Source organism: Jaculus jaculus, chromosome 2 (genome assembly GCF_020740685.1).
Source record: "Jaculus jaculus isolate mJacJac1 chromosome 2, mJacJac1.mat.Y.cur, whole genome shotgun sequence".
NCBI classification, from domain to species: domain Eukaryota; kingdom Metazoa; phylum Chordata; class Mammalia; order Rodentia; family Dipodidae; genus Jaculus; species Jaculus jaculus.
The window spans coordinates 125384909-125456997 of record NC_059103.1 but is presented as its reverse complement, the minus strand read 5'-3'; the positions used below and the strand labels follow the sequence as shown (position 1 = coordinate 125456997).

General features: G+C 39.5%; 3 pseudogenes; 1 reads left to right on the top strand and 2 right to left on the bottom strand.

Annotated features, from left to right (window-relative positions):
• Positions 1-44131: 44131 nt before the first annotated feature.
• LOC101606063 lies at positions 44132-44878 on the bottom strand (annotated as a pseudogene).
• Positions 44879-49956: 5078 nt separating this feature from the next.
• LOC101606349 lies at positions 49957-50488 on the top strand (annotated as a pseudogene).
• A 1469-nt stretch (positions 50489-51957) lies between these two features.
• LOC101606937 lies at positions 51958-52348 on the bottom strand (annotated as a pseudogene).
• Between the last annotated feature and the right edge of the window lie 19741 nt (positions 52349-72089).

Genomic DNA, 72089 nt, shown 5'->3' with positions numbered 1-72089 from the left:
AGGAGGAAATGGTCACTGGGGGAAGATCTTGGGATCCAGTCCTAAGGTATATTTGGGGAAGGATCTGATTTTCAGCCCAAAGGTGTGGGCTGAGCCGTTTGAGCTCTGGGTGTTTGTGTTTTGTGAGGCTGCCTGTTGCTGACGTCTCTCTGCTTGGTTCTATGAAAGAAATCCAACTTCTTCTGCCATGGATGATATTCCCCTTGCCTCTCTCTGTAAGTTTGAAATAACCACCCTTTCTCCCATAAACTGCCTGACGGGTTTTTTATCTCAGCAACAAGAAGCTGACTGCAGCACATGCAAAAGCTAATTCTTCTGGAGAATATTTAGGCTTTTTGTATGACAAGATAATTTTTTTCCCTGGGGTGAGTCACTCTACATGTCCTGTTGTAGCTCTCTTAGCTTCAGAATCAGCTGCTCTCTTGCCTTTGGCCACCAGGTTATGCCCAGTTTTGTGTCTAGGGCAAGAAATGACAGCGACTGGAGTAGGCAGGAGGACTGCATCTAAGAGTTTGTGGATTGCTTGGGCATGTTTAAAAGGGGTCCCGGTCATGTTTAAGATGCCTCTCTTTCCATACTGCTGAGTGCACATGAAAGATTAGGAAAGCATACTTACAGTCAATATAAATGTTGACTCTCTTTTCTGGGTGGATAGCTCTAAGGCCTCCTGAGAGCTATTAATTTAGCCAGGTGGGCAATGGCATTTGTAGGTAGTGGTCCTAAATTGAGAGTGCCTGAATAAAAAAAAAAATAGAAACAAAAAACAAAACAAAACAAAAAAAAAACACTATGTATTTGACATGTCTGAGTCCTTTTACAAAGGGACTGCCATGAATATAGAGTATTAAGCTAGGGTTCTCTAGAGGTTGGTCTGAGAGATCAAGTGGGCTGCATAAAGTTCCATTAACACCTCTCTACAGGTGTGGAGAGGTCCTTCTTTTCCTTCTGATAAAGAAGTAGTAGGATTAAGATTTTGGTAGCACTTATGATTGGTTTTAAGTCCTTCTAGCATGGAGGCCTGATATTTGAATATTCAGTTGTCAGATAACTATAAATTTCCTATGTAATTTAGAATACTCCTATATAATATGACATGTGAACCGTAAGGCGGCACCCAAGAATGAGAGGTACCACCATGGTTATTGCCTGCAGACTACCAGGGTATCCTTTTTCTACTTGGTTTAATTTTTTTGTTTAAATATTCTACTGGCTAAGGAGAGGGACACAAAAATTGGGTAATTAATTCTAGTGTCATCCTCTTCTTTTCTGTTACATATAAGAAGAAATCAGGTGAGTGCATAAGCCCAGAGCCAGTCATAAGTCAAGGAGCCCTGTAGCTTTTGGAAGACCTGTTGAGTCTCTGGAGTCTATTCAATCTGAAATAACTCCTGGGCCTGTGTATACTTGAGTGTCTGACGGAGGGGTTTAGCTAGTCAGCATATCTCAGTACTCAGATCCTGCAACATTCAGTGACACACAGGAAGGCTTTTAACTGCTATCTCTTCATAAGACTCTAAAGCAGACTCAAGCTAAGGTTTTAGTCCCTGTAGTCCAGATCAGATATAAATAGGTAACTCTTGTCTGACATAGTCAAGCCTTTTCATGTAGTACCTTGTATCCCCCATTAGCAAAAAAGTTAAGAGATCTGGTTTCTCTAAAAATGATCTTTTCAGAGGGTGGACATAAAAAGGAGATCATCTACATATTTAAGGAGGGTGGCACCTGGATAAGCCCATTTTAATCAGTCAGAGAGAGGCGGGGGGGGCACTAGCCAAGCCAAACATATGTGGGCTATATCAAAACTCTTGTGTGAGCATGATCCGGGTGATTTGTCCTGATCATTAGGTGGGGGGTCTTCAAATGCAACCAGGGGATTGCTACTGGGATGTAATGGAGTTTAGAAGTTGAGCATCCTTGAAGTTGAGCACTGACTAATGGGTGATTGAAGGAAGGCTATGGATCATAAGATATGGTAGTTTAAATGGATGATCCCCAATATATTCAGGGATTTATTATAGTTTCTAATTTAGAACTATAGCCACCAAGCTGGTGGAGGTGACACTGGGTGGATCCTAGGGTGCAGCCCTAAGGTGTGCCAAGTTATAAAGGCTAGTGACCTATTGAAAGGTCTCCAGATAGTGCTCCAGGTTTTCTGTGGAACTGCCTAAATATTGTCTAATTTCTCTAAGCCAAGAAATACATAGAGAAAGACAGAGACAGAAAGAATGGGGTATGAACAAAGTCGAGTCTCCAGGGCCCTCCCTTGGACATCAGAAGATTTTGGAACACCCCCTGGAGTCTATCCTTCTTAGTGGATAGGGGCACCACAGGGTAGGATGAACAGGATCTCTGTGCCAGTGGAGCAAAAGGGATGCCAGGGTAGATCTTAGGAACGGTTGTAAGATCCTCAGCTGCAGGGGCTATGGGCTCCTAAATAGTCATGGAATCTGGAAGAAGGTTCCACTGATCTTTAGGTGAGGAGAAGGCTACATATCAGCAACTTTGGAGGCTGGTGGATAATTAGAGACAAAAGCAGCCAGTATCTGAAGGTCTAATCTACAGCTCCAGACCAGCTATAGTCTGGGAGCTAGAAAGAGCTGGAGCTGGGCACAGAAGACTTCAGTCTATTTCCCTTTCCTTCTAAAAAACAAGTCAAGCTGAAGGATAGAATTATAATTGAGTCCCCTTAGGGGGACAAGTATCTTTATGTCTTGGAGGTTATTCAGGCCAGGTACAAGTGGAAAAAAGTTTAATGCCTTTCTTTTGAGACTCTGGGGGTCTCTTTTGTCCCAGTTCTTTAATAGGCAGGCCAGTGGGGAACCAGAAGGAGTCTTGGAAATTGTGGTTCCTGCCTAGAAAGTGAAAACAAATGGAAGGGGCCATTGGAGGCCTGCTCTTTGCCTCCTCCTCTCAGCCCTATGTCCAGAGGATGACTTTTCTCAGGGGTTCAAAATTAGGGAAATGGCCTGAATTTGGAACTTTTGATTTATGAGTACTCACTGATCTGTACAATTTCATCAGCTGGGATGGCAAGTGGTCTGAAGTTACATATATACAAGCTTTCTTCTATTTATGCACATGACTTTCCCTCTGTCAAGATTGATCCACTAACTAAATCCTGTTATGCCCCACCCTCCTTCCTGCTATAGCTCCCTATAGGCGCTGAGGCTGGCAGATATTGAGGACCGAGGCTAAGAACTGGTACTGTGCTCAACTCTCTTTGTCCTTTTCCCTCTTGACCTCATCTTCTCTGCTGTTAAAGACTTTGATGGTAACATCTAAAAGGCCCTTTGAGAGGCCTCAAATCCCTTTTCTAGTTGACAAAGTTTGTGCCTAAAGTCTGGGGCTGACTGGCTGATGAGTTGAACATGCAGGAAAAGAGAACCAGCTGGGGAGGAAATATCTAAGTTTGTATATTTAGTAACAGCTTCAGTGAGACAAGCTAGGAAGATGGCTCTATTTTAATCGGGCCCTGGTTGATTTCTCTGACCTTATCATAATTTTAAAAAGATTTTCTGCATGCTCTCTAGGAGACAAGTCGTCATTTCTGTGTGTGTCCAATCACCTGGCTGGTAAATTCAAAGTGGCTCAGTAATAGGGAAAATCTCATCAGCTACTGGGTTGGCCCTGTCTTGTTCATGCAGAGAAACTGCATGAACTCCAGCTGAGTACCAAATGCATTCCTTTTTGTCTGGTGTTAGGGTGAAGGTGAGAACATGTGTCCCCGCATTAGATGGTAGGCCTATGTTAGACACAGAAATTCTTTGAGAAACTTCATGGGATTTTCAGAAAAAGAGCATAGTTTCTCCTCAATTTGACTAACGTTGGAGAGGAAAAAAGGGACATGAATGCAGGTAGGGTCCTCTTGCACTGCAGCCTCCCAGAATATTGGTATTGGGCTCAGGAATGAGTATGGAGGGGGGTGAAGGAAAGGAATTGGAGGTTTTTGTGATGGTGAGTAGGAGTTGGGGGATGTTGGGAGAGAAGGATAGAGAGTCAGTGTGCTGGGGAGGGTTTACTGGGGAGGGACAAAGACTGCAAAAGGTCACAACTGGCAGCTGTTTAGCCTGTATAGTAAGCCTGGAGAATGATTGAGGGAAGGTTGCCCGGAGGGAAGGGTTCTGGCTAGGGACTCCAAAACCCTCCCAGGTTTCAGCACCAGTTGTTGGATAGGGTGTTGATTGGGGTGCCATGAAAATGAAAGAAAGACCAACCTCAACAGTGATAGATTATTCTTTATTACAACAGTTAAGCGTAATAGCTTCTCTGAGCAAATGGAGATTGTGTGCCCACAGGCACAGCTGGGCTTAGGCTTTTATGGGTTCAGGGGTGGTGGGAAAATGAACAAGTGGGAACTAAGTGGGAGTGAAAATAAAAGGGAACAGGGTCATTCTTCTAGGTAAGCCTGCTTATCTTTGTGGTCAGGCCTGTTTAATTTTGGTTTCTGCATGACAGATACTCTTATCAAATAATGTATTTATAGCCTAGGGACTTTATGGGTGCCTTTTGTTCACTGTGGTCAGGTTGTGAAGTTATTTCATGACACACTAATGAAGGGACCAAAGTGATGCCATGACAGGCTTCACTAAAGTAGCACTCTAACTAGGCCAAGTTTTGGTTTTCCGGAGAGGTAGACAAGACTGGGAAAAACCATGAACAAAGGGAGGGTTGTTAATCCCCAGTAACCCTGACATGTGGCCAGGGAAGATATCCACCATTTTGTGCTCTGGAAGTTGAGTTAGTTCCTGGAGACATGTCCAAACATGCCCAAACATGTCCCTTTCATGCACTTGCCCCAACCAATTAGATACGTACAACTGTAACCGTAACCACTGCTTGTCTAGCCAATCATGTCAGAAGATTACCTAACCCCTGGAATTCCCTTCGTTGTGCTTAAAAGGAGCCTGTATGCTCTTCTCAAGGTCACCATTTTGTATGAATGGTTGACCCCTGCATGCTGGCTGATTCTGCAGAATAAATGCTCTTTGTTTTTACATACTATTTGAGTCCAGAGTCTTTCTTCAGTGATTTTCAGACCCTTAAATTTGGGGTCTCTTCCCAGGATCACTGGAGACCCCCAGACTCAATAGTGGAGTGTTTCTAGGGGAGCAATTGGTTCTCTGCCGATCAGTGAGTTGGGGTGCATCCTCTCACTCTAGGTGATGAACAATTAACCCTTCACAAAGCATGAGAACCAAAAGGCCTTTAGCATACAAGACCAGAGAGGAATAAGAAATACTGAAGAACTCAGAAATCAAAGAAAAAATCATATATGTAATAAAATGAGAAAGCACCCCAAAGCAAGACACATGTAATAAGCAACCAGGAAAATGCCTAGGGTGAAAGAAATGCTGGGAAGGGAAGAGACAGACTCACATAAGAGTGTTCAGGCAAAATTACAGAAAGAATAAGAGAAGGCTTGTCCACATGGATATCCTCTTTCATCTAAGTGAGATGAAAGAGTGAATCTTGTTATAAGTCAGGTATACAAGGAGCTACTTGACCGGCTCTGAAACTCAAGGAAGAGTCAGGATCTGACTGGTTCATAGACTCAGGGACCCAGAGAGTCTGGCAGTGTCACTGGCAGCCATCTTGGACCCTTCTGGAGCCAACTGCGTTATGTGGGGTAACAACTTTGGGCCTTTGTTCCTTAATGACTTCTATAAAAACCTATCTTTTTCCTGTTTCTTTGTTAATATTGGGACACACCAGTAAAAGAAAATAGCTATTTACCTAGAGCTCTTCTCTATGTACCTAGCAATGGAAAGTTCCAGACTCCTAATGTCTCAATTAGTCCCAGTGGTATCTCTCTAAAATAACTTCTGTCACACTTATTTTAATGCTGTGTTTATTTTATTTTGTCACTGTACTTAAATTACTGAAATCCTGCCAGCCTATATATTCATTATAAACCCATTTCATATTTATATTGTACTCGGTAGACTCAGGTTATGTTCAAATGTTCTACAAAAATAATCAGTCTACATAACAGTCACCACCCTGTGGAGAGGCAATGTGTTACACAGAGAGCTTTGTCTCCTCTTCACAACTTAACTGCAACCGTGACTCCCATTGTTTCTACTGGTTAATATACATCCTATCTCTACATAAGAGCATACTTCAGAACACTGAATGACTGATTTCTCTTTTGAAGTAGAAAGTTAATTTCTGGGACATGTCCCCAGCCTGCTCTACCTACCTCACCTGGCTTGGCAGATATTAGAAACTCCTCTTCCCTAGGCCCTGCCTGTTTCCTTGAAGCGACATTCATTGATTCATTTGTCATTGATCGCAAACCCAGTTAGGAGGCAGGCAATTTATCAGGAAATGAATTTCTAGTAGCAACTAAGACAGAGAGCATGCCTGCCCTCTGGCAGTTAATATAGATTGGGGTGTTTTAAGCAATAAAAGGCAAAAAGTTTGTATAACAATGCTATGTTTGGGACACCTTGCTGGGAAGGGACCCTTTTAGGATCTGAGTTTGCTGGTAGTCAGGGAAGTCCCCAATTAACATGAATATGATCATGGAAAAGGGTCAATATTGATGAAACCCAGGAGGGAAACATGCTGCAGGTAGATGAAACAGTACATTCATGGACCTTAATTGCACAATAATGCAACAACCCCCCCCCCCATCCTGCCACTCTCACCATTGTCCTCATGCTTTGTTTCTCACCAATTTTTACCTAATAATAATTAGGATTCCTGTGTACCATGTTACTTTGTCTTTGCCCATCCAGGGTATCTGGGAAGGTATCTGACTATAAACCTATGTCCTTATTTGCATTGCAAGCTAGTCTGTTTGGCTCATTTAACTTTCTCTAAAGCATCTGTTCAAAAGATGTTTGCTGAACATAAATAAATAAATGAATGTCGTAAGTACAGCTTTTTTCAGCTAGGGAGATAAATGTCAGTAAAATGTTGGTCTTGCAAACATGATGACTTGACTTTGATCCTCAGATACTAGGTAAAAATGGTAGTTGTGGTAGGGTATACTTGTAATCCTAGTACTGAGAAGGATGAGATGGGTGGATCCCCGGGGCTCACTAGCCAGCATTCTAGCCTGATTGGTGAGTTCCAAGCCAATGAGTAATTCTGTCTCATGAAAAGGTGAATGGCATTTCTGATACCTGAAGTTTTCCTCTGGCCTCCACAGGCATGTGCACACATATGTACCCACACCTGTGCATATACATATCTAAGAAAGCAAACGATACATCTCTACAAAGCAATATTAAAAATGTTGACTGCAAGCCTTCATTGGTAGTAGAGTACTGATAAACTATCATAACTAGAGGATGCTGGGGAAGAAGACAGAAAGAAGCCTTCCTCAGAAGAAACCTTGTTGAAATAAGGACCATCACTCATTTAGGATTGCTAATCTTCCATTTATGTAGGTATATTAATCAGGGGTCTCTAGAGGAACAGAACTGATAGAATGAATTGTATTAAAAGGGAATTTATTGGGTTAATTTATGACAGTCCAACAACAGCAGATTACAGGCCTGAGAGTCAAGGAACCCGGTAGCTGCTCAGTCCATGACACTGGATGTCTCAGCAGTCCCAATCTGGCACTGAAGGCCTGGAGGCTTCCTGGAGAGATGCTGGTCTTCAGTCATGCTTGTCTCCAGTGCACACTGGAAAACAGCAAGCAGCACCAGCAGCCAGGTGGGAGGGGAGGAGAATACTTTTTTCCCCAGGGCTTCTTTTGATAAAGCCTCCCCTCCCAGGGGCTGCCCACTCGGGGAAAGGCTCACCCTGGGGGTAGGATTCCTCCTTTAGTTAATCCTTCCTGGAACCAACCTCAGAGACCCACTTATGAGGAATGTCTGTGGATTCCTAAACAGATCAAGTTGACCAAAACTTAACCATTGCAGTAGGCAATTTATTTTTTTCTGCTTTGTGAAATAATGAGCAGAGTGTTTGAGATAGTTACATTGAACTATCTCATTTTATAAAAGGTTAGCTTGAACTTTTTCTTTGTTTGTTTTTCTATAACATTTGCCCAAAACTGTGTATCTCTGTATCTCATGTATTCTGCCTTTATCACTTTAGTAAGTGTAACATTCTGAACAAAACAGAATCTTTCTATGAAGGTCAAAAGTAATGTAATGCCTTAAGGCCATGGTAGTGTGCAGTAGACTTCTGACCTGGCCTCTGTGGAAGATACTTAGGAAGCACAGCTGAGTCTGCACTGACCGCAGGGCAGGACTAGCACAGTCATTTTTAAAATAAATCTGAAAATAATTTGGCTTCCTTATGACCCAAGCCCTTCCTACAGAAATCATAAGTTATAAAAACTTCTGATAGGTTTATTTTTCTGGTTAATCAAGAATTACTCTCTGGTTTAAACTTGATATGAAGTGACACCAATCATCATTCTTTGGCACATCACAGGCAGTGGAGCAGTTAAATTGTTCACCAGTTGACAGCTATATTCAAATTCTGGAAGAAAGCCAATTCATAATCTCATTGTTATTTATTTAATTGCCCCCACCAGGGAACCTTCCACACTATGGTCATATCTTCTCCTTTTCTACATCTGCGGTTGATATGCTTAATGGAAAGTCCCTGAAAAATGAATATGGAGAGAGAAGGGCACACAGCCTATGCTTTTCTTGAATATATGTCTTGGTGATAAGTGGACGATTGAGTGCTAATGAGAACTGACTTATTTCCTTAATCACATCTCATTCTTGGGGATGGGGTGTTTTGCAGCTGCTTCCTAGACTACACTCTATTACTAAGCCACCCGGATGATTACAAATAAAGTTAAAAAAACTCAGATGACATCAGACACATTAGTTTTACCCATATATATATATATATATATATATATATATATATATATATATACACACACACACACAATATCTTTAAAAGACACTCCTGGGACACATTTTTTCTGCAGTAATTTGTCAGAAATGATAGCCACAAGGAATTTCTGGAATTTCTCTCAAGTTCCAGATATGGACATGTTTTATGAATTCAGTTATAACAAAATAATTCTTTTGACTAGAGCACGTAGTGGAAATAGACTTCATTTGATATTCATATTTTCTATGTTTTCTCTATGAAGACAAAAGGACCTGAATCTTTACTTCCTGACTGGAGGCTTTGGTCAGATTATTAATCTTGGAAATATGCCTTAAAATATTGTTAGGAAATAAAAACTAGAATGAAAGTCAGAAGAGGAGAATTCTGATTCTGGTATATACCCATCACAGTTAGCCTCTCATTGGCTAATACTGAACAAATTACTCATTTTGTCCATTTATTAAATGTGAGCAGCATATAGTCCTTGCCGTAAAGAACTGCTGGAGATATTTCAAGGAGTTATAATATAATAGATGTCCCTTTTAAGTCATGATTGTTCACATTCTCTTCAAAGATCTGATGAACTTCTAACTCCTCATCTAAGACTCAGCTTAATGAAACAAGTAAAATTTATTGGCTTAATCAATAAATATATATTTAACATTTTATTTTATTTATTTGTGAACAGAGAGGAAGAGAGATAGAGATGATGACAGATGATAGATATATGATTGATAGAGAGAGAAAGAGAGAGAGAATGGATGGACCAGAACTTCTGCACTGTAAATGATATCCAAACACACATTCTACTTTGTGCATTTGGCTTTATATGAGTATAGGGAAATCAAACCCTGGTCTGGCAGCCTTGCAAGCAAAAACCTTTAATCACTGAGCCATCTCTCTGGCCCTAAATCAACAGATATTATGTAACAAAGTTGATGTAAATGTACTCTGTCAGTAGTAGTTATTATTAATAGCAAAATTCAGCAATCAAGGGGTTTCCCTTCTCACTGTGAACATTAACCTGGACACAAACTATGAAGTAAGTATTTTTGGTTCTGGGGAAGGGCAGTACTGCGTGGTGCCCAATATCTGAAAATTATGGTTTTACAGATTTCATGCCAGGAAGGAAGAAAAATTGTCTATGTAATGGTCTTTGAAAAATTAAAGGTAAAGCAACTAACAAGAATAATAATGAGAAATAATTAAAAAGTAATACAAACAATAAAATAGAACACAAAAGTAACCCAAGTGGAAACAGAAGAGAGCCAGGAACAAAAAATTTATGTGAAGCAAAAGAAAATATATAAAAATGATAAATTATAGCCCCCAAACTTTAATCATTATACTTCATATGAAGGGATCAATATCCCACCGGCTGTTAACTGGATAAAAGTTAAGATGGAGAGAGACATGGAGATGTTTTAGAATCTCCATTTCCAGGGCAAGCTTCTTTTTGTTCTGACTGATGTGCGCTGCCATTTGTTTGCTCTATAGAGTTGTGTCAAAGAAACTGTTCTTTGCAATGGGTCCAGATTCACTGCTATGGTAGGGGCTTAAAGACTTGGGCAGAATGTAATTGACTGATCACCTGCATTCCAAAGTTCCTGGCTGGATAGGTGGGAATTTTGCTGCATGGTTTGACTATTTTCTTTGCCCATCCTGTTTAATCCCTCTCCTTCCCACAGTTGCTGATATCAATAAATATTCTTCACAACAAATTGAGCTCAGCATCTGATTTTGATGAACTATGATAAAGATTCACGTTATAATCTGTCCACAGAAATGTACTTAAAATGTGAAGACAGAATTCTTTTTTTTTAAAAAAGGGTAACAAAAGATATCAAATACTAACAGCAAAATTAAGAGTAATGGTCCCTCTATCTCTCCTCTCTAACTGTTGTATATTAGTTACGTTTTTCCTCAATTTCTTAGTGGGAACTGACCTGTAACCCCCACTTCCAGCTTGGGGCTACCATCCACAATGAGCTTTTTTTTTTTTTTTTTTTAAATTTAATTTATTAGTTTTCTTTTCAGTAAATACAGGCAGTTTGGTACCATTATTTAGGCTCATCTGTGATCTACCCCCTCCCATTAGACCCTCCTTATTATTGAAAATGGGTCGTGCATTGTGGAGTTAGCCCCCAGTTATTAGTATGATAAATGTCTCTGAAAATCATGACCCAACATGTAACTCTGACATTCTTTCCGCCCCCTCTTCCGCAAGATTTCCCTGAGCCATGTTGGGTTCATTTTTGGTCTGCTTCAGTGCTGAGGTGTTGGGGGCCTCTGAGGCTCTGGCTCTCTGATTTGGTAGGAGTTGATTTTTCTCTGCATTGATCTCCTTCCCCTTTGTGCTGGTATCCAGTTCACAGGAAAACATCACCCTTGCTTATTTCGCCAGTTGTCCTTACTTTCAGTTGGGCCCCTTCTGAGGTATGTTGGGGCAGCTCTCTTCTTAGGATCTGCATCTATCTGGAAAAGAGAAGCAGATTCTCCAACGGAGAGTAAGTTAGCACCCAGAAAATTGAGATAACACTTACTTTTTTGATAGACAGTTTGATAGGTGTAGGCCCTCTTATACCCCGTGATTGATGGTAGCTTGATATTGTAGAGTGGGCTTGTGTTTGGGTATGGTTCTGACTTGTTTCCCAGCTCCAGCTAAGGGTCTAGTACCACTGAGTGGATCAGTTAGCCAAATCAAGAGCAATTGATTCCTCACCATGGCTGTGTACCACTATTGCACTTGTGTGGGTATCACATCCGGTTAATTGTTGCTACTTAGGTTAAACAATGTGTTGCTTGGACAGATCTTGGTCACTTCCCCCAGTCGCCTATGTAGCGCCTTCTGGCACTAGACACGCTGACTGTCTGGGGACTGACTCTCTCCTGGCTTCCAGCCATGTCATTCCATTTTACGTGTCAGCTGCGTATGGAGTCTTCAGCAATAGGGTCTTACCACTGGCCTTTGGTGGGTCATCAATTACTCTGACAGAAGTCTGTCATTGTTTTGGGAAACCTTGTAGGTTTCTTTGATCAAAAGCTCATTGTGGATTGTAGGCCCAAGCTGGAAGTGGGGGTTACAGGTCAGTGTCCACTAAGAAATTGAGGAAAAAGATAACTAATATACAAGAGTTAGAGAGGAGAGAGATAGAGGGGAGAGGGGGAGAGGGAGGGAGGGAAGATGTAGGAGATTTAGGTCAGTCTTGATCCTACCCTCTCCAGTGTCTTGTGGTTCAGGTGTTTCCTGTAAGGGACTAGTGAAGGTTCAGTCATTTGGTCTGTCTTTTAGGAAGTAGAATTTTATGGTACCATTGCCGTTTGGGTCCGGATTACTGTTTTCCACCCTTTGATTCCCTCCCCGCCCTCCCATCCATCTTATTGTCTAGTCCATGAGGTACTTGCTGGGTATGTAAGGCATCTTGGGCAAATTCAGGTTAGGTGTTGCAGATGAGTGAGACTATGTGTCGATTTTTTTTCTGTGATTGGGTAAGTTCGCTGAGAATGATCTGTTCCAGGTTCAACCATTTTTCCTCAAATTTCTTTATGTCGTTTTTTCTTACTGCTGTATAGAATTCCATTGTGTAGATATACCACATCTTTGTTATCCATTCTTCTAATGATGGACATCTGGGTTGATTCCAGCTTTTAGCTATTACGAATTGAGCTGCTACAAACATGGTTGAGCAAATCTCTCTGGCTTTTGGTTTGAAGGTTTTAGGGTACATGCCCAGTAATGGTATAACTGGGTCTGTTGGTATTTCTATAGTCAGCTTTTTCAGGAGTCTCCATATTGCTTTCCAAAGTGGTTGTACCATCCTGCATTCCCACCAACAGTGAATGAGTGTCCCTGCTTCTCCACATCCTCGCCAGCATTTATTTTCATTTGACCTTTTGATGTTGGCTATCCTTATTGGGGTAAGGTGGAATCTCATAGTTGTTTTAATTTGCATTTCTCTGATGATTAGGGATGATGAACATTTTCTTAGGTGTGTGTTTGCCATTTGTATCTCTTCCTCTGTGAATTGCCTGTTTAACTCTGTGCCCCATTTTGTGAGTGGGGTATTTGTCTTCTTATTGTTTAGACTTTTGAGTTCTTTGTAAATTCTAGAGATAAGGCCTCTATCTGTTGGATAACCTGTAAATATTTTCTCCCACTCTGTGGGTATTCTATTGGCTTTGTTTATTATATGCTTATCTGTAAAGAAACTCTTCAGCTTCATATGATCCCAATGGTTGAGTGACTGTTTAAGAACTTGAGCCACTGGGGTTTTATTCAGGAAGTCTTTTTCCATTCCTATATCATGGAAAGTACTTCCTAAATGTTCTTCCAGTAGTTTTCGAGTTTCTGGTCTTATGTTGAGGTCTTTGATCCATTTGGATTTGAGTGTTGTGCATGGTGAAATGTGTGGATCAAGTTTTAGTTTCCTGCATGTGGTTATCCAGTTTGTCCAGCACCATTTGTTGAAGATGCTATCTTTTTTCCAGTCTATATTGTTTGGGCCTTTGTCGAATATCAAGTAGCTATAGTTGCTTGGCCCAAAATCCGGGTCCTCAAGTCTATTCCATTGGTCTATACTCCTGTTTTTATGCCAGTACCATGCTGTTTTTATTACTATGGCTTTGTAGTATAACTTTATATCGGGTATGGTGATGCCACCAGAGGTATTTCTTTTGCTGAGGATATGTTTGGATATGCGAGGCCTTCTGCCTTTCCATATGAAATTTGAGATCATTTTTTCTATGTCTGTGAAGAACACTGTAGGGATTTTAATTGGAATTGCGTTAAATCTATATATTGCCTTTGGTAGGATTGTCATCTCACAATGTTAATTCTGCCTATCCAGGAGCATGGGAGGTCTTTCCATCGTTTCAAGTCCTCCTCAATTTCTTTTTTGAGAGTTTTTATATTTTCGTTGTATAGATCTTTTACTTCCTTGGTTAACGTTATTCCAAGGTATTTTATTTTATTTTTTGCTATTGAAAATGGGACTATGTCCTTTATTTCTTTTTCTGTGTCTTTGTCATTTGCATACAGAAATGCTTCCGATTTTTGTGCGTTGATTTTGTATCCTGCTACTTTGCTATAGGAGTTAATCACCTTCAGGAGTTTTGGGATGGAGTCTCTCGGGTCTCTTACATATACAATCATGTCATCAGCGAATAGAGCTAACTTAACTTCTTCCTTTCCAAATTGTATCCCTTTTATTTCCTTCTCCTGCCTTATTGCTTGGGCTAGGACTTCCAGAACTATATTGAAAAGCAGAGGTGAGAGAGGACATCCCTGTCTTGTTCCTGATCTCAATGGGAATTCCTCCAGTCTCTCTCCATTAAGAATTATTTGGGCCTTTGGAGCTTTGTATATTGCCTTTATTATATTAAGATGTGAACCGGCCATGCCGATTCTCTCCAATGTTTTGATCATGAAGTTATGTTGTATCTTGTCAAAGGCCTTCTCTGCATCTATCGAAATGATCATGTGATTTTTATGTTTAAGCTTGTTTATGTGGTGTATTACATTGACAGATTTTCGTATGTTGAACCACCCTTGTGTTCCTGGGATAAATCCCACTTGGTCAAGGTGGATAATGCTTTTGATGTGTTGTTGGATTCGGTTTGCGAGAATTTTGTTGAGGATCTTTGTCTATGTTCATTAGGGAAATAGGCCGATAGTTTTCTTTTCTTGTGGCGTCTCTGCCTGGTTTTGGGATTAGGGTGATACTAGCTTCATAGAAGGAGTTGGGTAGTTTTCCCTGTTCTTCAATTGTGTGGCACAGTTTTAGGAAGATCGGTTTGAGTTCTTCCATGAAGGTTTGATAAAATTTGGCTGGGAATCCATCTGGTCCTGGACTCTTCTTTTTTGGGAGGTTTTTTATTACTTTTTCAATCTCCATGAGCGTGATGGGTTCATTGAGGTGGTTGATCTGCTCTGAGTTTAGCTTTGGTAGATGATATGCATCCAGGAATTTATCCATCTCCTCCACATTTTCCAGTTTTGTGGAGTAGAGGTTTTTGAAATAAGTCCTGATGATTCTGCCGATTTCACTGATGTCTGTTGTAATCTCTCCTTTTTCATTTTGAATTTTGTTAATTTGGAGTCTCTCCTTTTTTTGCTTGATCAAATTGGCCAGAGGTTTGTCAATCTTGTTTATTTTTTCAAAGAACCAGCTCTTTGTTTTGTCAATTGCCTTAATTGTTTCCATGGTTTCCAATTCATTAATTTCTGCTCTGATTTTAATTATTTCCTTCCTTCTGGAGCTCTTTGGGTTGGATTTTTCTTGTTTTTCCAATGCCTTTAGGTGGATGGTTAAGCTATTGATTTGGGATTTTTCTGTCTTTTTTATGAAGGCATTGAGTGCTATGAATTTTCCCCTGAGGACTGCCTTCATTGTGTCCCACAAGTTTTGGTATGATGTGTTCTCATTGTCATTCAATTCCAGGAATTTTGCAATTTCATTTTTTATTTCATCCACTATCCATTTATTGTTTAAGAGCGTGCTATTCAGTTTCCAGTTGCCGTTGGGGCTCTTGTTGGTTTTTTTGTTGTTGATTTCTAGGAATATAGCATTATGATCTGATATCATGCAGGGAATTATGTCGATTTTCCTAAATATGTGGAGGCTATCTTTGTGACCCAGTATATGGTCTATTTTAGAGAATGTTCCATGGGCTGCTGAGAAGAATGTGTAGTCTGTGGATTTGGGGTGGAAAGTTCTATAGATGTCTGTTAGGCCTAAGTGCTCTATGGTTTTGTTGAGCTCTCTTACTTCCCTGTTGAGCTTCTGTTTGGATGATCTGTCTATTACTGATAATGGTGTGTTAAAGTCCCCAGCTATGATGGTGTTGGTGGTTATTTCTGTTTTATTGTCAAGTAGGTTTTGTTTTATGAACTGCGGTGCCCCTGTGTTTGGTGCATACAGATTTATGATTGTAATATCCTCTTGATGGATTGTTCCCTTTACAAGTAGGAAGTAGCCTTCTTTGTCTTTTTTGATTGTTTTTGGTTTGAAGTCAACTTTATCTGATATTAATATAGCTACACCTGCTTGTTTCTTATTCCCATTTGCTTGGAATATTGTTTTCCACCCTTTCACCCTGAGGAGGTTTCTGTCTTTAGTGGTAAGGTGGGTTTCTTGAAGGCAGCAGATTGAGGGGTCTAATTTTTTGATCCACCCTGTTAGCCTGTGTCTCTTGATGGGTGAATTAAGGCCATTAATGTTTAGGGTGATGACTGTGAGATTTGATTTGATCCCTGTCATTTTGTGGTGGTAGAGGTGTGTTGGCATTTCCATGGAATTTTTTTTTTTTTTTTTGTATCTACTCTGGGTTTGATTGCTGTGATCTTCTTCTTGTAGGCATTTGTGTTTGGTTATTTGTTTCCTCTCTGTGGAGAATTTCCTGGAGTACTTTCTGTAGGTTTGGTTTTGTGTTCATATAATTGTAAAGCTGAGTTTTATCATGGAAAGTTTTCCTTTCACCATCTATTATAAGGGAGACTTTTGCTGGGTAGAGTAGTTTAGGTTGAAAGCCATAGTTTCTTAGCGTTTGGAGAGTATCATTCCAGGCCCTTCTAGCTTTCAGGGTTTCCATTGAGAAGTCTGAAGTAATTCTGATGGGGTTTCCTTTGAAAGTGGTGTGCTGTTTTTCCCTAGCTGCTTTTAGGATTTTTTCCTTGGTGTCAATGTTTAGAGTCTTAATGATAATATGCCTTGGGGAGTTTCTCCTTTGGTCTAGTCGGTTAGGAGTTCTGTTTGCTTCTTGAATCTTGATGGGCCTTTCTTTTAAGAGATGGGGGAAGTTTTCTTCAATTATTGTGTTAAATAAGTTCTCCATGCCTTTGGTCTGAAATTCTTCTCCCTCTGGTATTCCAATGATTCTGATATTAGGACGTTTAAGTGTATCCCACAATTCTCTCATGTTCTGTTCACAGGAACTTTTGAACTTACTGAAATTTTTGGACTCTCGAACTGTTTCTTCCATCCTGTCTTCCAGATCAGAATTTCTATCTTCCACTTCGCTGACTCTATTCTTGAGAGCCTCTAGTGAGTTTTGGACTTGTTCAATTAAGTTTGTATTTTCTACTACTTTCCTATGTATCACTTCCATCGCTTTGTCCAGCTCCCTTTTTGTCTCATTTTCTGATTTTCTTGCTGATTCTTGGAAATCATCCTTGCATTTCTTTATGTTTTCATTTAGTGTGGCCAGCTGATTTTTAAGGTCCTCTTTTTTTTCATTCTCCCTCAACTCTCTTAGCTCTCTTTGAATTCCTTCCAGTGTCTTATCATATTGCTCTAGCTTAGTGATGGTAGCATCCATACGATTATCTATCCTTTGTAGCTTTCCTGTCAGATCTAGCAGTAGTTTGGTCAGGGTTGCATTGTTCATTGCTTCCACTTGATGTTCTGATCCTAAACACTCTTCTATGTTTTGGTTTGTTGTGATCCTTGTTGGACTGGGTGATCTGTCTGGATTTTCTTCCATTTTATTTTTCGTGTTATTTCTTTTGCGCTGTAGTCTACCCATGTCAGTGTATGGGCAGGTAGGTGGGTGGAGCAGCCTGGGATCTAGCTTAATGCAAATCCAAGGCAGCCTGGGACAGTTGTAAGCAGCCTGGGTTTTTGCTCACTCTTGCCAAAGCCGCCTACCTATAGCCTGACAGGAGCACCAAAGTTGCCTGAATTCTCACCCAGTAATGCACCTAAGCTGCCTGCCTTTGAGCTTGAAAAGGGACTGAGGTAGCAAGCCCTGAAGGTGCCTAGATTCTGACTGGGTACACTGGGGTCTGTAAACAGTCTGTGCTCTTCCGCCTCAGGGGAGTGGGGGATGGATGGCGATGTACAGGTAGGGGATGGCACCTGCGCTGGCGCTAGTGACTCAGTGTGGACTTATGTGGCTCTTGCTGTGGGACTGGGCCCAATGCACGTGCAATTGTAGTGCAGAGGCAGATGATGTGGGTACGGAATCAGGACACAGCAGAAACTGACCGGGGGCAAGTGATGTGAGAACAACAGGGCGTGAGGGGAGGGGGGGGAGCTAGGAGCGTGGGGCGCTGTGGGATACCGTGGGGTGCTCTGGACTCGCAGGGGGGGAGGGGGCGGATCGCGCGGGGGAGGGGGCTGAGGGGTTCCAGGGGGTCGCGGGTAGCGCAGGGGGCGTGGAGCACGCTGAGGTAAGATGGAGTGCTGGATGCTGTGGGACGCTGCGGGGCAGTCTGGACGCGCAGCGGGGGTGGGGTGTACGGGGGGGGGCTCGAGGAGCGCGGGGGTGGGGCGCGGGGAGTCTCGGGGCACGCAGGGGGATCGGGGCACACCTGGGCGCCCGGGCGCTGGACGCTGCGGGGCGCTTTGAGCGCCCCTGTCGCGTGTGGGTAGGGAGCGTTGGACGCGCTGGGGGGGGAGGCGGGGGCGGGGCGCGCGGGGGGGGGCTCGAGGCGCGTGGGGGTGGGGCGTGGGGGTCTCAGGGCGCGCAGGGGGCGCAGGGCGCTTGGGGCGTGCCTGCTGTGTGTGGATAGAGAGCACGGAACGCGCAGGGGGTGGGGCGCGTGGGAGGGTGGGGCGGGCGTGGGGTGGTCTCGAGGCACGCAGGGGTGGGGCGCAGGGGTCTTGGGCGCGCAGGGGCGCGGGGCAGGCCTGGGTGCCTGGGGCGCCGGAAGCCTTGGTTCGCTTGGGCCACGTCTGCTGTGTGTGGATAGGGAGCGTGGGGTGCGCTGGGGGGGAGGGGCGTGCTGGGGGGGTGCGGGGGGTGCGGCGGGTGTGGGGCACAGGGGTTGTGGGGTGCGCTGGGCCGCCGGGGTGCGTGGGGCTTGGTGTGCACGGGGCGCCGGGCCGCTGGGCGCAGGGCGCGCCCGATGCAGTTATTCGCGGCGGGCAGGGTGGAGGGGCGTGGGTCGCAGGGGTGTGTGCTTCCCTCTTTTATCCCAATCTGTGCCCTCCCTCTTCAGAAAGTTCCTAATTTCCCTTGAATACTTGCCTTTTTTTCCCTCCTTGTTTGTAGTGCAGCTAGGCGGTCGCCATCTTGACCGGACTCCACAATGAGCTTTTGATCAGAGAAACCTACAAGGTTTCCCAAAACAATGACAGCCTCTGTCAGAGTACTTGATGACCCACCAAAGGCCAGTGGTAAGACCCTATTGCTGAAGACTCCATACGCAGCTGACACGTAAAATGGAATGGCATGGCTGGAAGCCAGGAGAGAGTCAGTCCCCAGACAGTCAGCGTGTCTAGTGCCAGAAGGTGCTACATGGGCGACTGGGGGAAATGACCAAGATCTGTCCAAGCAACTCATTGTCCAACCTAATTAGCAACAAATAACCTGATGTGATGCCCACACAAGTGCAATAGTGGCACACAGCCATGGTGGGGAACCAACTGCTCTTGATTTGGCTAACTGATCCCCTCAGTGGTACGAGACCCATAGCTGGAGCTGGGAAACAAGTCAGAACCATACCCAAACACAAGCCCACTCTCCAATATCAAGCTACCATCAATCATGGGGTACAAGAGGGCCTACACCTGTCAAACTCTCTATCAAAAAAGTGTTATCTCAATTTTCCGGGTGCTAACTTACTCTCCATTGGAGAATCTGCTTCTCTTTTTCAGATAGATGCAGATCCTAAGGAGAGAGCTGCCCCAACATACCTCAAAAGGGGCCCAACTGAAACTAAGGACAATTGGCGAAACAAGCAAGGGTGATGTTTTCCTGTGAACTGGATACCAGCACAAAGGGGAAGGAGACCAACACAGAGAAAAATCAACTCCTACCAAATCAGAGAGCCAGAGCCTCAGAGGCCCCCAACACCTCAGCACTGAAGCAGACCAAAAATGAACCCAACATGGCTCAGGGAAATTTTGTGGAAGAGGGGCGGAAAGAATGTCAGAGTCACATGTTGGGTCATGATTTGCAGAGACATTTATCATACCAATAACTATGGGCTAACTCCACAATGCACGACCCATTTACATCAACAAGGAGGGTCCAATGGGAGGGGATAGATCATAGATGAGCTTAAACAATGGTACTAAACTGCCTGTATTTTCTGAAAAGAAAATTAATAAATTAAATTTTAAAAAAAAATAAGAGTAATGGGACCAAGGAGGTGGATCATTGGTTAAAGGTGCTTGCCTGCAAAGCCTGATGGCCAGGGATTGGTATCCAAGGACCCACATAAAACCAGATGCACAAAGTGGCACATGTGTCTAGAATTCATTTGTAACAGCAGGAGGCCCTGGTGTAGCCATTATTTCTTTCACTCTATGTCTGTCTTGTCTGTCTCTCAAGTAAATAAAAATGTTTCTAAAACAGAAGAGAACACTAATGATGAAATAAGGTAGAACTGAGGCCAGTGAGTGTTACCTCACTGAAAGACTTATTTAAATGCTGAAAGGGTAAATTTAATAGGTATTCACAAGTATACTTAATATGTGTGCATCTAAGCCCTCATGTGTTTTAAAACATATAAAAAATGCAAAATAAAGACATACACAATCATAATTGGTCATCTTAATACACATTTTAGAAGTAGGAAAAATCAGTAGTAATTTAAAAGATAAGGAAACAATATAAATATCCATTTTTTATTTACATAGCACCATAATTAACAACAGCAAATTGTAAGTTTTTCAAGTGGTTATGGAATGTTCAGCCTGATATATACTAGGGTATAACGTACATCTAGATTGAAATCTTACAGAGTGTGCTTTCTAACTACAACAGGACTAAATGAGAAGCCAATATCAATAAGGTATTTAAAAATACTTCAGGATTTGGAAATTTAATAGTGCATAGTACATGTCTAAATAATTTATGATTAAAGAAAAAATCACAAGAAAATTAGATAACATTATTCAATTAAGTAATAATGAAAACACACATTGTGAAATAGATATGATATAAGGAAAGCAGTCGTCAGAGGGAAATGCTATAACTTTAAAGGCTGTGTGAAGAGAAAAAGGCCTAAACCCCTTTATTAAGGTTCTAGAAAACAAAACAGAACAACAAAAACAGCAATGACAGCAAAAGAGAAAATTGACACACCTGTCATTTATTTGAAGAGCTTAATAAAACTGACAAACTCCAGCCATGATGTGTGAGGAACATGGGTGAAGTGGCACATGCCTATAATTCTCGTACTTGGGTAGGATGAGACAGGAAGATTGAAAGAGTAAGGCCAACTTGGGCTACATAGCAAGTTTGATGCCAGCCAGGCTATCTTAAAAACCCCAAAATAGGAGTTGAGGGTAAGGCAGCAGCATAGGAGCCATGCCAAACCAGCCTGGGGAGGGATTCAAGCAAATCCCCAGCCAAATACACTTTTCTTCTGAAAAGTGAAAGAGTATAGGTTATTCTTAGACACAGTGGAGACGCCAGAGAGACCAAAATCCACCAGAAAGGAAGAAAACGGCCAGAGTCCCACTGAGGCTCTCAGCCCGCAATCTGCTCTACACACCCACTTGCCCAGGCACTGCCCCACCAGGCAGCAGTGGCAGCAGAGAACAAACAACAGATTTTTCAACTTCATCAGCCTTCTTGCAAAGTTAAGAAATCTGAAGGAAAGACAGCTGAGATCAAATAAAGAGCTACTGGAAGTGCAAGCAACTCCAGAAGTCTGAATTCTCCCATCCCCCACAATCAGAACCCTGAACCTCCTGCATTCAGTCCCCAGTGGCAGAGCAGCCAGCAGAGCTGATCAGAACTCCAGCTTCACAGCACACCACCACCAAGGGATCAAAGTGGGCACTCAGCATTGGTGAGCTTGAAAGCCACCCCAAAAGGTAATGAGGCCAAACAAAACAAAACAAAACAAAACAAAACAACAAAAAAACCCACCCAAAACAAACAAACAACAACAACAACAAAAACAGGTCCATAAGCCAATGGTCTGCTCTGGAAGAGCTAATCTCTCTTCCCTTATCAAGGAAGGTTTTAGGTTATATATTCTTGGTTGCCTTTTACCATTTTCAAATAACCTGTATTTGGGGGCTGAATATTGTTGCCTTTGATGCTTTCATATTTATAGGGCCTTTGTCTTTTGCTTCTGTCCTTATTGGGGGCAGGGTTTGATCCAGATCCAGGTTGACCTGGAACCCAATTCAGAACAGAAATCTCTACTTCCCAGCTGACAAGATTAAGGGTATAGAACAACACACACCCTTAGGGAATTTGGCCTTATAAGACTATCTGTTTGTTTTAAACCCAACAATTGTATATTTTGTGCTGGTTTTGATTGATTGTGGATGTTTCTCAGTTGAAGTTTAGAATTTGCCAGTAAATTGTTCCACCCAGTCCATTAGAATACTTGCTTAGCAAGCAAACTCAACACCTAGGATTACTTCTGTGGCTAGCTTGGGGTACAAGAGCTACACCTGGCACCTTAAACTCATTTCTTGAAAAAGGTGGATAAAGGTGGATTGCCACATCTAAGAACACTTCAGATAAGTAGAAAATCCAAGTATCAAATCAATTCAGTATGCAAAAGTCACTACATTATAATACAAGAAACTCAAAGAATTAAGATAATACAGTCCGACCAAAAATTATAAATCCATCAGAAATAATTACCAAGGAGATTTTTTTTAGATGAAATGCCTAAGATTCCAAAAAAATGATGATATCTATACTGAAAGAAGAAATGAAAGGAATCAAAGAAGACATAGGAATTAAAGAAGAAAACAAACTCCTGAAAGTGAATGCAGGAAACTAGCTTAATGAAATAAGGAGGTCATTACAAGACATGAATATGGAAACAGAAATACTGAAGAGAAACTAGGTTAAAATCTTACCTTTGAAGAATATATTCAGTGAAATAAAAAAACTGTATGGAAAGTCTCACCAGTAGAATGGATAAAGGAGAGAACAGAATATTTAAACAAGAAGACCAGTTGGCAGACCTAATACAGTCCAACAAAGAGAAAGACAAGCTAATAGCAAGGTATGAATGGGCATTTCAAGATATCCAGGACACTGTGAAAAGATCAAACATAAGAATTCAGGGTATAATAGAAGGAGAAGAATTTATGTTATAATTAAACTACTAAACACACAAACCAACGAAGGAGAAGAATTTCAATCCAGAGGCTTAGTAGGTGTTTTCAACTAAATCACAGAAGAAAATTTTCTCCAAATTGGGAAATAAATGCCAATGTAGATACAAGAAGCTTTTAGAACACCAAACAGACAAAACCTAGAAAGAACCTCTCCTCACCATGTTATAATTAAACTACTAAGCATGCAAACCAAAGAAACTATATTGAAACCAGTTAGAGAGAAAAAGCAAATCACCTACAAAGGCAAACCCATTAGAATAACTGCAGATTATTCAACACAAACTTTAAAAGCCAGAAGGGCTTGGAATGATGTATTCTGAGTTCTGAAATAGAACAACTGTCAATCAAGATTACTTTATCCTGCAAAGCTATCTATCCAAGTTGATGGAGAAATAAGGACATTCCATAACAAAAACAGGCTAAAGGAATTTATGACAACTAAACTAACTCTACAGAAAATATTTGAAGGAATTCTTCATGCTGAAGAGCAAGCAAAACACACAGTAGGAAATAGGGAAAAATAAACCACATCCAAATATTAAAACTACTGAGTAATGGGAAACCAGGAAACACTACAAAACAAGAAGAACGATGAGAATAAATGCACACCTTTCAATAATAACTCAATATCAATGGCCTCAAAGCACCAACCAAAACACACAGGCTTGCAGACTAGATTAAAAGGCAGGATCCTGCCATTTGTGACCCCTGGAAACTCATTTCTCAATAAAAAATAGACACTGCTTTAGGGTGAAAGGATGGAAAATGGTATTTCAAGCAAATGGGCTAGGAAACAAGCAGGGGTTGCTATCCTAATATCTGACAGCATAGATTTCAAACCAATTTTGTGAGGAAAGATAAAGGTCATTTTATGCTGATTAAAAGAACACTATAACAGGAGGACCTTATAATCATAAACATATATGCACCTAACATGGAGGCTCCCAGCTTCATCAAAGAAACACTATTAGACTTAAGGTCACAGATAACATCAAACATAATTGTAGTGGGAGACTTAAATACCCCACTCTCATCAACTGACAGGTAATCCTGGCAAAAAATAAACAGAGATAACTGAATTAAATGATGTCATGGAACAAATGGACCTAACAGATATCTACAGTACATTTTATCCAAAGGGTGCAGAATATAAATTTTTCTCAGCAGCACATGGAACATTCTCGAAAATAGACCATATATTAGGACACAAAGCAAATTTCCACAAATATAGGAAAATTGAAATAATCCCTTGTACTCTATCTGGCCACAATGGGATTAAACTGCAAATCAGCAACAAGAAAAGCTATAGAGCATATGGAAATTTATGGAGACTAAATAGTATGCTATTGAATGATCAATGTGTCATTGAAAAAACAAAAAAGGAAATCAATAAATTCATAGAATCAACTGATGATGATAATACACCATACCAAAACCTTTGGGACACAATGAAGGTAGTCCTAAGAGGGAAATTTATAGCTGCAAGTGCCTGTATTAAGAAATTAGATAGTTTACAAATAAATAACTTAATGCTTCACCTTAAGTCTTTGGAAAAAGAACAAGGAAAAGAAAAAATCAGTAGACAAGAAGAAATAATAAAGATTAGGGCAGAAATTAATGAAATAGAAACCACAAAAACAATCCAAAGCATCAATGAAACAAAGAGTTGGTTTTTTGAAAGGATAAACAAGATTGATAAACCCTTAGCAAATTTGACCCAAAGAGAGAAGAGACAAAAATTAGTAAAATTAGAGATGAAAAAGTCACCATTACAACAGATATCAAAGAAATTCAGACAATTATAAGGTCATATTTTAAGAACATATATGCCTATAAGATTGAAAATCTGATAGAAATGGATGATTTCCTAGATCCATATGACCTACCAAAATTAAATCAAAATGAGATAAACCATTTAAATAGACCGATAAGAAGTACAGAGATCCAAGCAGTTATAAAAAAATCCCCCAACTAAAAACAATCCAGGCCCACATGGATTCAATGGTGAATTTTACCAGACATTCATGGAAGTACTAATACCACTGCTTCTCAAACTTTTCCATAAAATAGAAAAGGATAGAATTCTACCAAACTCCTTCTTTGAAGCCAGCATCATCCTCATACCAAAACCAGACAAAGGCAGAATTCAAAAGAACATTAAAGACCAATCTTCCTCATGAACATAGCTGTAAAAATGCTGAACAAAATATTGGCAAACAGAATACAAGAATATATCAAAAAGATTATTCACGCTGACCAAGTTGGCTTTATCCCAGGATGTAAGGATGGTTCAACATATGCAAATAAATAAATGTAGTACATCATATAAATGGTGTGAAGGACAAAAATCACATGATCATCTAAATAGATGCAGAAAAAGCATTCAACAAAATCCAACATCCTTTCATGGTAAAAGTGTTACAGAAACTGGGAATAGAAGGAACATGTCTCAACATAAGAGCTATTTACAACAAATCTACAGCCAACATAATACTAAATGGAGAGAAACTTGGAAGTGTTTCCACTAAATTCAGGAAGAAAACAAGGGTGTCTACTATCACCACTTTTATTTAACATAGTACTGTAAGTCTTAGCTATAGAATAATACAAGAAACACTCATAAAAGGGATACAAATTTGAAAAGAAGAGATCAAATTATCAGTATTTGCAAATGATATGGTTCTATACATAAAAGACCCTAAAAACTCTACTAGCAAACTGTTAGAGCTAATAAACACTTTGAGCAACATAGCAGGATGCAAAACAAATACACAGAAATCAGTAGCTTCCTATATACTAACAACAAACAGAAGATGAAATCAGGGAATCTCTCCCATTCACAATTGCCTCAAAAAAATAAAATAAAGGATCTTGGAATAAACTTGACCAATGAAGTAAAGATACTCTACAATGATAACTTTCAAACACTCAAGTGAGAAATTGCAGAAGACACAAGGAAATGGAAAGAAATCCTATGTTCTTGGATTGGAAGAATCAGTATTGTGAAAATGTCAATCTTTCCAAAGGCAATCTACACCTTTAATGCAATCCCCATGAAAATTCCAGTGGTATTCTTCACAGGAATAGAAAAAAAAATCCTAAAATTCATTTGGAAGCACAAAAAATCTCTAATAGCCAAAATGATTTTGAGCAACAAAAATAAGGTTGGTGTTATCACCATACCCAACTTTATGCTATATTACCAAGCCATAGTAACAAAAACTGCAAGGTATTGGCACAAAGACAAACATGAAGATCAGTGGAACAGAATAGAGGACCAAGTTGTTAATCCAGGTGGCTATAGCCATCTGATTTATGACAAAAATGCCAAAAATATTCATTAGAGAAAAGACAGCCTGTTCAACAAGTGGTGCAGGGAACACTGGATATCTATATGTAGAAAGGTGAAAATAGATCCTTGTCTTTCTCCATGCACAAGAATAAAATCGAGTGGATCAGGGACCTTAATATCAGACCTGAAATTCTGAAATTGCTACAGGAAAAGTTAGGGGAAACCCTTCAACATATTGGCATAGACAATGACTTTATGAATATAATCCCAATTGCTCAGGAAATGAAACCACTAATAAACCACTGGGATCTCATGAAATTACAAAGCTTTTGTACAGCAAAGGACACTGTGAATAGAGCAAAGAGACAATCTACAGAATGGGAGAAAATCTTTGCCATCTACACATCTGACAGAGGATTAATATCCAGAATATACAAAGAACTCAAAAAACAGAACAATAAGAAACAATCAAAAAATGGGCTATGGAAATAAATAGAGAGTTTTCATCAGAAGAAATGCAGATGGCATATAAACATCTAAAAAAGTGTTCTACATCCTTAGCCATCAGGAAAATGCAAATTGGAACGACCTTGAGATTCCATCAGAGTGGCTACCATCAAGAAAACAAATGACAATAAATGTTGGCGAGATTTGGTAAAAGGGGAACCCTTCTGCACTGTTGGAGGGAATGTAATCTGGTACAGCCATTGTGGAAATCAGTGTGGAGGTTCTAGAGACAGCTAAAAGTAGATTTGCCATATGATACAGCCATAGTATTCCTAGGCACATATCCTAATGACTCTCTCACTACCTTAGAGATACTTGTACAACCATGTTTATTGCTGTTCTATTCACAATAGCTAGGAAATGGAACCAGCCTAGATGTACATTCACAGATGAGGGGATAATAAAGATGTAGCACATCTACACAATAGAGTTCTATTCAGTGGTAAATAAAAATGAAATTGCAAAATTTGCAAGGAAAAGGATGGATCTGGAAAGGATTATACTAAGTGAGATATCCCAGGCCCAGAAAGCCAAATGTCACATGTTCTCTCTTATATGTAGATCCTAGCTACAAATATATAGACTTGTGTGTGATTTAGTACCAATAATCCATAGCAGAGGCCCATAAACTAGAAAAAGGCCATAAAGGAGGGAGGAGAGGGAAGGTCTTAAGGGCATGGTATTGTATATAAATAAGTAGAAGAACAGATTGCAGGGAAGGGAAAGGCCTAAGAGAGCTCAGGGAAAGAGATTATATACAAGAAGGGCAGAGGGGGAGGAGGGTCAAACAAATTTCAAGATATTCTCAATAAGGCACATGAAAATCTACTTTTTTGAATAATGGCACACCCAGAAGCCATAGATTGTTACTAGAAAATTTTCAGTGCCAGGGATGGTATACCTTCTTCTGAGTTGTTGGCCAGGGAGGTCTCTGTTGCCTCCAAAACATTACAGGCTATTGCCAAGGTCCTTGTTTTCCCATGAGAAAGAGATGGTAAGACCCTATTACTGAAGACTTATGAGAGACAGAAGTCATCAGAGGTGAAAACAGTGGACACTGGAAGCTTCAAATTTGGCCAGACAGGCCAAATGACTGAATGAGTTCGATGCTGGTATGTCTGCTCTGGGGGAAACCAACTGTACTCTAATTGGACTGAAGACCTGCTCTGTGGGAGGGAATATGTGCCTGGTACTGGAAATCTAATCAAAGGCCTATGGCAGGGGGGGTGGTCATGAGCCTTAGGGGTATAAAGCCTGCTCTTGTCTGGAGAAATGCATATATTACTCTCACCAAATTGCCCAGAAAGCAGTACAGTTAATGTTCATACTAATCTATTAATGCTACTCTCACTTTTGGCTAGAGAAACTTCTCTTTTCAGATGATGTTAACCACTGGGATGATGCAAAAGGTAACATAGTGCTGAGAAGAAGGGACGGAGGAGTGTCCAGCACTGAAACATTTCACACCCTCCAAGGTCAGGGTCCATTACAGAAGAGGGGGTGGAAAAATGTAAGAGCCAAAGGAAGGGTAGCACTCCTGACATACAACTGTCTGGACAGAACTTTGCCTCGATATCCAAGTCCTCACAGTACCTAGCAATACCTACACATGACACTCATAATAGGAGAAAAAGATGATGACATCAAATTTAAAGAGAGACTAATGGAGAGAGGGAGGGATATGACAGAGAGCAGAGTTATGAAGGGGAAAGTGGGGGAGGGGAGGGAAATACCATGGTTTGTTGTCTATAAATATAGAGTTGTCAAAAAAAAAAACCCCAAAATAGGTATAAAGAGGAGAAGGTGAATACAAATTAACAAGAATAAAAGAGGGGTATCACCACTGAGGCTGTAGATACTCACTGGATGCCATGGTCTGTAGGTCTGTATCCAAAATTCATGTTGAAATTTAATCCTCAATGTGACAGTCCTAAAAGGAAGGGCTTCTAGGTAACAGCCATTCCATGAGAACTTTGCTCTCATGAGTATCTTAGTGTCTTCTGTAAGGACTTCAGTGAGTAATTTTCTCTTACTGTTCCTATTCTTTAATTTTTTAAAATTTTTATTAGCATTTTCCATGATTACAAAAAATATCCCATGGTAATTCCCTCTGTACCCCCCCACTATCCTCTTTGAAATTCCATTCTCCATCATATTACCTCCCCATCACAATCATTGTACTTACATATATACAATATCAACCTATTAAGTACCCTCCTCCCTTCCTTTCTCTTCCCTTTATGTCTCCCTTTTAACTTACTGGCCTCTGCTATTAAGGATTTTCATTTTCATGCAGAAGCCCAATCATCTGTAGCTAGGATCCACATATGAGAGAGAACATGTGGCGCTTGGCTTTCTGGGCCTGGGTTACTTCACTTACTAGAATCCTTTCCTGGTCCATCCATTTCTCTGCAAATTTCATAACTTCATTTTTCTTTACTGCTGAGTAGAACTCCATTGTATAAATGTGCCACATCTTCATTATCCACTAATCAATTGAGGGACATCTAGGCTGGTTCCATTTCCCAGCTATTATGAATTGAGCAGCAATAAACATGGTTGAGCACGTACTTCTAAGGAAATGAGATGAGTCCTTTGGATATATGCCTAGGAGTGCTATAGCAGGGTCATATGGTAGATCAATTTTTAGCTGTTCTAGGAATCTCCACACTGATTTCCACAATGGCTGGACCAGATTGCATTCCCACCAGCAGTGTAGAAGGGTTCCTCTTTTTCCACATCCCCGCCAACATTTATGATCATTTGTTTTCATGATGGTGGCCAATCTCACGGGAGTGAGATGGAATCTCAATGTAGTTTTAATCTGTTTTTCCCCGATGGCTAGTGACGTAGAAAATTTTTTTAGATGCTTATATGCTATTCGTATTTCTTCCTTTGAGAATGCTCTATTTATCTCCATAGCCCATTTTTTGATTGGCTTGTTTGATTCCTTATTACTTAACTTTTTGAGTTCTTTGTATATCCTAGATATTAATCCTCTATCGGATATATAGCTGGCGAAGATTTTTTCCCATTCTGTAGGTTGCCTCTTTGCTTTTTTCACTGTGTCCTTTGCAGTGCAAAATCTTTGTAATTTTGTGAGGTCCCAGTGATTAATCTGTGGTTTTATTGCCTGAGCAATTGGGGTTGTATTCAGAAAGTCTTTGCCAAGACCAATATGTTGAAGGGTTTCTCCTAATTTTTCCTCTAGCAGTTTCAGAGTTCCAGGTCTGATGTTAAGGTCTTTAATCCATTTGATCTTAATTCTTATGCATGGCGAGAGAGAAGAATCTATTTTCATCCTTCTGCAGATATATATCCAGTTTTCCCAACACCATTTTCGGAAGAGGCTGTCTTTTCTCCTAGAGTATTTTTGGCATTTTTATTGAATATCAGGTGGCTATAGCTACTAGCGCTTACATCTGGGTCCTCTATTCTGTTCCACTGATCTACATGTCTGTTTTTGTGCCAGTACCATGCTGTTTTTGTTACTATGGCTCTGTAGTATAGGTTAAAATCAGGTATGGTGATACCACCAGCCTTATTTTTGTTGCTCAGTATTATTTTAGATATTCGAGGTTTTTTTGTGATTCCAAATGAATTTTTGGATTGTTTTTTCCATTTCCATGAAGAATGCTTTTGGAATTTTGATAGGGATTGCATTAAATGTGTAGATTGTTTTTGGTAAGATTGCCATTTTCACAATATTGATTCTTCCAATCCAGGAACAAGGGATGTTTCTCCACTTTCTAGTGTCTTCTGCAATTTCTTGCTTGAGTGTTTTAAAGTTCTCATTGTAGAAATTCTTTACTTCCTTCATTAGGCTTATTCCAAGGTACTTTATTATTTTTTTTGGATGCAATTGTGAATAGGAGTGATTCTCTGATTTCATCCTCTGTGTGTTTGTTGTTAGCATATATGAAGGCTATTTATTTCTGTGTATTTATTTTGTATCCTGCCAAATGGCTGTAGGTTTTTATCAGCTCTAACAGTTTGCTAGTAGAGTCTTTAGGGTTCTTTATGTATAGAATCATGTCATCTGCAAATAATGATAACTTGATCTCTTCCTTTCCAATTTGTATCCCTTTTATGTGTGTCTCTTGCCTTATTGCTATGGCTAAGACTTCCAGAACTATATTAAATAAAAGTGGGGACAGTGGACACCCTTGTCTTGTTCCTGATTTTAGTGGGAAAGCTTCCAGTTTTTCCCCATTTAGTAATATGTTGGCTGTAGGCTTGTCATAAATAGCCTTTATTATATTGAGATATGTTCCTTCTATTCCCAGCCTCTGTAGGCCTTTTATCATGAAGGGATGTTGGATTTTGTCAAATGCTTTCTCTGCGTCTAATGAAATGATCATGTGATTTTTGTCCTTCAACCCGTTTATGTAATGTATTACATTTATAGATTTGCGTATGTTGAACCATCCCTGCATCTCTGGGATAAAGCCTACTTGGTCAGGGTGAATGATCTTTTTGATATACTCTTGTATTCTATTTGCCAATATTTTGTTGAGAATTTTTGCATCTATGTTTATGAGGGAGATTGGTCTGTAATTTTATTTTTTTGTTCTATCTTTGCCTGGTTTTGGTATGAGGGTGATGCTGGCCTCATAGAAGGAGTTTGGTAGAATTCCTTCTTTTTCTATTTCCTTGAAAAGCTTAAGAAGCAATGGTATTACCTCTTCCTTAAAGGTCTGGTAAAATTCAGCAGTGAATCCATCTGGGCCTGGGATTTTTTTAGTTGGGAGATTATTGATAACTGTTTGGATCTCCATGCTTGTTACAGGTGTATTTAAGTGATTGATCTCATTTTGAATTAATTTAGGTAGGTCATATATCAAGGAAATCATCCATTTCTTTCAGATTTTCATGCTTTGTGGAGTATATGCATTTATAGTATGTCCCTATAATTTTTTGAATTTCTCTGGAATCTGTTGTGATGTTATCTTTTTCATCTCCGATTTTATTAATTTGTGTCTCTTCTCTCTTTCTTTTGGTCAAATTTGCTAAGGGTTTATTAATCTTGTTTATTCTTTCAAAGAACCAACTCTTTGTTCCATTAATTCTTTGGATTTTTTTTTTTGTTTCTATTTCATTAATTTCTGCCCTAATCTTTATTATTTCTTCCTGCCTACTGATTTTTGGATTGCCTTGTTCTTCTTATTCCAAGGCTTTAAGGTGAAGCATTAGGTCGTTTACTTTTGACCTTTCTAATTTCTTTTTTTTCTTTTTTTTTTTTTAATTTTTATTAACATTTTTCATGATTATAAAATATATCCTATGGTAATTCCCTCCCTCCCCACCCCCACACTTTCCCGTTTGAAATTCCATTCTCCATCATATTACCTCCCCATTACAATCATTGTAATTACATATATACAATATCAACCTATTAAGTATCCTCCTCCCTTCCTTTCTCCACCCTTTATGTCTCCTTTTTAACTTACTGGCCTCTGCTACTAAGTATTTTCATTCTCATGCAGAAGCCCAGTCATCTGTAGCTAGGATCCACATATGAGAGAGAACATGTGGCGCTTGGCTTTCTGGGCCTGGGTTACCTGACTTAGTATAATACTTTCCAGGTCCATCCATTTTTCTGCAAATTTCATAACTTCATTTTTCTTTACGGCTGAGTAGAACCCCATTGTATAAATGTACCACATCTTCATTATCTACTCATCTGTTGAGGGACAACTAAGCTGGTTCCATTTCCCAGCTATTATAAGTTGAGCAGCAATAAACATGTTTGACCATGTACTTCTAAGGAAATGAGATGAGTCCTTTGGATATATGCCTAGGAGCGCTATAGCTGGGTCATATGGTAAATCAATCTCTAGCTGTTTTAGGAACCTCCACACTGTTTTCCACAATGGCTGGACCAGATTGCATTCCCACCAGCAGTGAAGAAGGGTTCCTTTTTTTCCACATCCCCGCCAACATTTATGATCATTTGTTTTCATGATGGTGGACAATCTGACAGGAGTGAGATGGAATCTCAATGTAGTTTTAATCTGCATTTCCCTGATGACTAGTGACGTAGAACCTTTTTTTAGATGCTTATATGCCATTCGTAGTTCTTCCTTTGAGAACTCTCTATTTAGCTCCATAGCCCATTTTTTGATTGGCTTGTTTGATTCCTTATTATTTAACTTTTTGAGTTCTTTGTATATCCTAGATATTAATCCTCTATCAGATATATAGCTGGCGAAGATTTTTTCCCATTCTGTAGGTTGCCTCTTTGCTTTTTTCACTGTGTCCTTTGCGGTGCAAAATCTTTGTAATTTCATTAGGTCCCAGTGGTTAATCTGTGGTTTTATTGCCTGAGCAATTGGGGTTGTATTCAGAAAGTCTTTGCCAAGACCAATATGTTGAAGGGTTTCCCCTACTTTTTCCTCTAGCAGTTTCAAAGTTTCCGGTCTGATGTTAAGGTCTTTAATCCATTTGGACTTAATTCTTGTGCATGGCGAGAGAGAAGAATCTATTTTCATCCTTCTGCAGATATTTATCCAGTTTTCAAAACACCATTTGCTGAAGAGGCTGTCTCTTCTCCAATGAGTATTTTTGGCATTTTTATCGAATATCAGGTGGCTATAGCTACTTGGGCTTACATCTGGGTCCTCTATTCTGTTCCACTGATCTACATGTCTGTTTTTGTGCCAGTACCATGCTGTTTTTGTTACTATGGCTCTGTAGTATAGGTTAAAATCAGGTATGGTGATACCACCAGCCTCTTTTTTGTTGCTCAGTATTATTTTAGATATTCGAGGTTTTTTGTGATTCCAATTGAATTTTTGGATTGTTTTTTCTATATCCATGAAGAAAGCCTTTGGAATTTTGATAGGGATTGCATTAAATGTGTAGATTGCTTTAGGTAAGATTGCCATTTTCACGATATTGATTCTTCCAATCCAGGAACAAGGGATGTTTCTCCACTTTCTAGTGTCTTCTGTAATTTCTCGCTTGAGTGTTTTAAAATTCTCATTGTATAGATTCTTTACTTCCTTGGTTAGGTTTATTCCAAGGTATTTTATTTTTTTTTGATGCAATTGTGAATGGGAGTGATTCTCTGATTTCATCCTCTGTGTGTTTGTTGTTAGCATATATGAAGGCTACTGATTTCTGTGTATTTATTTTGTATCCTGCTACATTGCTGTAGGTTTTGATCACCTCTAACAGCTTGCTAGTAGAGTCTCTAGGGTCCTTTATGTATAGAATCATGTCATCTGCAAATAATGATAACTTGATTTCTTCCTTTCCAATTTGTATCCCTTTTATGTGTGTCTCTTGCCTTATTGCTATGGCTAAGACTTCCAAAACTATATTAAATAAAAGTGGGGACAGTGGACACCCTTGTCTTGTTCCTGATTTTTGTGGAAAAGCTTCCAGTTTTTCCCCATTTAGTAATATGTTGGCTGTAGGCTTGTCATAAATAGCCTTTATTATATTGAGATATGTTCCTTCTATTCCCAGTCTCTGTAGGACTTTTATCATGAAGGGATGTTGGATTTTGTCAAATGCTTTCTCTGCGTCTAATGAAATGATCATGTGATTTTTGTCCTTCAACCCGTTTATGTAATGTATTACATTTATAGATTTGCGTATGTTGAACCATCCCTGCATCTCTGGGATAAAGCCTACTTGGTCAGGGTGAATGATCTTTTTGATATACTCTTGTATTCTGTTTGCCAATATTTTGTTGAGAATATTTGCATCTATGTTCATGAGGGAGATTGGTCTGTAATTTTATTTTTTTGTTCTATCTTTGCCTGGTTTTGGTATCAGGGTGATTCTGGCCTCATAGAAGGAGTTTGGTAGAATTCCTTCTTTTTCTATTTCCTTGAAAAGCTTAAGAAGCAATGGTGTTAGCTCTTCCTTAAAAGTCTGGTAAAATTCAGCAGTGAATCCATCCGGGCCTGGGCTTTTTTTAGTTGGGAGATTATTGATAACTGTTCAGATCTCCATGTTTGTTATAGGTCTATTTAAGTGATTAATCTCATTTTGATTTAATTTAGGTAGGTCATATAGATCAAGGAAATCATCCATTTCTTTCATACTTTTCATACTTTGTGGATTATGCTTTTGTAGTATGTCCCTATGATTTTTTGAATTTCTCTGGAATCTGTTGTGATGTTGCCTTGTTCATCTCTGATTTTATTAATTTGGGTCTCTTCTCTCTTTCTTTTGGTCAGTTTTGCTAAGGGTTTATTAATCTTGTTTATCCTTTCAAAGAACCAACTCTTTGTTCCATTAATTCTTGGATTTTTTTTTTTTTGTTTCTATTTCATTAATTTCTGCCCTAATCTTTATTATTTCTTCCCATCTACTAATTTTTGGTTTGCCTTGTTCTTCTTTTTCCAAGGCTTTAAGGCGAAGCATTAGGTCGTTTACTTGCGACCTTTCTAATTTCTTAATATAGGCACTTAAGGCTATAAATTTACCTCTTAGAACTGCCTTCATTGTGTCCCAGAGATTTTGGTATGTTGTGTTCTCATTATCATTTGACTCTATAAATTTTTTGATTTCCTTTTTGATTGCTTCATTGACCCACTCATCATTTAGTAGTGTATTGTTTAGTTTCCATGATTTTGTGTATGCTCTATAGCCTTTCTTGCTACTGATTTGTAGTTTAATTCCATTGTGGTCAGATAGAATGCAAGGAATTATTTCAATTTTCCTGAATTTGTTAAGATTTGCTTTATGTCCTTATATATGGTCTATTTTAGAGAATGTTCCATGTGCTGCTGAAAAGAATGTATATTCTGCAGCCTTTGGATGAAATGTCCTGTATATATCTGTTAGGTCCATTCCTTCTATGACCTCATTTAGTCCAGATGCCTCTCTGTTTATTCTTTCCCTGGATGACCTGTCAATTGATGAGAGTGGGGTGTTAAAGTCACCCACCACCACTGTGTTTGGTGTTATCTGTGACCTTAGTTCTAATAGTGTTTGTTTGACGAATTTGGGAGCCCCCATGTTAGGTGCATATATGTTTAGGATTGTAATGTCCTCCTGTTGGAGTGTGCCCTTAATCAACATAAAGTGACCTTCCTTATCTAACGTCTGACTAAAGTCTACCCTGTCTGATATTAGGATAGCAACCCCTGCTTGTTTTCTAGGCCCATTTGCTTGAAACACCGTCTTCCAACCTTTCACCCTAAGATAATGTCTATCCTTTGTAGAAAGGTGAGTTTCTTGGAGACAACAAATTGTAGGATCCTGCTTTTTAACCCAGTCTGCAAATCTATGTCTTTTCGTTGGGGCATTGAGACCGTTGATATTAAGAGATATTATTGAAAGGTGTGTATTTATGTTTGCCATTTTTGTGTGTTTGTGTGTGTTACTGGTTCTATCTGTGCTCTCTTCTGTTAACTGGTATTTGAGCATAGCTTGTTTTTTATAGGTTCCTTATATGTGTGCTTTTCCTTTTGTTCAGCATGGAGGATTCTATCAAGTATTTTCTGTAGAGCTGGTTTTGTCTTCAGATACTCCTTTAACCTGCTTTTGTCATGGAATGTCTTTATTTCTCCATCTATTTGAATGGATAACTTTGCAGGATAAAGTAACCTTGGTTGACAGTTGTTATCTTTCAGAACTTGGAATATATCACTCCAAGCCCTTCTGGCTTTAAAAGTTTGTGTTGAATAATCTGCTGTAATCCTGATGGGCTTGCTTTTGTAGGTAACTTGATTTTTCTCTCTAACTGCTTTCAATAATTTTTCTTTGGTTTGTGTGTTTGGAAGTTTGATTATAATATGGCGAGGGGAGGTTCTTTCTGGGTTTTGTCTGGCTGGGGTTCTAAAGGCTTCCTGTATCTGTATTGGCACCTCTTTCCCAATTTGGGGGAAATTTTCCTCTATGATTTTGTTGAAGATGCCTACTATGCCTCTGGAGTGGAGTTCTTCTCCTTCTACTATGCCCTGAATTCTTATATTGGATCTTTTCATAGTGTCCCGAATATCTTGAAATTCCCACTCATACTTTTCTATAAGTTTGTCTTTCTCTTTGTTGGACTGCATTAGGTCTGCCACCTGGTCTTCTAGCTTAGATATTCTGTCCTCTCCTCATCCATCCTACTGGTGAGATATTCTACAGAGTTTTTTATTTCATTAACTGTGTTCTTCATTGCTAGTAATTCTGACTGGTTTTTCTTTATTATTTCTATTTCCCTATTTATGTCTTGTATTGCCTTCTTTATTTCATTAAATTGGTGTCCTGCCTCTTCTTTGATTCCTTTGATTTCCTCTTTGATTTCCTCTTTGATTTCTTCCTTGATTGTTTTCATGTGTTCTTTGACCTCTTTGAACATATTTATAATTATTCTTTTGAACTCTTTCTCAGGCATTTCCTCTAACTCTTTCTCTCTGGAGGACATTTCTGATGCATTAATACTTTTAGGTGGATTTATATCATCTTGATTTTTAGTGTTTCTTGTGTTATAATGTATATATTTTTGCATCTTGGATTAAGTTAATGCTTGGATTTTCTAGCTAGCTGTGTATTCTTAGCTGTATCAATTGATTTGATGTAATATATTTTCAGGGTAGGACCTTAAGGTATTAGGTGTGGCTCTTAAGACTCTCAGAGTATCTACAAAGATGTTCTTAGGGGTTGAGATTCCCTGCTATAGGAGTATTCAAGCAGGCTGAGTGGAATAAAATACAGGTAGATTCTAAAATTTAACTAAACACTGTACACATTCAATGAAAAACAGCCCCGAGTATGTATGCAAGAGTAGTTATTATAATGACCAGATCTTCTATCAACAAAGAGGTTTAGATTTCTGGTCTGTTGAGGGATCCAAGTCAGCTTGTGACCAAGTGAGACCCTTCCCTGGTGTAATCCCAGTTACCTTGGGTGATTTTGGTCTCAGTCAAGTTGCTGCCTGGGTCATCGGGTGCTGTTCTGATTTCTGGAGCTGGGCACTTGCTTTTCCTACGGGGCAAACTGAGCCGCTGCTGCTGCCTCTGCTGCTCCCATAGCTGCCACCACCGGAGCCACCACCGCTGCTGAAGCTGCCGCTGCCGTGACTACCGCCGCTGCTCCCCCCGAAGCCGCTGCTGCGGGATCTGCCGCAGCTGCCACTCCTGGGTCTGCTGCTGCTGGGGCCGCTGGTACCGGTGCTGGAGCCGCTGAAGTTGCTGCCAAACTCTGCTCCTGCTTGGGTCCCGCTGTCAGCCCAAGTTGGCACGGCCCGGTCCCGGGCCGCTGCTGTGTTCGCTGGAGCTGGGCTCAGGCGGTGGGGGAGGGGAGGGAGCCGCGGCTGCTCTGGTTGTCTCGCTGCTCCACGTGTTCTACCTCGCGGTCTTCTTCTCCGCTGCTCGCTGCCGCTCTCCCCTCACGTTTCCCGAGTTGCGGAGAGCGCAGTGTGAGGGGAAAATTCCGCCCCTGGCTTTTCCTGTGGCTCGAGCTGGTCTGGCGGTTTTCTGCTGCGCCGCGGCTGCGGCGTTTGGCCAAGCTGCCTGAGCCGCTGGAGCCGCTTTTCCCGCCTGTGCGGGCTCTGGATGCTCTATAACTCTTCTACTTCTCCGCTGCCGCCTCAATATCCTATACACCTCACTTTTTAGTAAAAGCATGTATTTTGCTGAGTTTTTTTGGTCTTTTTCCCCCCTAGGCTGCTTTGGCGTGGTACCTACGCCGCCATCTTAACCGGAAGTCTATCCCTCTAATTTCTTAATATAGGCACTTAAGGCTATAAATTTACCTCTTAGAACTGCCTTCATTGTGTTGCTGCCTGGGTCGTCAGGTTGCTGTTCTGATTTCTGGAGCTGGACACTGGCTTTTCATGCAGGGCAAACCGAGCCTGGCAACTGTGGCCCTGCAGATCAGCACCTCTGCTGCTGGAACTGCTGCAGCTAAAGCTGCCTCTGCTGGGTCTGTTGCCGCTGCTGCTGAAGCTGCTGCTGCTGGGTCCACCAGTGCTGCTGCCTCTGCTGCTGCTGCTGTAGCTGCCACTGCTGGAGCCACTGCTGCTCCTGAAGTTGCTGCTTCTGGGTCCACTGCCACTGCTCCCACTGAGGCTGCTGCTGCTGGATCTGCTGCTGCTGCCTCTGAAGGTGCTGCTGCTGGGTCTGCCACTGCTGCCGCTACTGGATCTGCTGCCTCTGGAACCGCTGTTACTGGTGCCGCTGATGTTGCTTCTGGACTCTGCTTCTGCTTGGGTCCTGCTGTCGGCTCAATTTGGTGTGGCCAGGTCCTGGGACCGCTGCTCTGTTCATGGAGCAGTGCTCAGGTGGTGGGGGAGGGGAGGGAGCCGCAGCTGCTCTGGTTCTCTTGCTGTTCCACGTGTCCTTCTACCTCATGATCTGCTCCTCTGTTGTTCACTGCTGCTCTCCCTTCACATTTCTTGAGTTGCGGAGAGCGCTGGTGTAAGTGGAAGCTCCCTGCACCTGGATTTTCCTGCAGCTCGAGCTGAGCCTGGCAGCTTTCTGGTGCGCTGCTGCCACCACCACCGTTGGCGGAGCTGCCGGGGCCGCTTGCTGGCCTGTGCGTCCTCTGGATGCTCTGGATCTCTTCTACTTCTCCGCTGCTGCTTCAATTTCCTATAGACCTTACTTTTTAGTAAAGGTGTGTATTTTGCTGAGGTTTTTGGTCTTTTTTCCCCCCTAGGCTGCTTTGGCGTGGTACCTGCGCCGCCATATTAACCGGGAGTCTGTTCCTATTCTATTTGAGGCCACTGACAACTAAAGCTGTATGTGCCTTGACTTTAAATTTTCAGACTCAATAACAATAAGAAACTAATATCTATCATTTATAAATGATCTAATATCTGAATTTTGTCATAGAAAAATAGATGAAGACATTGGATAGTGAGAAAATATTAAATAAAAATTTTAAAAAATGAACTGAAATGTACAAAGTCATTGAAAGATTCAGCAGCCAAAATTCACCAAGAAGAAATTACAAACTTAATAGCTTAATAGTAATTATATAAGGAGAAGTAATTATGTTAGTGTAATTATATGCCACAAATCTCACAGAGAAAATTCAGGCCTAAGGCTTGTCAATAGTGCATAATCTGTTTCAAAAAATTAAAGTTAAGCTGGGAGTGGTAGTGCATGTCTTTATTCCCAGCAGTTGGGAGGCAGATGTAGGAGGACTGCCATGTGTTTGAGGCCATTCTGAGATTACATAGTGAATTCCAGGCCAGCCTGGGCTACAGCAAGACCCTACCTTGAAAAAATCCCCCAATAGTTAAAGTTATAACATATCTTAACTCATTCTCCAGGGTAGCATAAACTTGGTACTAAAGCTTGACACCTTACAGCAAAGCAAGTAACACACTGATATACTCCATGAAGTTAAAAAAAAAATCTTGAAAAACTTAAACCAGCTGATAATATATAAAAATGATAACATAGAGTATAAGGGAATACTAATGGGGAAGTAAATAAAGGTGTGTTGTATACGTATATGAAAGTATCATAATTATTTCCCTTAAATTTTTTATAGCTAACATAAGATAAATATGATATATCAGGAAAGAATTTGTCAATTCAAAATTTAAAATATAAACAACTTATATTAATAGATAGAAAAAATAAACACCATATGGACATACCAATATTTCTACACATGTAGAAAAAGTAAGTGGCAAGATCCAGCATGTACACATGATAAAACTCTGCAAAAATATGATTCTCAATTTTATATGTCTAGCATCGTAATGGTGACATAAGACTTCTCTTAAAGAAAGGGAATAAGGTAAAAATGTCCATTGCATCATGTCTATTCTATAAGATAATATAAAATATTGGTTTGAAAGTAGAAAGTAATATTATATATAAATAATACAATTATATACTGTGTATACATTTTTTGGTGGGGGGAAGGACTTAGAAAATGCTAATATAAAAGACAAATGGAAAACATACTTTTATAATTAATGAGTGAATTTAATAAGTTCACAGGATACAAATAAATTAAAAAAATCATTTTTATTACCATATGCTGTCACTAAGTAATTAGAAAATAAAGTAACAAAATACATTCATAATGGTACTATGGAAATATCATATTTAGGAATTTGACAAATGTAAAAGCTGGACTGTTATTTGGGAAAATATCTTTACTCTGTCCCATATGTCATGGAACAAAACAGCTCATAAGTCAAATTCAGACATTAAGTTAAAACTCAAATCACATGATTTATTTAATCAATAGTACAAAACATCAGTAAAATGAATAGATGTTACCAATCGTTGCTGAGTTAAGACTTCTTGAGTAATAATTATAGAATACTGAATACACACTAAATATATAACTATTTAATGGGTCCCAAACATCTTTTTTCAACTTGTATCTTAAGAATAGCATAGTCTCATGCATGTTTAATGTGTCCTGAATATTAAACATCTCCAATATATTTAGTGTATCATGAATATTTATTCTTCTTGCTTTTGCTCCATCTTTTCCTATCTACATTTAATGCATACTCTACTTTATGACTATCTTTGCCTAACACATCTTATAAATTGCTTGTGCTAATGATTATTAAACTAGATAACTAACCCAAATGTTTTAAAATAACTTTAAACACTTCAGAAGTTTTGTTAATAGTCTACAAGCCACAGACATATTCATCTTTTGTAATTAACTGAATATTTTCAAAAGTCAGTGTGCATTACATGTTCAAGCCTTTATGCTGAAAATTACATTACATTGCTGGGAGAAATGTCTACAGACTGATGTATGTGCATGTTCATGTTCTGGAAACAATAATGATAAAAATGTAAAGTTTATACACAAGAACTAGAAATTAATGGACTGAACATTGATTGAATTGATATACAGATTCAGTATAGTTTTTAACTTTTAAAAATCCAAGCAAACTTTCTTTGGAGGAGGATGCAAGAAAAAAAAAATCACAGTCTAAATCTATATGGACATGTAAAATAATTTTGAAAAAGTAGAAGTAAATTGAAGGGCTCAAACTATTGCACTTAAGACTTATTATTGGAATATATACATACATACATACATATATATATATATATATATATATATATATGTGTGTGTGTGTGTGTGTGTGTGTGTGTGTGTGTGTGTATTTTTGGTGCAAATATATATAAAATACAGAAGTGGATTCACACATACATAGTCAATTGATTTTCAGTAATGGAACCACAATAATTAATTGTAGAAAAGATAAGCTTTTCAGCAATTATAGATATTCTAATTGAATTTTTAAAATGTGCTATAGCACATTACTCACACTGTGTATAAAAATTAACCTGACATGTATCACTGTGCTAATTTTAGTCATTAAAATAAAGAAAACATAAAAAGAAAAATCTTTATGGACTTCTGGTGGATGAATGATTTTTAGAGACAAAACACTCTAACAATAAAAGAAATAAAATTACAAATTGGATCTTATCAATATTAAAATTGATTGCTCTTCAAATGTACAATTAAGCCTATGAAAGATAAACTATTGCCTAGGAGAAAACATACAAAATGCAGGTATATACAAAGTTATTTCATCACAAAGCAATAATGAGACAAAGTATTGTTTATAAGAAGGGTGTAAAACTTGAAGAGCTGCATAAGAAATGAAGACCATGAATTTCAAATAAGCACACAGAAAGGTAATCAAGAACATGGGTTATTAAGGAAGTGCAAATTATAACCACAACAGGTCACCTCACACAAACTTTAAAAACTTGACAAAACCAAGTGCCGCCCAAGATGCGGAACAACTAGAACTCTTATGTGCTAAAGAGGGAGGATAGCATCATGCAACTACCTTGGCATGCCATATGCTAAATTACTAAATCAGAGATATTAGTATGACTGAATGATTTTACTTTTTTAAGTTGAAAGAAATAACTTTATTTATTATATTTCAGATTTTATATAGGCCAACTAAAGAGTAACTGAAGTCCCACTAAGTCTTGCTGAAGCACAATAAATAGTGTCAGTGAAGTTTTTTTTTTTTTCCACCCAAAGAGAATTTAATAAATAAGCTTCCTTCACTGATTCTTTAAGGTTCACAGTGGGAAAATTTAGTTTTCTTTGAAGGGCATCCTCAGTCAACAAACTGATAATCAACCCATATTTAGAAAAATATATCAAATGCCTTTTGTACCCAGAATGACAAACCTCTCAGTCTCTGTCCCAGACCGGATGCTAGTCTCTCTGTAAGGCAATATCAAGTCTGCCTGAACAACATGTCGCATTGAGGAACCAATCACTAATACCCTTTTATTCTCCTGGCACCACCACAGTTCATTCCAGTGGGGAAGAGCAGCCTTTCCTCTTGGTGAGAAGCACAGATGTTGGAAATCTTTAAAATGTCTGGTAGTTCCACAAGTAAGTTATCAATTTACAGAAACCAAGAAATTGTTAAACTGGAAACAAATTTTGGTGGGTAGTTGACAGTTCTGTCACTCTCCTGGTACAGAGAGACACAGAATTGGCCACAAGACTTTCAAAATTGAAACAGTTGTCTAGAGGTCTGGAAAAGCTTGACCAATCTGTAATGAATAGACTTTTACAGAAAACACAGAATTCCTGGAACATCAGGCAACAGTTCTAAAACTTGCTCCTAAGTTGCAGAACACTTAACAAAATGGAATTTTCTGGAGAGTGACCCCTTAAAGTCTTTTCACATGTGGTTTGTTGAACAGCTCTGACTGAAAATCTTGCCATCCCCTCCCCTCAGCTTCCTGGGTTAATCCTGGCCTGAGGAGGAACATTTGGGGGCATTGACAAACGGTGGCTGTTAGTTTCTTTTGCCATAAAGGAACTAAAATTTCATTATATTGTAGTAGCAAATTTAATTCAATGGAAGAAATTAAACAGCAACAAAAAACCAACATAATGACTGGCTTCTTGATAAAAGGACAAGTCATTTTTGACACTTTTCTAGCAATAGTCAACCCCATTGTACCTACAATTTCTTTAAAAAAAAAGACAGCCCCCCTTTTGCACAGTGTTCTCCAGTTCAAACATGATGAAGTTGGCCTATTAGTATCTCAAAGGAACAGTGAAAAAATTTTCTTCACTGCCAAGAGAGTTGGGACACGAGTAGAAATCTACAGCACAGATCACCATGAAAGGACTTGTGATTTCTCATCACAAGTGTTAAATAAAAGGGCAAGAATTATTTTTATTCACAACCCAATCTGGTGGCTGACAGGAAATCAGTCTTTGGATGTGCCAGAAACTGGTTTCATGAGGAGTCCAGCTTTGAGTCCTGCACAGGTATGTTGCTTTTGATTGGTTTACCTGGCTTCCAGGGAGACAAAAGCAACTGAACACCTTTGTTGCTGTGTTGCTTTTAAAATTACAGCAGAAAGACCATGGCTTTGGCTCAACCTGCCAATGTTAGAGCCCACTGCTCAAAACTTCCAGTTCATCTGGCTGGTCAGACTCAAGATTGGGATGGACAACTGGCTTCTCCTTCCTACTTTCCTTATTCCAGATCAGGGCTTGAAGGTGGTGGATGCCAAGTTCCAGAGGTGTGCCATCAGTGGCAAACATACAACAGCAATAGGATGGTGGAGATCCCAATGACCCCACCCAGAATGAGTGAGTCTCAATGCTTCCTGAGGTTGATCCTCTGGATTAGGCTGTTCACAGCAGGAAAATGATTGTCCAAAGTGTTCATTTTGCTGTGAATTGACTTTAGCATTCCTATCTGCGAAGTCATATTTTCTTTTTTTGTCATAGCAATGCTTATTGTTTCTTTTATCAGGTGATCTGAGTTTTGAAGGTGGTCATGTTCTTTCAAAAATAGTTCATTTCTCCTGTTGTTCACTCCAGACCCATTTTTAATGACTCAGTATCTTTTTATACTAATCCCATATGATTCTCCCTTTCCCATGTTGCCATAAAATTTGCTTTGGTTTTATGTAATTCATGTGTATAGTCCTGCAGTATATCTCTATGTTGCTGTGATGCATGCATTAGTGCTGTTTTCAAGGAGGGGACATCTGCACTATTGGTATATTCTGCCATTTTTTTCATTTACTCCTGTAAGCCTGGCCAAAAGCTGCTCAATCTCAATTGCCATTGTCTTGAACATTCTGTCCTGGCTTGGTCCATTTACAAGGGGTGTTGTGTCAGAACTATACCTTTTGCGTCTTCCAGCTCGGGTGCTGCTATAACTTGTTTGTAGTTTACTGAAGGCAACGAGTTTCAGGTCAAGTTCATTTTCCAGCTGTCAAGCCTGTTTCCTGAGATCTTCCCAGCAATTGCTCCTTCCTGCCGCCATCTTCGTTGCCCAACCATAATCCTACTTTTAGGTATTTATTTAAAGGAAATGAAATTATGACTATGAGAAGGCTTTATTCTGAATTTTCATAGCAATTCACAATAACCTCAGGAAGACAACCTAAAAATGTCTTAATTGGCAAATATTGAAACGATATATAAAATACATTCAGTACAAAGGTACATGGTATGTATGTCCCAGAATGTCTCTGAATCACTGTGTGACCTTCTGTCTTTACTATTTCTTTGATGTGATTGCTGGTAAATGTGGCTTCCATCTATACTCAGGCAGTAGACAGCTGAGATTCTTACAAGGGGATAAAATAGAATCCAGGGAAGAGATAGAAACTTCCTTATTTCTTTTTTTTTTTCTACACTCAGGAGGATTTTCATGTCTTTTGGAGAGTAAGGGGACAAAAATACTGAGAAAAGTCAAGTGATGGCATATATTACTAAAAGAAATGTATAGCTATAAATGACGATGGATCCTGATATAAAGTGTGGATGGATCCTGGAAATATGCCAAGTAAATGAAGCCAAACACAAAAGGTCACTTATTTATGATCGCATTTATATGAAATACTCAGGTAATTCCATAGAAGCAGAAAGTAATTTAGTAGTTGCCAGGAGCTGAAGGGTGAGTGGAGAGTGGCAAGAGACCCCAAGTTTTCCACTGTTGAAATGCTCTGGAATTAGATTGTGATGCTAGTTACATAATCTTGTGACTATAATAAAAATAAACTTTTAAAAGGTGAATTTTATGTTGTATGAATTTTTTGTTGTGGTAGTTTGAGTTTATGTCCCCCAGTAGACTCAGTTTTATTAAAGTTTGTAAACTTGATTTCCAGCTGCCTGGCTGGAAGAGGTGTCCCTGGGAGAGGGGGCGGGGGAGATTCTGTGGTCCAGCCCGAAGATATGTCTGGGGGCACATCTGATTCCCAGCCTGGAGGTATGTAGAATCCTTGAGCTCTGCCTGGGTTCCCTGCTGTTTCCCTGTGGCATTTGCGTTTGCTCGTGGTGTTAGTGGTGTTGTGTCTCTCTTCTTGATCTGCGGAAGGAGGCCAGCTTCTTCCACAATCAAGGACCTAAAAAAATCAAGGACCTGGATCTGTAAGCTTCAAATAAGTGCCCTCCTTCCATAAACTGCCTGGTTTGGAAGTTCATCCTTTCAGTGTGGACATGACTACAACACATCTCAATAAAAATCCCTCTGCTTATTTTCATTTCTTATTTTGTTGTACCTCCATGTGTAGTGTTTTTCATTCTTAGTCATGCCACCAGGATTCAGTTCTCTTTTTGTGATCCCATTCACATTCTGCTGGTTTCCCCTAGTTTTCAGATTGTTCCCTCTTGCCATCCACTGGGTGTTTTCATTCTCTTATTCATTATATAAAGTAATATTGAAGTTCCTCAGTGTGTTTAGTGGTCTTTTCCCTCCAAGCACCTCTCCTCCTGGCATTTCAACTGTCCTTTATATGATTATTGATTGGTAAGTCTCTGTGTTTCATCCACTTTTTTTATATGTGTGGGTGGGAGGATAATTAACTTTAGAATGCGCAATTTACTAGTGGCCATTCCACTGAAGAACATGACTCACCCTCTCCCAGCCACTGTTAGCTGCCAGCTTGGATGTGTGAGGTCCTAAGAATCTTTTCCCCATTCATGATGAAATACTGACTGACAGAATTAATCTTGTGCAGGAAACTACAGCTGTTGTGAGGCCATGAGTATAATGGCCATGTCATATGTGGAAGGTAGTATCCTCCTCCCCTTCTCATGTATTTACTTTTTTTTTAATTAAATTTTTCTTTAAATATTTTATTTTATTTTATTCTTTAGAGAGAGGTAGAGATAGAGAGAGAATTGGCATGCCAGGGCCTCAACCACTGGAATTAAACTCCAGATGCTTATGCCACCTGATGGGCATGTGTGACCTTGCACTTGCCTCACCTTTGTGCGTCTGGCTTACATGGGATCTGGAAAGTCAAACACTGGTCCTTAGGCTTCGCAGGCAAGAACCTTAACCACTAAGCAATCTCTCCAGCCCTGTATTTACATTTTGTCTGCCCCCCTTCTCAGTGAAATTCTTTGGGCTTTGGAGGAGAGAGGTTTAGATGCCCTGTTTAAGGCTGAGCATACAAAAGTCACCTATTCTGTATATTTTGCCAACTATGCATCTGAATTAACCTCTGATCATTAAAAAAAGAAACTCCTACAACTGAGGCTTTCAGTAGTCTTGTCTATGGGGCCAGAAATAGATATTTAAAAATCAGCTGGGCATGCTCTCTGTTTAGTGTAATCACAGTACTAGGTTCCTCTCCGTAGGATCTAAATCCTAGCCACAGGCTTTTAGCCAGGTTTGTACTATTAAGCATGAATTCCCTCCTGTGAATTTGGCCTCAAAGTCAATAAGAAAGCTCTTGGTTACTCCCATAACATTGATGTCCCAACTATACCAGTGGGTACATCTTGCCTGGGAGGTTGGTTTTGGAGCATAGCTGGGTAGAATTGTTGATGATTTTTCTTCCCCAGCAGTTTGTATAGCACTTTCTGGCATGAAGAAGATAGCTGACTGGAGGAAACTTCCAGCCCAGTTCCAGCTTTGTTCTCTATGTGCTGCAATCAAAGCATATGGTATCTTCAACAACAGAGATTTACAATCTAGTTTCCACCAATTTTTTTTTTTTTCCTGAGCTTCATTCTTCTGTTCAACTTCACAGGCTTGGATATGACCCCAATTTTAATCTGTGCCAGACACTTTACCTGTGTTCCAAACTGAACTTACTAGTCTTCTTGTTTTCTTATCTCAGGAAATTAGGGGTCACACTTTACAGCTCCAGTTCACTGGGAACAGTCTCCCAGAGAGTATGTTTTCTTCCAGCCAGTTCATAAAGTCTGGCTATCACTCTATTCGATGGCATTTGGTTGCACAAGAGTGCTCAAGGGGCAGAGAGGACAGGAAGTCACTGTCTAGTGCACTGTCCAAGTGCAGAGTAGGTGTGATGGTTAATCTTGATCATCAATTCAGTGGGCTTGAGAGACACTTAGAGAAGTGCAGCACACTGCTGAGTGGGTCAGTGAGGGCTTTCCCAGGGAGGACTGGCGAGTGCTACAACAACTGAGTAGAGGAGATCTATGTCAGATATCGACAATGTATCTTATAGGCTGGGGGCCTGCATCAACCAAAACCAGAAGGAAGATGCATGCTAGTACACAAGCCCACCATGAGTGCCACGTGCTGCCACTGCAACGTTGCTCTTCACCACCGCAGGCCTGCAGCAGTGAGACAGAGCCAGAAACTATGGACTGAAGCCTGTTAAACTGTGAGCTAACATACATCTTTGCTCCTTTAAAATGTCTCTCAAATATTTGGCAGTGATGAAAAATTTTAACCAATGTCTAGTTCAAGAACAATTTCAAGGACATAAAACAAAGTAGTTAAAAAAATAAAAATTTAAAAATCAAAGAATCTGGTTTAATCAGAGAAATGATTATTAGTAACAGGTAAATATCCTTCCTTCCTTCCTTCCTTCCTTCCTTCCTTCCTTCCTTCCTTCCTTCCTTCCTTCCTTCTTCCCTCCCTCCCCCCTCCCTCCCTCCCTCCCTCCCTCCCTCACTTCCTTCCTTCCTTCCTTCATTCCTCTCTCTCTCTCTCTTTCTCTCTCTCTTTTTTTCTTTTGGTTTTTCGAGGTAGGGTCTCACTCTAGCCCAGGCTGACCTGGAATTCACTCTGTATTGTCAGGGTAGCCTTGAACTCATGGCAATCCTCCTACCTCTGCCTCCCAAGTACTGGGATTAAAGGTGTGCGCCAACATGCCCGGCCAATTATCTTATTTTTAACTCCTTAGAAACAGAGACAATAAATAGGAGCATGGAAAATTTCCTCAAGAGTAGAGTTTTTTAGTTACCTCAATTTCTCTCCTATTGCTTCACTGACATGGCTCATAGAATTCCAAAATAATATCAGAAAAATGTCAGTTTTGTTTTGCTTGGAAATATCATCTCCTTCTGATTCAGTAATAATTCCTGATGACAATGTGAAATCACATCTCTCAAGTCATGAATATAGTTAGAGAAAACAGAATTATAGGAAGGAAAGTACATGTATTTGTAGTAACAATAAAGGAGCTGTAGAAGCCCATGGGGCTAGGAAGGAAGATGAGCACCCCTGTAGACATATGGGATGCTTATGAAATAAGAAAGAACTGCAAAGCACCAGTCCTGAGACACTCAGGACTGTGATCAGGCGCAGGGAAGTGTGAGTTAGAGCTCAGAAGCAACCACTACCACCACAGAACACCACAGGGGTGGTCTTAATCAGGACTTTCAAATCACCACAGAACACCATTAGGGTGGTCTTAATAAAGAATTTCAAATCACCGCACAAAACAGATAAAAGAGAAAAGGAAAGCATGTCTTCCACAAAGTGACTTTCAAGGGATTATTTCTGGTTACAAAGAAATGGTAAAGTCATAAAATGGTTACTGTATTTAAAACAGCACAGAAAGAACTAAGATGTCCTTTAGATGAAAAAGTCAATGTTCTCCAGGAGCTATGGAAATAGAACTAAATGGTGCTTAAAGATAGTGAAGCAATTGATGCTAAAGAGAATGTTTTTGTCCTGTTTCCAATTTCCTCTTGACTATGGGTTTTAGAGGAAAGAACTGGGTGGGCAGTAAAAGAAACAGCTGAATATAAACCTAAATATCGGCTCATAAGTTTTCAACCTGGCTTGTTACTTAAGAGATTCTTGGTCTTGCCCGTGTGGTGGCGCATGCCTTTAATCCCAGCCCTCGGGAGACAGAGGTAGGAGGATCACTGTGAGTTCAAGGTCGTCCTGAGACTACATAGTTAATTCCAGGTCAGCCTGGGTCTTGGCTAAATCATTTTGCTTCTCCCTCTGTATCTCACTATTTAAATCTATACATTGTGATGGCCTTGCTTTTCACCATGAAGAATTTAGGAGACCACCTTTGTATGGATATCTCTAGTGATAGATGCAAACTTATATTGGAAACCATTTCTGTTTATATCACTTCCCTAAATGATGTTGTAAGAGGGGAGGCAGAGTCAGGTAATATGGCAGATGGGAAGGTGGCAGAGGAGGACCCCAGAAAGCTGTAGCGAGCCAGAACCACTGGAGACCAGAAGATGATGCAGAAAAACCTGTGAAAACTAAGACTGTTTCTTCCAGTAATGGAGGAGAAAGTTCCTGGCAGCGCTGAGAAGCGATCAGATGAAGAAGAAGCCACAGATGTCCCCACAAAGCCTGCAAAGATCTCTGTGTTTGGATTTGCCATATAGAGGACAAAGAGCCTCAGCCATGTCCATCAGACTTGGATCAAGGAAGCCCCAGGAAACTGTTCCAACTCTTGCTCCAAAAACACTTTCAGTAACAGCAGATTTTAATGAAGATGAAGATATTGGACCGGAGGAAATGTCCCCTCCCCAAGCAAAGATGAGGATGAAGAATATTGGAAGGGATACAGCAACCTCAGCTGGACCAAACTCCTTCAAAATAAAGGGAAGCGTGGGTTTTCTGATAACCAGAAGCTGTGGGGATGAAATAGAAAATCTCATCTTGGAAAATGTCCATGACCAAGACAATTGAATGATGTTTTTTTGAAACTGGGTGTGGGATGGGTATAAAGTTAAAAGGAACAGTTTCCTTTTTTTAAAAGAACAGTACAAGAATTATCTTTGGAGCCACCTTTTTTTTTTCTTTGCATTTTTTAAAAAGATTGGGTGGTATGCTAATAAATAAGAGCTTGAAATTAGAGGTAATTCATGTTTTATGTACAGATTATAAGACATTTGCTAATTTTGTAGTTTCATGTGATTAGTTTCCAAAAGTTACAGACAATAGAGAAATCAGAAATGGTGCCTTTTTAAGATTTTCATATTTTTTAGACATAGTTATTAGCTTCAAGCAGTAATTTGCCTAACTTTATTCCCTCATTTCTTAAACTGTCTGGCTCCCAGGAACAGCCTTATAGAGAGAGGGAGTATTGTATTGAAAAGAGAATGTTACTGGACTATTGTTTGAAAGTAAATTTAGAGAAAATGAGACTTTTTTTTTTCTTATGGCCATTTTCTGTTTTGTTTGTTTCACGTCGTCATATACTAGGTAGTGCATCAGTGGACAAAAATGCTAGCTCTTTAAAAAAAACTTTCTTTAAAAAAAAAAGTTTATGTGAAGTACTGAGTATTTGAAATAGCCCACTTCACTTTAATGAGTTTTGTCTACCTTCATTTGTCATCAAAGAACGCCATTTGCTACAAAAGTAACTCAGTATTTGGTATGTGCTTCTCTAGGTTTTTGTTCCTACTTCTGGACAAAACTTTCCTCCAAAACTTCAGGCAGATGTAAGGAAGTTGTTTCTTTTAAAATACAAACCACCACCCAAATGTAAATGTACATACTGCGTTAAGTATTTGGCTAGTTTTCTCTTATTCTGAAGGTTTAAATTTTAAAAAGTATAACATTGTATGAAAACAAGAAATTGAGAAGATGTGCTTTCAAGTATATATGTACTGACTAGTGTCCTCAAAAGCACATTTTATTTACTGAAATAAAAGGAAAGAAAATAATCCTCAAACACATTTTATGGACTCTTTCACTACATATACTCTGCAAGATTTGTGTACTGTAGAATATTTATTTTGTATTTTTGTATTAATTTTTTTATTAATTAGTTTTGTATTCAGCAAATATAGTCAGTTTGGTTTGGTACCATTATTAGGCTCACCTGTGACCTATCCCCCTCCCCTTGGCCCCTCCTTGTTGAGGTAAATGGGTTGTGCATTGTGGAGTTAGCCTGCAGTTATGGGTTTGATAAACATCTCTGCAAATCATGACCCAACATGTGACTCTGACATTCTTTCTGCCCCCTCTTGCGCAAAATTTCCCTGAGCCATGTTGGGTTCATTTTTGGTCTGCTTCAGTGATGAGGTGTTGGGGGCCTCTGAGTCTCTGGCTCTCTGATTTGGTAGGAGTTGATTCTTCTCTGTGTTGATCTCCTTCACCCTTGTGCTGGTATCTGGTTCACTAGGAAAATAGCACCCTTGCTTATTTTTTTTTTTTTCTCAGTTACATATGTTTAATAGGTAGTTCACTAATAATCTCAGAAATCTTTCTCTTCATCAGATGTTTGATCCCCCTGCAAAATTCTGGGTCGCCGAGCTTGAACATGGATCTTTACCCCATCAATAATATGTTTTTCCTGTTGTATTGCATTCTGAAGTTCTTCTTGTGAAGAAAACTGAATCCAGCCCAGACCTCTGTGAAAGCCAGTTGCTCTGTCAAAAGGTACAGAGCATTTTCGTAGCATTTTCGTATGTGGCCAAACTGAACAAAGTGCTCTCTCAACTCACTCACCGCCACTGTCCAAGGAATTTTTCTGACAAAAGCAATGGGCCGACCACCATGTGAACACACTGCCATAGCGGCCTTCACTGCCGAGGCGGCCATGTTTAGCGTGCAAGACCTCCCCTTGCTTGTTTTGCCAAGTTTTCTTAGTTTCAGCCGGGGCCCTTTTGATGTATGATGGGGTGGCTCTCTCCTTGGGATCTACACCTATCTGAAAAAGAGAAGCAGATTCTCCAACGGAGAGTAAGTTAGCACAAGGACAAATGAGATAACCGTTACTTTTTTTATAGAGAGTTTGATAGGTGTAGGCCCTCTTGTACCCCATGATTGATGTTAGCTTGATAATGGACAGTGGGCTTATGTTTGGATACGGTTCTGACTTGTTTCCCAGCTCCAGCTATGGGTCCTGTACCACTGAGCAACCACTAACCTTTGGTGGGTCATCAAGTTGCTTTGTATTTTTGTGTTGTATATGGACTGTATTTTTCTTTCTAATGTGTCAATTAAATACTTATTTAAGTGCATAGTCACAGATGAAATAGTATGATTCCCTTAAAAGCTACTAAGCTAAATTTGGAGGCAGCTTCTGAGAGTTTTGTTGGTGATGACCATTTGCTAAGCTCTTTTAGTAGGTAACAATTCCCGAAAAGCAGCTTGTGGATATTCTTAACACTCTGTATATGTAAATTTAGGTTGAGGATAAGCCCCAAGTGAAACAATGGAAATGTGCATAGCACTACTAGTTCTTACATGAGTTAATTATATCAAGATACATAAATTTAACTTTTCTGTAGACAAACTATTTGTTTTGTCCATTTACTGTTTGTAACATTCTCTCTCCTACATATTTCTTACTTGACCCAAATAAAATGTTAACCTAAGGTCAAGTTAAGGAGAGAGAAATGACTGAAATGAAGTCTTTACTAAAATACAAATAAATTTTGTCAAAACTGAAAAAAAAAGATGGTATAAGAGGAAGCTGTAGGAAAGAAGAGGTGTTCAGTTGAGGGGGGATGAGGGAAGATGTGGTGGCAGAATACATTATATATATGTTTGGAGGTGGTCAATTAATTTAACTTTAAAAAGATGGTATAAAACTGGGCATGGTGGGCTGGAGAGATGGCTTAGCGGTTAAGCGCTTGCCTGTGAAGCCTAAGGACCCCAGTTCAAGGCTCGGTTCCCCAGGTCCCACGTTAGCCAGATGCACAAGGGGGCGCACGCTCTGGAGTTCGTTTGCAGAGGCTGGAAGCCCTGGCGCGCCCATTCTCTCTCTCCCTCTATCTGTCTTTCTCTCTGTGTCTGCTGCTCTCAAATAAATAAATAAAAATTAAAAAAAAAAAACAAAATTGGGCATGGTGACTCATGCTTATAATCTCATCACTTGAAGGCTGAGGCAGAAGTAACACTGTGAGGCTGAGGCCAATCTGTGCTACATAGTGAATTCTAGGCCAGCCTAGGCTATAGAGTGAGGTCCTGTCTCAACAAACCAAACCAAAAACAATAATAACCATTACAATGACAGAAACAACAGAAATCCCAAAACAAAAAATAATAACAACAAAAATTTTAAAAATCCAATCAACAAAAACATATGATATAAATTGAGGTCCAAAGGGTTAAAGTTTAAACAAACTGGTTGGGATCTGTTATCTATTGAAAAGTCTGGTGTGAGAAGTCCCTCTGTTCTTTTGATGCTAGGGTGCCCTGATTTACTACTGGCTAGAAAGGGAAGCTGAATTCATTAGATTTAATGTATAGTGATCTGGTCCACTGAATGTGGAGTTAACATATAAGGGAAATTCCTCATTTTATAGGAAAATAGTAGCAGCAATTATTTCCATTTTACAAATGGATAATCAACCCACCTGCATTTTGTAGTTCTGTAATACAACCTGTTAAAATCTAAGATGAGACATATTTTTAAAGAAGACTCTCTAACATTGGCTGAATAATCATTAGGTATTGAGAACAGCATTGGAGATTTTGTCATTTGTAGAAAGTTAAGAAAAGGTAGGCTGGAGAGATGGCTCAGTGGTTGTGTGTTTCCTGCGCAAGGTTGAGGGCTTGAGGGGGTGTGAAACCACCTGAGTTTAGATCTCCAGAAACCACATAAAGAGCTAAGCATGGCCACATACATCTGTGATCCCAGGCCAACAAGGAGGAGCAGAGACCAAGGAATTGTGTGGGCTAATGAAAACTAGCTAGTTCCAGGTTCAGTAAGAGTTCAAATAAGCATGGGTGGAAGAGAGATGGAGCAGGACACCTGATGAGCATCTTGTCTATCAAGTGTTTTATCTGCTCCAGCAACCACAGGTGAACACATGGGGTGTCGCAAGGGTACATGCAGGCGCATGTACTAAACACACCACACCACACCACACACACCACACCACACACACACAGAAGTAAAAATGAAAAAAAAAGATGAGTAGAAAGAGATGTAAATCATGAAGACAGTTGACAAAGTCAAGGTTCCATTCCCAAGCCTGTCTCTGTAAACCACAGCAGTAACTATTGTGGCTAGGAGAGGTTTGGAAGGCCAGAACCTAGTTTCTACAGTCTCAGAAAAAAAAAAAAAGTATTTTAAGAGGCAGTAATTGGGCAAGAGGTAGAATTGGGAAGATAGCCAAGATCAATGCCTAGAAGATGAGGATGACTGCTGAAATAGCCATCCGTGGTTGGAGGTGCCATGGTGGGAGGCACCATCCATGGTGGGAAGTAATGGCTTAGAGAACATATGTATTCTTTGCATCAAACCTTGCTTCTCCCCAGTACTTTTAAGGCAAGGAGGAGAGGATAATTCCTTCCACTCTCATCTTCAGGCCCTTTGAGGTGCCTTTTTCCCATTCAAAGCTGCCAAATTTGTCATTATATCCTTTACAGTGTATATTATAGTAATATAATCTGAATAGAATATTATTTATTAAACTTTAAAGTAAATCATATTTATCATATGAGCAGTTTTGATTAATAAGCTAATGGTTATCAATTTTTCTTTTTGAGGTAGGGTCTCACTCTAGCTCAGGCTGACCTGGAATTCACTATATATTCTCAGGATGGCCCCAAACTCTTGGCAATCCTTCTACCTCTGCCTCCCAAGTTCTGGCATTAAAGGCGTGTGCCTCCATGCCTGGTTTGGCCATCACATTTTGAACACTTTCTATGTGAGAAGTACCATGAGACTTAATACTTTTATTTATTTAGTGATTCTAAGAGTTGCATGAGGGCCTGGCACATACTTTGCAAGTGATCTATTACTGAGATATATTGTCTGTTGAATTATGAAGTTATTAATTTTTATGAAGTGTTTTCACTAGCATTTATTCATTATACAAAATGATGGGCATCATTATAACATTTTTGTATTTTTAAATCATGTATTTTGTTCCTATCTACTGTCCTCTCTGCTGTCCCTTGCTTGACACTCACTGTTACAACTGTTAGTTTTAATTTTAATTTTTTAATATGTTTTGTTCATTTTTATTTTTTTATTTGAGAGTGACAGAGACAGAAAGAGGCAGAGAGAGAGAGAGAGAGAGAGGGAGGGAGAGAATGGGTGCACCAGGGCTTCCAGCCACTGCAAACGAACTCCAGATGCATGCGCCCCCTTGTGCATCTGGCTAACGTGGGTCCTGGAGAATCGAGCCTTGAACCGGGGTCCTTAGGCTTCACAGGCAATTGCTTAACTGCTAAGCCATCTCTCCAGCCCAAGTTTAAATTGTGTTTCTCCAGGTGATCAAGGGCAAGAGGAAGGATACAGGTCCTGGCCACTTTTCCTTGTTCACAAACTTTGTTCCTAGTTCCATCTTGTATCAGTTATGGTTCTTTAAGGCACACAAGTGATGTACTTGTGCTGCTTACACAATGGGGGCTGGGTAGTTCAACATTAGCTATCTTTACACTGCAGAGGCTGAGAACTGAGAACCTGGCTGCTGCTCAGTCCACAAGACTGGAAACCTGAGCAGTCTTGATGTGTTCTTGAAGGTCTGAAAGATTCCTGTGGAGTTGTTGGTCTTCGGTAACATCAGAAGGCCAAAGAAGCTGGGTTCTGATGTTAGGGAGGAGTGGTAGTGGTGGCATCAGGGTAGATGAACCCATGTGAAGGCAGGCGGGCAAAAACAGCACTGATTTTACCTCAGACCTCTTTATATCTGGGCAGCCCCCTCGCTCAAAGGCACATCCGTTTTGGAATTAGGTCTTCTCCCATCAACTTCTCCTTTCTGGAAATATCCTCACAGTACTACCTAGGGGCACATCTCTTAGTTGATTCTAGATCCAATCAAGTTAAAAATTAAGACTGACCATCACTCATTCCTAATTGTTATTTGGGAAGTTTGTGGAGTCTCTGGGAGTGGGAGCCTTGCTGGAGGAAGTGTGTCACTGGAGGTGGGCTTTGAGTGTTACAGCCCAGCCCTGCTTGCCATACTGAGCTCATTCTTTCTACTTCTTTTCTGCTGATAGGAAGAAGCAATGCCGGTTATCTGCTCCTGCCACACTTTCCCCAGCATGACAGAAACTTCCTTTGGAAAATGTAGGCTGACATAAACCCTTTCCTTATATAAGATGCTTCAGGTTGGGTATTTTATCCCAGCAATGAGAAAGTAACTGCTATACACATTAAAAAAAAAAAAAAATCAGGGCAGATTGGTGGCTGAGGCCTTTAATCCCATGACCTGGGAGACAGAGGTAGGAGGATCACCATGAGTTTGAAGCCAGCTTGAGACTATGTAGGGAGTTCCAGGTCAGCTTGAGCTACAGTGAGACCCTAGATTTAAAAAAAAAAAAAAAAAAAAAAAAAGAAAAAGATCAGTCAAATCCTTTCTCTCCTTGTGGGGATAGCTTTTAGATTTCCAGCCTTTCTGCTTTGGGGCATTGAAGCAATCTTTCAAAATTCCTTTCAATCCTTTTGTAAATGTTTAGTTTTTTTTCTTTATAAAAGAGATAGTGAAATCTTTCAGACATCTGGGGTTTATTTTCAAGTAAAGTAAAATCTAGAAATCCAACTTATTTTTTTTCTTAGTCACCGTCTTGTTTACAGACACATCTTTCTTTCTCAGCTTGAGGCAAAGCTGCCTTTTCCCTACACTACAAGTCTGTCTGTGTGTGGCATTATTTGCAGGCTCTGCCTTTTGTTCATTCCCACATCTATTCATACATCAGTACTGTTTGTTAGTTTTATGTCTGTGACATATTTAATTCCTCAACAGGGCTAGGCTGCCTTCAATATTCTTGGTCTTTAGAAGAGTTTTCCTTGGTATTTTTGCACATTCATTCTATAGTTCTTTTCTAAAACTTGACTGTTCAGAGATGACCTAGAAGTGTGCATGTTAAATGATGAATGAAAAACACCACTTTTGGACAAAGGCACTCATGAGCTTCTGTGAAACTTTAGTCTGCTCATAGGTAGAAAGGGTATTGTATTTCACACTTCTGGTGGAGAGTAGAGGCAGCTAACAGGAAAAAGAGAACCTTAGAAGAGGGCATGGACTGAGGTTTGTATTTTCTCAAATCCATCTGTTGACATCCTAACCTTTAATGAAATGGAATTAGGAAGTGGGGCCTTTGGCTTGTGAGAACTCATGAAGGTAGAGACTGCATGAATGGGGTTATTGTCCATATAAGAGTGACCCCAGAGTTCTCTTTCTCCTTTCACTAGAAGAGGACACAACGAGAAGATTTCAGTCTATGACCCAGGAAAAGGGCTCTCACTTGACATCAAATCTGCTGGAGCTCTGGTCTTAGACTTCAGCATCCAGAAGTATGAGAAATAAACATCGTTATTTAAGACACTGAACCTGTGAAATTTTCATTGTAGAATTCTGGACTAAGACAGGGGATATAGTGCTAGGGTTGTGTAACTTTTCCTGGGGAGGCATGAACAAATATCTCTTCAATCCAGATAGATCATCAATGACAGAACAAAGAAGTCATTCCACCCATTCAGCTTTTAGAAACAAGCAGTTTACTGAGGTTACTCATAGGAGCATAGGTAAAAGATCATTTATAGGTGCCCACTCCAGTATGGATAACGACTCAAGAAAGCTGCATCATGAAGCTCCCTGACCAACTTACAGTCAGATCCACATAAAAGAGTATCCTCTTGCCCAGCAATTGTCTTCTGCTTTTATAATCTTGAGGATGGGCCTTGTGAATTTTCTAAATGCTATAAGCTTCCTGAGCCTTCTAGGTTGTATTAGCTTCCTGAGTCTTGAGAGCCTCCAACCTCCATCCAGAAGGGAATATTTCAATTTGGAGGAAATATGTAACAGCTAGAAAGCAAAATCTAATTGCCAGAGAATCAAAAATGTTAGAGTTGAGGAGTCAGGGATGTAGCTCAGTGCTAAAATCCCTGCTTAGCAGGCGGAAAGCCCTTGGTTCAATTCCTACTACAAAAATCAAAGAATATTAGAGTTGGACAGGGTTTTAAAGATGAATTTGTGACATTAATAATAAGGAAAGTAAGTTTCTTAGAATAATTTAAGCACCTGGCTAAGAACATACAATTAGTATATGGTAGGGTCTGCATGAAAACACATCCCCTGTCTCTTAGCTGACATTTCTCTTTACTACTTGATATATCTATCACATTTTGTAGAGTCCTTAGCAGCAGATTTTCATTTTGAAATAGATGTGGGAGATTTTAGTTTTCCCAAATATCTGTCTTTTAAACCTCTTTTTTTATTTTGGCATTTTCAAATACAGTTTGTTTTCGTTGTTTCCCTCCCCTTCTACAACATTCCCTTCCCTTACCCCCTCTATTTTACCTCCTTCTGTTTATATGTCACACATGTCACCCACATCATTTTACCCATCCCTCCCTCTTTTTTCAGCTTATTTCTCTAGATTCACTTTTGGTTATGAGTGGTTTTATCATAATAGTTTTTTTCCACATTTGTCTGGAATATGTACATGCATACCAGAGAAAACATGTGATTTTGACCTTTATGAATTTGAATTGTTGCACTTAATATGATTCTTTCTGGATCCATCTGTTTTCCTACAAATCTCATTTTTTGTACTACTGAATCAAATTCCATTGTGATATGTACCTCACTGTCATAGTCAACTCATTTGTCACTGAACATCTATGGCTTTTCTATTTCATAGCTATTGCAAATGCAGCTTCTATAAATAAGAATGTGCAAGTATCTCTGTAAGAGGCAAATCTTTAGGATATATGCCCAGGAGTGGTATGACTGGGTCATAAAGGTTTATTTATACATTTAAGAATTGTTTCAACCTTTAAAAGATATATTTATTATTTATTTGCAAAGGGGGTGGAGAGAGAGAGAAAGAGAGAGAGAGAGAGAGAGAGAGAGAGAGAGAGAGAGAGAGAAGAGAAGAGAAGAGAAGAGAAGAGAAGAGAAGGAGGGAGAGAGAGAGGGAGAATGAATGAGAATAAATGGGCATACTGGGCCCCCTTGCCACTGCAAACAGACACATGTGCCACTTGGTACATCTTTCTTTGCATGAGTGGTGGGGATTTGAACCTGGGCCATCACACTTTGCAAACAATCACCTTGAACCACTGAGTCATGTCTATAGCCCATATTTCTAAGTTTTTCCATAATTACTATATTAGTTTGCAATCCCACAATAGTGGAGATGACTTCCTCTTTCCCTGTGTTTGTTGTGTGTTCCCTTGATAGACATTCCAATGGAGGCAATAAAGTATCTCAAAGTTGTTTTTGCATTCCCCTAACGATTTGGGGTGTTGACCATTTTCTTAAGTGTTTGTTGACCATTTATATTTCTTCTTTTGTGAAGTGATTGCTCATTTCATTAGCCTATTTGGTGATTGGCAAATTAATTTTTTACATGTTTAATTTTTGTAGTTCTTTGTAAACTCTGTCTATTACTCTCTGTTTAAAATATATAGGTGCCAAAGATTTTCTTCTATTTTTTCTTAGTCTGTCTGTTTGCTTTCATGATGGGTTATTTTGCAGTGCAGAAACTTTTCAAGTTTATATATCCCCACTTATTGAATCTTGGGGCTATTTCCCGTGTTATTGGAGTCCTGTTCAAAAATTACCCCAGCTGTGCCTACATCCTGGAATGTGTTCCCTATGTTTTCTTCTTGCAGTTCTGTGGTTTTGGTTTTAGACTGAGGTTGGTGATCCATTTCTACTTGATATTTTGATGAGAGCAGCATGGATCTAATTTCATTCTTTTGCAAGTGGGTACTCAGTTTTGCCAGCATCATTTGTTGAATAAGCTGTCCCTTTTTCCATTGAATATTTTGGCCCCTTTTATAAAAGATTAGCAGGCTAACACTCTGTGGATTAACTTCCTGAGCCTCTATTCTGTTCCATTGGCCTACATGCCAGCTCTGGCACCAGTAGCATACTGTCCTTATCACTTTTGCCCTGTAGCATACGTTCAGATCAGGTATTGTGATGCCTCTCTGCTATATTCTTTTTCCTTATGATTTATTTTGCTATTTGTGGTCTTTTGTGGTTCCATGTGAATTCCTGGAACATCACTGGAGTTTTTGTGGGAATTGCATTGACTCTGTAGAACAGCCATTTTCACAGTGCTAATTCTGCCAGTGTAGGAGCATGGAAGTTATTTTCATCATGTGGTATTCTCTTTGACTTATATCTTTAGTATTTTGAAGTTTTCATTGTAGAGATCTTTCACATTTTTTATGTTTATTCTTAGTTATTTCATTTTAGTTTTTATTTATTTGACATAGAAATAAGAGATAGATAGATAGATAGATAGATAGATAGATAGATAGATGATAGATAGATAGATAGATAGATAGATAGATAGATAGATAGATAGATGGAGATTGAATGGCATGCCAGGGCCTTCAGCTGCTGCGCTTGTGCCACTTGTGCATCTGACTTTCATGGGTCCTGGGAAATCAAGCCTGTGACCTTTGGCTTTGCAGGCAAGTGTCTTAATCTCTAAGCCATCTCTCCAGCCCCTTGGTTATTTAATTTTTGATAACTGTTGTGAATGGGATATTTTCGTGAATTTCTTTCTCTCTGAGTTCATTTTGTGTGTTGATTTGTATAACTGCTACTTTACTGAAGATACTTATTAACTCTAGGAGATTTGGTATAAATTATATTTTATTTATAAGTATTATTTATTTATTTTAGAGAGAGAGAAAGGCAAAGAGGCAGGTAGAGAGAGAGAGAATGGGTTTGCCAGTTCTTCCACCCATTGCAAATAAACTCCAGACACATGTGCCACCATGTGTATCTGGCTTATGTGGATAGTGGGGAATCAAACCTGGATCCCTAGGCTTCACAGGAAAGCACCTTAACTGCTAATCCATATTTAAATCCATATATTGGATTTTAAAAATATAGAATCATGTAATGTACAAACAAGAATAGCTTTACTTTTTTTCCCCTCTATTTCTGTCTTTTATATCTTCTTGTCTAATTGTTGTAGCTAGGACTTTGAGCATGATAGTTAATAGAAATGGCGAAACCAGGCATCCTTGTCTCATTTCTGATTTTAGAGGAAATGGTCTCAGTTTTTCTCCACTTACTATAATGTTGGCTGTGGGTTTTCCATACATGGCCTGTATTATTTTGAGGTATATTTCATGTATTCTAATTTTCTTTACCGATTTCATAATGAAGATGTGCTGGACTTTGTCTAATACCTTTTCTGCATCAATTGAGATGATTTTGTGATTTCTACCCTTTAGTTTATTATGTGATATAGTCCATTTGTTGATTTATATATCTTGAGTCAACCTTCATACCTAGCATGAAGCCCACTTGGTTATAATGGATGAGCTTCCTAGTGTGTTCTTGAATACAGTTTGCAAGGATCTTATTGAGAATATTTTGTATGTTCATCAGGGAAACTAGGGTGTAGTTTCCTTTTTTAGTTGGGTCTTTATTAAGTTAAGAGTAAGTAGGATGCATTTGGGAGTGTTTCTTAATTTTTTATGTTGTAGAACACCTTGAGAAGGGTTAAGTCTTCTTTAAAATTTAATAAGCTGGGTGTGGTGGCACATGTCTTTAATCCCAGCATTTGGAGGAAGAGGTAGGAAGATCACCACAAGTTCAAGGCCACCCTGAGACAACATAGTGAATTTTAGGTCAGCCTGTGCTAGAGTGATACCCTATCTAATATCATTGCTTGTAATGGGCTTAGGTTATTGGTGTCATCCACTTTTAGTTTTGCAAGGTGATATGTGTTTAGAAATCTGTCCATTTCCTTAGATTTCACATGTTTTTGGAATATAGGTTTTCAAAGATATTTTCTAATGTTGTTTTTTGGATTTCACTGGAGTTGGTGGTAGCAACTCTATTTTTGTGACTAATTTTGTTAATTTGGATTTTCTTAACTTGGCTAAGGGTTTAGAACCAACTATTTGATGAATTACCCTTTTAAAAAGTATTATATTTGTTTATTTGAGAGAGAGCGGATAGGCAGATAGAGATAGAATAGTCATGCCAGAGCCTTTAGCTACTGTAAATGAACTCCAAACTTATACACCACCTTATGCATCTAGCTTATGTGGGTCTTGAGGAATCAAATCTGTGTCCTCAGGTTTCACAGGCAAGTGCCTTAACTACCAAGCCATCCCTCTAGCCATGTTCTCATGCACCTAATTAATTGTTCTTTTAATGTTTATTTCATAAGTTTGGGTTCTAATTTTATTTCTTGCCACCTACTGGGTTTGGAGTTGGCTTGTTGTTGCTTTTCTAAAGCCTTGAAGTGGACTGTTGGGTTGTTTGATATTTCTCTAATTTCTTTGTGTAGATACTTATAACATTACTCCTAGGACTGCCTTGGCCATATCGCTGAAGATCTGATAGATTGTATTATCATTTTTATTTGTTTATAGGAATTTAAATTTTTTCTCCTTAATTTCTTCAATCAATAACCAATTTTTTTTCTCAAAACTCTGGTGTTCAGTACATGGTGTAGGTTAGGTCTGAAGTTTCTTTGCTATTTCTTGTTGGTCCTGATAGAAGTCTCCCACCATTGAGGCCATTTACATTTAGGGTTACTATTAGAAGGTGCTTGTGGCCCCTCATATTTTATTGGATGATGTTCTGGGTGGCTGGATTGCTGATGTTTTATTTCCTTTTCCATTTTTTCCCCCATTTTGCTGATTTATTGTGCCAGGCATAGTTTAATCTTTTCTGTTTCTTCTTTGTTCACTTGTTTCTTCAAGAAGTGTATCCTATTTTCTGTTCTCACAGAATAGTCTTCCTCCTCCTCCTCCTCCTCCTCCTCCTCCTCCTCCTCCTCCTCCTCCTCCTTCTTCTTCTTCCCTGTGAAATGTACCCTTCACAAGTTTCTGTAGAGCTGACTTAGTTGACACAAATTACCTTAGTTTGTGGTTGTCATGAAATATCTTTAGTTCTCCATTGAGTTTGAAGGATAACTTTGGTAGGTATAGTATTCTTGATTGAAAGTTATTTACTTCAGATCTTGAAATGTAGTGTCCCAATCTTTTCTGGCTTTATCTGACATTATTTTGATATTCCTACATTTATGTGTGAGTTGGTGTTCTTCCTTTACAGATTTTAGTATTGTTTCTTTGCTGTGCATTTTTGACATTGTTATTGAAAATACTGATCATGTTTTAAAATGTTTTTGTTTATTTGTATCTGTTTATATTATTGTCCCAACTTTGTCCCCCACCATGAGATTTATTTTGTGTAATCATATCATTTTAGTATTGCAGCTCTTATAATTTTTATTTTATTGACTGTTGCTTTTCTTTACATTTTTTTCTGCATTTCTACTACCTTGCGAAGTTGTTCCTTCATTTTTATGACATTTTCTTCCAGTTTACCCACTATTTTATTCACTTTGGAGCTTGTCTTCTTGAGACCTTGGTCATTCATCTGCCTACTTGAAAAATTTACATGGTCACTCATTACTTTTAGAATTAGTACTTTAAAATCCTTATCAGGTTTTAGCTGTCTCATTTTCTGTTCCCAGTGCAGGGTAGTTGAGGGTTTGGGGTGCATTGTGGTTTCTTGTTGTCCCTTACTTTTTGAGTTTCTTTGTAGTGACTTTTGCATTTGTGAATACTGATGTATGTTCCTTCTTTTTTGTTTGTCTTCCCATTTCTCCCTCCACTCTTATGTGGTTTCTTTCTTTGTCTTATGAAGGTTCTATTAGTTTCATTCATAGGTATGTTTCCATAAGATTTTTTGTGTGCTTCCCTACTGTTGAGTATGCATATTTGTTAATAGGTTTGATTTTACTCAGCTAAAGGTAACCTTTTGTGTTACTGCCTTTTGGCTAGACTAACAATATATAATATTCTAGGCATTAATCCCAACGTACTATCAAAGTGAGCTTGGCTACTAGGGTTTAGCTACCCATGTTTATAAATAACAACTTCAATTTTACTATAAAGTAAGAGAACTATAAAATCCATATCAGAAGGTCTAAGAGAAGAAGAGAGAGGAAAAGAAAGAAGAAAGAGAGAGCAACAAGCAAGGCAAAAACAAAACAAAAATCAGAAATCAAACTAATAGTAAAAAGGATAAGATAGAAAGTAACAGAGTCCAGCAATACTAACAACAAAACCAAATTAAGCAAAACAACACCGAGAAAAAGTAAGTGGATAACATGCACTTAAAAAAATGTCCAACCTCCCTAACCATTAGGAAAATGCAAATTAAAACAACTATGAGATTCCACCTTACCCCAGTAAGGATAGCAAACATTAAAAAATCAAATGAAAACAAATGTTGGTAAGACTGTAGAGAAATAGAGACCCTCATTCACTGTTGGTAGAAATGTAAGCTGGTACAACCACTATGGAAGTCAATTTGGAGACTCCTGAAAAGGATGAATCCCTGTTATTCCCTTACTGGACATTTTCCCTAAAAGCTCCACATCTCAATTCAGAAATATTTGCTCAACCATGTTTATAGCTGCTCACTTCATAATAGCTGTAAACTGGAATCAACACAAGTGCCCATCAATGGATGAATGGATAACCAAGATGTTGTATATCTACATGATGGAATTCTACTTAGCAGTAAGAAAAAAAAAATGATACATTGAAATTTTTAGAAAAATTGTCAAACTTGGAACAGAGCATTCTAAGTGTACTCACACACGGAGAGACACCTATATCATGATCTCACTCATCTGCAGTTCCTAACCTGGATCAGCCCAAGTTGCTGACATAACTGAATAGCATCTCGAGGCTTGGACAATAGGGAGAGTAGGGCTTGGGGAAAGGAAAGGGTATGTGGGGGTGGGGGGGGACACAAAATCTGAACCCAAGTTGAACTGGTACCATAGAATCCTATATACTGGAAGTCTGAGTAAAAGTTGAATCCTTAAGAACCTTGGAGGGAACACCTGAATTGAAAGGCCCTGAAAAGAGTGTGCCAAAACCTAACTTAAATTTCTCCTGTTTTTCTTTCTTCTCTTTTTTTGTTATTTTTTCTTTTCCCTTGGTGCTGGCCTGTAATTCCCTGTATGAGGATGTGGTCTATATCCAAATGAGCTGTTCATCAGAGAGACCTACTAGGTCTCCCAAAACAGACAACACAGACTTCTGTCAGAGTGCTTGATTACCCACCAGAGGTTAATGGTAAGACTACTGAAGACACCAAATGCTTTTGGCACAGACTATGGAGAGACCTGGTTTGAATCCAGAGGAGAGCCAGTCCCCAGACAATTAGCCCATCTATTGCTGGAAGGCACTACATGAGCTACCAGGGGAAAGTGACCAACATTTCTCCAAGCAACTCAAAATCTAAGTGATCCAGAAGCAAACAACTTGATGTAATTCTCACATAAGTGGCACACAGCCATGGTGGGTAACCAACTACTCTTAGATTGGATAACATATCTGCTCTGTGGATAGGAAACCATATCTGGAACTGGGAAACAAATCGGAATCATATCCAGATGATTCTGCTTTCCATTGAAAGCTTCCACTAACCTTAGACTATAAGAATGTCTAAACCCTTTTAATTCTCTTTAAGTTTTAATGGTTAACCCATTTAACTGGTACTGAATTCACTCTTTGTTGGAGAATCTGCTTCTCTTTTTCAGATGGGAACTGGCCCTGAGGAGATAAATGTTGCAGTGCACTCCAACCCAGCCCCAGCTAAAACCACGGAGGAATTGGGGAAATGAGCAAGAATGCTGCTTTCTCTGTTAAGCTGAAATCAGCACAAGGGTGATGGAGAAAGATACTGAGGACACTCAACACCTACCAAACCAGTGTGGCTCAGGGAATTTTGCAGAAGAAGGGGCGGAAAGATTGTTAGAGCCACAAGTTGGGACATTTTGCACAGAGACATTGCCTCCCCCCACCATAATGCATTACCCGCAATCTCCATGTGGTTGACGTGCATCCCCAATGAGGTAGGCCTCTTCAGGAAGGGGGCAGGGAGGAGGGGAAGGGTGTTTACAAAAAACACATCCATATCTAATAATAAAAATAAATTAAATAATAATAATAATAAGTAAAATAAAAGGTAAAGAAAAATAAAGAAAAAAGATTAAAAACCCCATTAGGGATCTAGCCATATACAGCATATATGCATGCATATAGATGAATGCTTTTTTGTTTTCTGCTCAGTTTAGAATTTGTATATGGAACCCCCAGTCAGCCAGTTTAATTCTGTGTGTGTCTTTCAGAAAAGAACAAATTCTGTGATGAAGTTAGCTGGGCATCAGGCATTCATCCACTAATCTAGTACTCTGAAGGCTGGTGTGTGGGGTAGCTGTTGAGCTTAAGATTGGCCTGGGCTACAGGGTTAATTCCAGGATAGCCATTGCTATAGTTAGACCATGGTCCAAAGAAAAATAAAGGAGAAAAAGGGAAAGAAAAAAAAACTTTTTTGTTTGTTTGTTTGTCTGTTGTTAGGCATGCCCCTAATACTAAATTAATTCTGGGCTTTAGTCATTCTCACTGAAGGATTGCTTTGTGGTAACTTGACTTCCTCTGTAACTGCTGGGGTGGAATAGGGAAGGATCAAACTATCCTTAGCAACACAGCTCTGGGCTATCAGCTCTACTTTCCTTGGGAGTGCTTACTGGTACCAGCTTGGAGTGCTAGGATCCCTGTGTCTGCTGCCAGTTAGGCTAGGAACCACAGTCTGTGCTTTGTATATTCCCTGATGCTGGTCACTGATCATTGAAGCAGGGATGGAGGAGGGGAGATGGCAAGTCTTCACTGCCTGGAGGAAGCTGTGGAGGCACTGTGATCATTTGATGTCTGAACTGAGCTTGCAGATTGCCCCGCCTCAGTCCCCAGCATGTCTTTGTTCTGTATCAGGGAGGTTGAACTCTGGCTGGGCTCTCATGGCCTATAGCCCATGGCATCTGAGGCTAGAGATTTTTCTGCCTGGTGTGTATTTCTTGCTCTCCCTGTCCTGGAGTTTGCACTGGTAGTTTAGGTGGACAGAGAAACCTCTCTGAAGCCTTTGGTTCTGTGTATTTATTTCTCTATTCTCTCCAGTGTGGCTTTTCTTTTCCTTCCTATGTCCCCTGAGAGTTACAGTACTCTGCTCTCTCTAAACTTTTCTCAAAATGTCTACATTACCAAAAAAAAAAAAAAAGAAAGAGAAAATTGCAGATCTGACTGAAACTTTTGGTTTTGGTTTTGCAAGGTAGGGTTCACTCTAGCCCAGCCTGACCTGGGACTCACTATGTAGCCTCAGGGTGGCCTTGAACTCATGGCGATCCTCCTACCTCTGTCTCCCAAGTCATGCACCATCACGCCTGGCTCTGTTTTATTTATTTTTTCATTGTATTGAAAGTTAACAAAGGTTGAACCACAGCAATGGGACTTTAGAATGTTGTGAGTTTAAGACCTTTCTTTCTTCCTTCCCTCCTTCCTTTCTTCCTTCTTTCCTTTTGTTTTATTAAACTTTCTATTGACAATCTACATTCATACAAACAATATACCATGATCATAATCCCTTCCACCATTCTCTCCTAAATCCCCCTCCATTGAATTCCTTATTTTTTCCAACTAATCTCTCTTCTATTTTAATGTCATTTTTTTCTCCTATCATGCATGTCTTATGTATGTAGCATCAGCTACTGTTAGGTCATGAATATCAAGGCCACTTTGTGTCTGGAAGAAGACAGTATTGTAAGCACACCTCCTCTTCCTGTAGTTCTTCCATTCTTTCCATCACCTCTTCCACAATGGCCCCTGAGCTTTTGATGTGTGATAGAGATGTCTTATTTAGTGCTGAACATACCAATGTCACTTCTTCTTGGCATTTTGGTGAGTTTTGAGTCTTCTTAGTGCTCACTGCCATCTGAAAAAGAGGAGCTTCTCTAACCCCAAGTGATAATAACATTAAAATACAGATGTAAACATAAATATTAACAGGGCAGTTTAGGGATATAATATATTCATTTATTCCTAGGGTTTTAGACCTCCCCAGCCACATGCTTTTGATTAGGCTTTCAGTGCCAGACAGTAATTCTCTCTAGTGGAGCAGGCCTCAAATCCAATCAGAGAGCAGTTGGTTTCCTCCCCCATAACATATATGTCCCTATTGCACCAGTTGTACATTTGGCATAGCTGATCAGCCATAAAGCTTGCAGGATCCACTACTGGTTAAGACTTTGATGAGTTTTCTTTCTCAATGGGCTATAAAGGTCTTTTCCAGCATCCTGACAGCTATTCAACAGGGTGTGGCTTCCAGGTCAGATTCAGCTTGATTTTTAAGCCATAGCATATGTTGTGTTCATCAATAGGGTCTTACCAGTCACTACTGGTGGACAATCAAGGGTCTTGGCAATGGCCTGTAATGCTTTAGTTGCATCATGGCCTCTCTGACCAACAATCCACTGGAAGATATCCCACCCCTGGCATTGAAATTTTCCTGTGACCGTCTGAGGCCTCTGGGCACAACCTTATCTACCCCCACAGGGTACTTCTGCCCAAACATTCTTTGTTAACATATGTATTATTTAGCCAATGAAGATGTAGGTGCCATATGGCTTATTCATATTATCTTTATTTGTTTAATTTGTATTTATTTATTAGAGAGAGAGAGAGAGAGAGAGAGAGAGAGAGAGAGAGAGAGAGAGAGAAATGAGGCAGACAGAGAGAGAGAGAGAGAGAGAGAGAGAGAGAGTATGGGAGGGCCAGAACTTGCCACTCAAATGAATTCCATATGCATGTACCACTTACTCCATCTGGCTTCACATGTGTACCGAGGAATCAAACCCAGGTCTTCAGCTTTGCAAGCAAGTGCCTTCAATCACTGAGCAATCTCTCTAGCCCAACATCTCTAATTTTGATTAATCCACTATTCCTCTTTGCCACCCCCTCCCAGCCCCTCTTAGACAATTTCAGCTGCCAGTATTATGCCCCTGTACTTACATACCTACTGCAGACTTTCTTTCTTTCTTTCTTTCTTTCTTTCTTTCTTTCTTTCTTTCTTTCTTTCTTTCTTTCTTCCTTTCTTTCTTTCTTTCTTTTTTGAGACAAAGTCACTCTGTAGTGCTGGCTGAGGAACTCACTATATACCTTAGGCTGCCTCAAACAATCCACCTTTCCCTTCTTCCCAAGTGCTGGGATTATGGGTGTGAGTGACCACACTTGGCTCAGAATATGATTACTTTATAATTGGTAATGGTAGCTCATATAGTCACAGGAGTTTTACATATCTTTTCTTTGTTTTTTGTTTTTTTTTCCCCACCGATAAGACATCTCAAACCATCTGGAGAAAGTGTGACTTCATTTCCCATCAGCAACAACAGCACTTTGGGTAGTGAGAGGAGGAGAATGAGACATTTCTGGAGAAAACATTTTCTTAGCCAGTGACTGCTACTTCTACAGATTACTTTGTATTTTTCTTCACAGCAATGGAGCAGAAAGTTGCAAATGAACTCCTCTGAGGGTTTGCTTGGAGAGCAATCATTATGCATTATGGATCCCAAATGCATAGTTTCTTAATGTCAAAAAAGGTGAATAATATTTTCAGCAAATAAGAAGCGACAGATATAAATTAAAAATGGTAAAGATTAAGTAAGAGTGAAACATAGACCAGGTTTATTTTCCAAGGGTTAAATTTGAATTAAAAAATGTAACTGTTATATCATGCTTATTACTGTGGTGATATATATCTGTGTTAATTGCTTTCTATTTATGTGAAAAGCAGTTTAAAATGTGCTAAAATGTGAAACAAACTCATACAGCTTTCTTTCATTTGAGCCAAATTTTTATGCCCTGTTTTCCAAAAATACATATATTATTCCAGGAAGAAGTAGAGCTGTGTGGCCAGAGATAAGCCCATTGAATGTTAAAAAGTCTGTGAGCTGCACGTGGCTATTTATAAAATGCTCTGCTCTGCCCTCTATCCTTCACACTCGCTTCTCTTCCATGTCCTTGATTTCATAAAGTGCTAGCTATGGCTATGGAGTGATTTTCAAATCTTGCATCCCCCACCCCTTTATTTCGTTTCGGGTTGGGTTCCTTTTGGATACTTGGCTTAATGAAGTCGCATGCACTCTGCCCATTCTCCAGTTTTACACATGGCTTTTGTGTTTTGTCCTTCCCTCAGCTCAGTAGCACAGGTCTTCAGGTTGTTATTTATCACCTCCTTGGACAGGGCGGCTTAGTGCCTCTCCACACTGCCTGATGCTGCTCCTGTAGCTGGCATGCCACCAGTATGTTCTCAGCTCCTCTTCCTTTTCAGCCCAGAACTCACTGCATGTTGCTGGCTGGGCTCCATTTCCTTCTTTTGGTGCTGTCTCTCATCACACATGAATCTGTTTTTAAATAACTGAGTCTTAGATTAACATGAATTTTAGTAACAAAATGTAATATTCTAACTTTTTTAATGTGGAAATTGAGACTCAAGATAGTGAATGGTTTGCAGAAGGATATATGAGTATTGATAGAATGGGATAATTTAACTAGGTTTTTATCCCATGTTTATGATAAATTTAGGACATGGAACAGGGAAGAAAAAAGACCAAATTCTACAGTGATAATAATATTGAGGGTTATGTACCCTTTATACCCATGATGATAATGTATTCCTTTGTCATGTCTGCCATAATAAAACTTCATGGGGACAGACATCTTAAACAACAAGGTTCTTTTAATCCCAGGATTTGGAAGGCAGAGGATTGAAAGTCTGAGGCTAGTCTACGAATACATATGAAACCTTATCTAACCAAACATAAACAGGAAAAGTACAAACCTTCAAAACTAAAAAAGAAGACAATTCAAACAAGCATTCCAAAACCTCTTAAAAACAAAAACAGAAACTTCTGGAAGCTGAAAGTCTGAGCTTGAATCATTGGTTAGGTAGGATCCTTGAGGCCTCTCTCCCTGCCTTGCAGATAGATGGGCACTTTCTCCTGGGTCTCCACATGGCTTTTTTTTTTTTTTTTTTTCCTGTCGGTCCTCATGTCTCTTTCTTATCAGGATACCAGTAGTATTGAAATACAGCCACTCTAGTTACCTTGTTAATCTCCTCTGTTAGGGCCCTACCTCCAAGTGTATCATATTCTGTAGTACTGAGAGATAAAACTTACTTCTGAAAATATTACACATCAGCCATAGCATTCTGCACCATCAAGATTATTAATGTCTCTACTAGCTGAGCATAAAAGAAGACATAGAAGTGATACTTAAGTAGCTGAAGTCTGAAAAGAGTAAGTGGCATATTCAGGGTTTGAACACAGATGACTTGCATGAGAAAGCTGCAGAGACTGTGTGCAGAAAGCGTTCTGCTGAGAACATGTTGCAATGATGTTAATACAAGATTACTTATTTTCCACTTGCTCTATCTGTTCCCAATCCCATTGGTTCTCTTTTGCTATATGTTGGCAAAGCCAAAGATGGTGTCCCCCAAGACATGTATAAAACCAGTATATCACCTGAAGTATGTATAGC